Below are 72,089 nucleotides of genomic sequence, written 5' to 3' on the forward strand. Positions count from 1 at the left end.
AGGCCAAGCCACTTCCATCACTGCCACCCACCTTCTCGGTCATCCGACCCATGAAGCGCGTATCAGTTGCAGCTTTTGCCACCACCTTCTCTCCCCCCTCTGCCCCTTTGGCTGACTTTCACCCTGACAAAGCCCTCTCCACGCTGCTATATCTGATACTCTTGATATCCTTGCCCCTGTCATGAGAATCTGCATGAAGCCCAAAGCCAAGTGTAACTCCTGGTACGACTCAGACCGCGTCACCCTAAAACGTAAGTGTAGGATGGGCGAGAGGAAATGGTGTGCTTCATGTACATCCTCTGACAAACTGGTCTGCTGCCTGCTCCAAAGGCAATACCGGCTCTCTGTCCTAACCAAGAAGAGAGCTCATATCCAATCCCGCGTCTCTGTTGCCTCTAACAACTCGGCTGAACTCTTTAAAATCTGCAAGGAACTAGCCAATCCTGCCACAGTCTCCATCTCTCCTGTCCCTTCCCAGGCCCTCTGCACAGCACTGGCTTCTCACTTCATCTCTAAAACTCAGGACATCCTGTCCTCACTCTCCTCCTATCCCCTCCCTCCCTCTACTCCCTGCCCTTCCTCTGGCCCTTCTGCAGCCACCTCTCCTCCCTCCTTCTCTGCCTTTCCCCTGTTCTCCGCAGACGAGGTTTCTAGACAAGTCCGATCTATGAAAGTCTTGTCAAAACCGGTTCAACCCTGTTCCTCCAAAACCAACAAGGACCACATCGACTCCCTGGCTCCTGTCCTGGCTGATTTCTGCAATCATTCCTTCGCCACTGGAGTCTTCCCATCCCCCCTGAAGCACTCCATTGTGCACCCTCTTCTTAAGAAATCCTCTGCCGACCCCTCCTGCCCGGCTAACTATCCCCCAATCTCCATCACTCGTCTTCTGGGCAAGCTCCTGGAGAAACTGGTATTCTCCCAGCTTAATCTCCACACTGAATCTGTTGGTTTTCTTCATGACCATCAGTCTGGCTTCAGAGCTGCCAGAAGAACAGAAACTGCTCTCCTGAACATCTCCAACCTTGACTCTAACACCCCTTGCGTCCTCATCCTGCTTGATCTCTCTTCTGCCTTTGACACTGTCAACCATGCCATCCTGCTCAACGGTCTCCGTGATAACCTGGTTATCACTGGTCAGGCTATGGCGTGGCTGACTTCTTTCCTCTCTGACCCATCCTCCCAGGTCCAACTTGGGTCCTTCCTCTCCGCTATCTTTTTCTCTACCTGTAGTGTCCCCCAGGGGTCTAACCTCTCTCCCTGGTTGTTCAACCAATGCCTGGCACTCCTTGCCCACCTCATTGCCGCTCTCTGCCACAACTCCCTGCTCTTCCTCTGGCCCTTCTGCAGCCACCTCTCCTCCCTCCTTCTCTGCCTTTCACCTGTTCTCTACAGACAAGGTTTCTAGACAAATCCGATCTATGAAAGTCTCGTAGAAACAGGTTCACCCCTGTTCCTCCAAAACCATCAAGGCCCACATCGACTCCCTGACTCCTGCCCTGGCTGATTTCTGCAATCATTCCTTCGCCACTGGAGTCTTCCCATCCCCCCTGAAGCACTCCCTTGTGCACTCTCTTCTTAAGAAATCCTCTGCCGACCCCTCCTGCCCAGCTAACTATCGCCCAATCGCCATCACTCCCTTCCTGGGCAAGCTCCTGGAGAAACTGGCCATATCCCGGATTAATCTCCACACTGAATCTGTTGGTTGTCTTCGTGACCATCAGTCTGCCAGAAGCACGGAAAGTGCTCTCCCGAACATCTCCAACCTTGACTCTAACACCCCTTGCGTCCTCATCCTGCTTGACCTCTCTTCTGCCTTTGACACTGTCAACCATGCCATCCTGCTCAACTGTCTCTGTGATAACCTGGGTATCACTGGTCAGGCTCTGGCGTGGCTGACTACTTTCCTCTCTGACCGACTCTCCCAGGTCAACTTGGGTCCTTCCTCTCCACTATCTTTTTCTCTACCTGTGGTGTACCTCAGGGGTCTAACCTTTCTATCTGGCTGTTCAACCAATACCTGGCACTCCTTGCCCACCGCATCGCTGCTCTCTGCCCCAACTTTCAGTGCTATGCGGATGACACCCAGCTAATTTTCAGGCCACCCTCGGCCTCCTCCTCTCCTTCTCTCATCTCTGACTGTCTGTCTGCTATCCAGTAGTGGTGCAATGCCAATGACCTCTGCCTTAATGCCAGTAAGACTGAGATTCTCCTCATCGGCACACCCACTCCCTCCTTTCCTGTAGCTCTCTGGCCAGCCTCTCTTGGCCCTCTTCCTGCTCCCACCTGCAAGGCTAAAAACCTTGGGGCCATCTTTGACTCCACACTCTCCTTCTTTCCTCACATCTGTGGCGTCTCCAAGAAGTCACACTACCAGCTGCACCTCCCAGAAGTATTCTTCCTTTCCTCTCCTTCTCCCAGGAACTCACTGTCTCCAGAGCTCTGGTTCTCTCTAGGCTGGACTATTGCAACAGCCTCTTTCTAAATCTTCCTGCTTCCACTCTACGCCCTCTTCAACTCATCCAGAACAGGACTGCGAGACTTGTCCTTGGCCACAAGCCCAGGGATCATATCTCTCCAGGACTGAAATCTCTGCACTGGCTCCCAGTGGCTGCGAGAATTAATTTCAAAACCCTCTGCATCATCCACAAGGCCTTCTGGGGCTTGGGGCCTCAATGCCTTCAACTCTCTCTTCCTGAATATCTTCCTCCTCGAGCTCTTCGCTCATCCGCCTCTAACTCCTGCCTCTAAGGGTCAGCCGCTTCTGCAAGCAACGAGTTGATGGTAGATCTCTTTTTTCAGCTGGTGCCTCCATCTGGAGCAGCCTCTCAGCCTCCCTTAAACTTGAGGAGAACCATCTCTGGTTCCGGAAGCACCTCAAAACCCTTCTCTTTGCTTCTGCCTTTTCTCCTTCTCTCCTCTGCTGACCTCCTTGCTGTTACCTGAACTGCACTGGCTACCTGGACACCCTCTGATCTAGGGCCCAGGTTTCCTCCCCCCGCAACTGCCCACCTGGTAACCCCTGCACTTGGGACTGTTTCTGTATCCCTTCAGTCCCCTTACCAGCCCTTGCCACCTGATGTCTGCACTTACCCATGCACTTGCCACCTGCTGGCCGTTACTTACTAATTGTTTAATCCATTCCCATGTACTGCATTGCACTATCCCTGCCTCCTTTCCACGCACTTGCACGATCTGAATGACACCTGGCCTAGTAGGATCGTTGTCTGTCCTCCCTTTGTTCCCCTCCCTTGCCTCATCGCGCCTTCAAACACTTGTGTATAGGCGTGTTATAAATGCCATATCATATCATCGTATCATATCATATCACATTGAGCAGGGCGATTGGGCAATGTTTTTCTGGTTTCATCCGGTCGCCTTTCTTAACGATCGGCATGATTATACTCTTTTTCCTTGAGGGTGGAATTTCACCTATCAGAGTAATCTTCTTAAACAAGATGTAGCTAAATTGTGCCCAGGCTTCAGGGGCAACTTTCAATATTTCTGACGCTCTTGAATTACTTGTTTTCTTTATGATCATTAAGATGTCATCTTCATCAAATTTTATGTTCCAGGAATCTCTCCTTGTTGACACTGGTTCAGAACTTTTTTGGGTATTCTCTCCGTAGAGGATTGAGAAATGAGACACCCAAACATTCTCTGGTACCGGGTTAAGAAGGAAAGGACATGTTGGAATGTTACCTGTGTTCAACAATTGCCAGATATTTCTCATGTTTTTTTGATGCATGTTTGTCATGAACCACTGTACGTGTCCCTTCTGGACTTCGTGGTCCCTGACCCATAGGAGATTAAACTCACTTGTACTCCCAACATCCCAACATCCCAACATGGCCGCGGAACTCTGAACGCTGTCTGCCAGTCTTCGCATCGTATGCTCTATGTTCTACAAAACAGGCACGCCCCTGTGGCCCCGCGCATCTCAACGCTACCGCTTGCAGTAGTCAGACGTGTGCGGCCAGAGTTCGTACAGCGATTTCCTCTTGTTCCTGGTTCCCGGTCCCCTGATTCTCCTCTCCTAACATCCTTCCCTTTCTTTCCACATCCTGCACTCCTGGATTGCGAGCGCATTCTCCGAGTGCGCTCTTCGTCATTCCTGGACTTATCCCAGACATCTGAACGCTTCCTGGAGTCAGGTCACGAACCACACTCTGGAATCTGAGGATTCACGCACTGGGTTGTACAAGACCCGAACAGTGCGTAAGAAGGCAACTTCAAAGATCCTCGAACAAACAATAGAGACAGGTGAGAAGGGGGGAAACCTGTGACAGATTGAGACGGCAACAAACTGATACAGTAACGGAAATGGAGGCTGCAGTGCAAGACTTCATGCGCGGCATGCAGGAGTTAACAACATAAGTCCAAACCTTAAAGCCGAAAATGCGGCACTGAAACAACTGGTCCTATCACGTGACTCCGCAACTGAGGAAAGTGTGTTGTTGGGCGGAGTGGTGGATAAATATGATGGCTCTTCAAGGACCCTTCGTGGCTTCCTCGACTCATGTTTGGTGCACTTCACCTTTAAGCCCTACTACTTCTCCACCCCCAGGGCAAAGGTGGGATTTATGATTTCACATCTCTCCGGGAATGCATTAACTTGGGCAACTCCCTTAGTTAATTCGGGTGATGCCCTCTTGGATGACTATGACGGGTTTGTGCAGGCGCTGAAAACCATGTTTGATCGCCCAGAACAGGTTTACAGTGCCCAAAAACGCTTATTGGACTTCCAACAAGGATCCCGGGATATGATTACTTATGTGACACGCTTTAAGCAACTAGCCAAGGAAGCAGGCTGGTCCTCAGAGGCCTGTTTCACCCTCTTTCGAAGAGGATTGAATGAAGAGATAAAAGACGAGCTAGCCAGGGTAGCTCGCCCAAGTTCCTTCCAGGCTCTCATGGAACTTTCTTTACAAATTGACTTTCGTATCCAGGAAAGAAAGGCAGAGAAGAAGAAGAATAAATTATCCTACCAAAAGGCCTCCACAGAACCTTCCCCTAGACCGGAGCCTGCTTCTTCCCCGACCACGGACCCAGAACCCATGCGACTAGGAGCCTTCCGCGGACCCATAACTCTGCAAGAAAGGATGCAACGGATTCACACTGGTCTATGCATGTATTGTGCCTCTGATAAACATCTTGTGAGAGAGTGCCCTATCGCCCCTCCACGGCGTTCAGGAAACGCCAGCTCCTGATCCTAGATGGAGCACAGATTCGGGAGAGAGATGTTTGCTCCACATCTATTCCATCCTTGAACTCTCCTGGACAAAACAATCTAGTGATTCTGCAGGCCTTTCTATCGCCTTCCAAGAAAGAATCTTACCCCATTCTGGCATTAGTGGATTGTGGGGCTATGGGGATATTCATAGATCATGATTGGGTCACTACCCATAATATCCCTTATGAAACTTGAGACATCATGCAACCTGTAGAAGCTATCGATGGAAGACCTCTCTCTTCAGGACCCATTACCCTCCAAACCAAAGAGATCCTGCTTTCTATAAACCACCATCAAGAGAAGATCAAATTCGACATCATAAGATCTGCCCATTACCCAATGGTACTGGGCATGCCTTGGTTACAGAAGCACAACCCCTATATCAACTGGACAGCAGGATCCTTGTTTCTTGGTTCAGAACATTGTATGTCCCACTGTTTATCCCTAGATTCCTCTTCAAGCCCCCCTGAAGATATGCTAACTAACCAACAAGGTTCACTCACAGTCTGGAACATCATCCAGGTTCCCAGGGCCTATCAGGACTACACTGATGTGTTTTCGACCGCCATAGTTCAGGCCCTTCCTCCTCACAGACCTGAAGACTGCGCAATTGATACTGAACCCTCAGCAGTGATTCCCTTTGGAAGAATGTTGATTTTATCAGAACCTGAGAAAAAAGCCCTCCGAGAATACCTGGATACCAACTTAGAAAATGGCACTATACGGCCATCTAAATCCCCAGCGGGAGCTTCATTGTTTTTTGTTCCTAAGAAAGACACCAAGGAGCTTAGACCTTGCCTGGATTATCGTGGGCTTAATCAATGCACCCTCAAAGACCGCTACCCATTGCCCCTAATCTCGGATATCCTGGAAGCAGTAAGAGGAGCTGTAGTGTTCACGAAATTCGATCTCAGATGTGCCTACCATCTGATCCGTATAAAGGAAGGTGACAAATGGAAAACAGCCTTTAGAACACCTTTTGCTCATTTTGAATACTTGGTTATGCCCTTCGGACTTGCCAATGCCCCAGCGGTTTTCCAACGTTTTATGGACCGGGTGTTCTCTGATATGCTGTTCCTCTTAGTCATAGTATACCTGGATGACATACTAATATACTCCAAGGACCCTCTGAAGCATGAAGAACATGTTAAGGCAGTTTTACAAAGTTTACATGAACATAAGCACCTTGCTAAACCCGAAAAGTGCCTTTTCCATGTGTCCACCGTTCACTATCTCGGATTCGTCCTAAGCCCAGAAGGAATTGTAAAGGACCGCTCGAAAGTAGACTCTATTTTATTCTGGCCTGTCCTCTCAACTGTGAAACAAATTCAATCCTTCCTGGGGCTTGCTAACTTCTACCAGAAATTCATACCTTCCTTTTCGGAGATTGTACATCCGATCATCTCATTGTTGAAGAAGGATACACCCTTTCACTGGACAGCAGTCTAAGATGAGCGTTTCAATGGTTAAAGTCAGAGTTTACACAAGCCCCCATCCTGGCCCAACCTGACATTGATCGACCCTTCCTAGTGAAAACTGATGCCTCTAACTACGCCATCGGGGCAGTCTTGAAACAAGAATTCGATGACAGGTTAGAACAACCTATCGCCTACCTTTCTCACACCTTGACCCCTAGCGAAACCGAATATTCTGTTTTGGAAAAGGAACTACTAGCCATCCGTCAAGCCTTCACAGACTGGCGTCATCTACTCCTGGGAGCGAAACATCCTGTTCAGGTCCGCACGGACCATCAGAATATTCAAGTCCTGCAATCCTTGGAATGTAGGAACAGTCGCCAAGCCCGTTGGGCCTTTTTCTTCGCCCAGTACCAGTTTCAAATTCATCATGTTCCTGGAACACACAATATAATAGCCGATGCCTTATCCTGACGCCCTGACTATGAAATTCTTGAAGACCGATCCTTTCCAAAGATGTTTCCCCATACAATATTCGTTGCCCAAGCAATCAGTCTCTTATAAGATATTTGGATTCAAACTCAGTCTTTCGAAATCTGGAAGGAATATAGTGGGAGGAATCAATGGAACCTCAAGACGAAGGGCGGATATTTATTCAAGGACAATTGTCTGGTCATCCCCACTTAGAGACTACGACAAAAGATCACAAGCCTATGTCATGATACCCTTCATTCAGGACACTGTGGCATCACCAACACCCTCCATTTAATACAGAGGCAGTTTTGATGGCCGAAAATGAGGGATGACGTCCAGCATTACATCCAAACCTGTGCAATCTGCACTCAAAACAAGCATGACAACCAGAAACCGGCAGGTCTCCTACTCCAACCAACGCTGCCAACAAGACCTTGGGAATTCATCGCTACGGATTTTATTGTGGAACTACCACCTTCCACGGGATACACAACAATTATGGTTACCATTGATCTATTCACTCACATGGCTCACTTTACACCTTTATATAAACTAGCATCCTCCTCTGAACTTGCCGGAATCTTCCTGGAACACATATTCCGACTTCACGGACTACTTTCCAAGATCATATCTGACAGAGGACCCCAGTACATATCTCAGTTCTGGAAACAATTATGTCGTATACTAGGTATCCAACGTGCCCTATCTTCCGGTTATCATCCACAAACCAATGGGGCTACTGAACGTGTGAACCAAACTCTGGAACAATATCTTCGCTGTTTTGCCACTAAGGTCCATGACGATTGGTCACTCCTAATACCTGTGGCTGAGTTCGCCTACAACAACTCGGATCACTCGGCTGTCGAGACCAGTCCCTTCTTCTGTAGCCAAGGATTCCACCCTTCGGTTCTACCATCCATTCTCCTGCATCCTACCCCTGTACCTACAGTCGACTCCTGGATTGAAACCCTCATCAACGTACACAAAGAAGCAAAAGAACACCTCAAAAAGGCCCAAACAGACACCAAGCGCTATGCTGACTCTAAAAGAAGACCAGGGCCATCATACACAATAGGTGATAAGGTCTGGCTATCCTCGAAACTTCTGCCTCGACACTTACGACCAAATACATTGGCTCACCGGTATTATGGTCCTTTCTCCATAAAGGAAGTCATTAACCCAGTCGCCTTCCGACTTAAACTACCAGAATCCTGGAAAAGAATCCACCCAGTTTTTCACACTTCTCTGTTGAAACCATATGTCCAGTCCTCCCGAACTGCCCCAAGATCTACCCCTGTGATTGTCAATGATCAGTTAGAATACAAGGTTTCCAGAATATGTGACTCCAGGTACAGACGTGGACAGCTACATTATCTGGTCGAATGGAAAGGGTATCCTCCCAGTGAACGCACCTGGGAACCAGTCTCAAACATAAATGCCCCCAGACTGCTCCGAAGGTACCACCTTATACACCCGGGCAAACCCGGAGGAACTGGGTTTCGGAGGAGGCATGCTGTCATGAACCACTGTACGCGTCCCTTCTGGACTCCGTGGTGCCTGACCCATAGGAGATTAAACTCAATTGTACTCCCAACATGGCCGCGGAACTCGGAACACTGTCTGCCAGTCTTCGCATCGTACGCTCTATGTTCTACAAAACAGACACGCCCCTGCGGCCCCGTGCGTCTCAACGCTACCGCTTGCAGTAGTCAGAGGTGTGTGGCCGGAGTTCGTACGGCGATTTCCTCTTGTTCCTGGTTCCCGGTCCCCTGATTCTCCTCTCCTAACATCCTTCCCTTTCTTTCCTCATCCTGCACTCCTGGATTGCGAGCGCATTCTCAGAGTGCGCTCTTTGTCATTCCTGGACTTATCCCGGACATCTGAACGCTTCCTGGAGTCGGGTCACGAACCACACGCTGGAATCCAAGGATTCACGCATGGGGTTGTATAAGACCCGAACAGTGCGTAAGAAGGCAACTTCGAAGATCCTGAACAAACAATACAGACAGGTGAGAAGGGGGGAAACCTGTCACAATGTTGTTTTGAGCATTAGTTCTGAATCCCGTTGGAACAATAGTGATTTGTGCCCTGCTATCCAATTGCAATATTTTTGCTTTCTCTTCTTGATTAATTTGACTCTCACAAATAAGGGGGCGTTTTGTAAACAGATAGCACACTTTCATATTTTACATTTCCATTGTCAAGGGACTGCCATTGCAAAAACATCTCAACGTGTTTTTAGCCTCAACCAATTTCTGCTTGATTCCAATTCTATGGGATAGGGCCATATATGTGCTGCGCTTTACTGGGCATACTACAGGTTAGGATCAAAAGTTCATTATCACTTGATGTTGTTGGTATCACTTGTAAAGAAGTTGTTCGACTTAGTATAGAAGCGACATTGAAATAGTCTAATATTGAACTCAATACTCTATTTGTCCAGGTTTTTGCCCCTTGCAAATCTCTTTGTATGTTGTCGTTTAACATGTGAAATTGTCTGGCTACAATCGCTTCATTCTACTTTTGATATCTCACATTTTTTAGTTTCTGTTTGGACATCGTGACAATATTTTCATCTAGTTTCAAAGCCAAACAATCCAAGTTGGGATCTGCACATAGAATCAGGAAGGGTTCTTGGAATGTAGCATAATGTCATCTATTTGCATCATCACAGTGTCCACGAAGGTCGCTGACTCAGAGCCCTTAAGTTTACAGTATAAATTAAAAACCACTAAATATTTGTTATTTGAACTTACTAATTGCTCATTTAATTTGATGATCAAGATCTGTATGTAGGGATTTGGTTGAATTTCTCTTACAACTTCTAGATTCAGGCTCTTATTGACAAAGATGGTTAAACCTGTGGTAGATCTACCGACCTTACCTTTGACTGCTTTATTATGATGCGTAGAAAAACCTTCCAAAAGAGGAACCTCAGTTAACCAAGTTTCTTGGAGGCATATGATGCCCAAAGTGGTCAATTGAACAGGTAATCCTTGAAAGAGGTGGGTAAAACCACAGGTGTTTCAAGAACCGCTTCCCAAGGACCATGTCTCCATTTCCTTCTGGCTTTATGTCTTTGAGGTTGTGAATAAGGCTCTCGGTAGCCAGTTCCATGAGTGATTGTTGTCATTGTTTGTTTGTTTGTTTATTGATGTGTAGGGCGCACCAAACCCTTAGGTAACTGGGCACACATCATCACAAGAATACTTAAAGTTTAGTTACAGGTATAGACAGTACAGACAGGTACAGAGAGTCATAGATACAAATGTCGAAGGTACAGGTAGGAAGCATACACGTAAACATCCAACTGCAATTATTAGTCTAGTGGTCGTTAAGGCTTAACCAAGTGCGGGTGTTGCGTCTGAAACTGTAGTAAGATTGGTCCCTTCTGAGCTCAACTGGTAGAGCATTCCATTGCTGGGCTGCTTACTGGGAAACTGTTGCCTCCTGTTTTTTTTAAGTCTGAATCTAGGTATTTGGAGGCCGTAGGAATTGGATGTCCTAGAAGGTCATACAGAAGTTTTTCTAATTATTCTTTACTTCAGGTTTGGAGGGGCTGCGTCATTGAGACATTTGAAGGTTAATGACACAGTTTTAAAGAGGATCCTATCGCTAATTTTCATCCAGTGATGGTTTCTCCTAGCAATGGATATGTGCTCTCTATTAGGGAGGTTCAGGGCCGTTCTGAGCGCATTATTTTGCAATGTCTGTAATTTGTTGATAATTTATTTGTTGGCTCCTAGGTACAGTGCATTGCAGTAGTCCAGTTTTAATAAAATGAGGGCATTGGCTAAGATAATGCAGCTTGCTAGTGAGAGGAAGGGTCTACATGCTCTAATGAGTTTGCCAGTGTAAGTAGTGGAAGAGGCCAAGGAGTTCACCAGTTTTTTTAGAGTTAGCGTGGAGTCCAGATAGAAGCCAAGTGTCTTCACTTCTTTGGCAACTGTAATTATGTTGCCATCGATATGGAAGGCGCTGTCGTTAGTGTCAAGTTTTTTTAGGTTGTTGGCCGAGCCAAGGATCAGGATCTCTGTTTTATCGCTGTTCAGGCAGAGGTCATGGGTTGCCATCCATGCTTGAATGAGGATGTATATTTCATTTACTAAGGCTGTATCTGAGGTGAAATTTCCCGAAAGGGGAATGAGGATCTGGGTGTCATCCGTGTAATTTGTGTAGATGACACCCAGTCTATCCAATTTGTCAAATAAAGGCTTAGTAAAGATATTATACATAGTTGGTGAGACACATGAGCCCTGAGGGACGCCACATGTTGTTTGAATTGGGTCTGCTGATGCTGAAGTGGAGAAGACTGTGGACCCAAGCTATTGCTTCACTCGAAAAGTAGGCAGCCGATGCTAGGTGTTTGCATAATACTGCATGGTCCACCAAGTCGAACGCTGCCGACAGATCAAGGAGGGGTAGCATAGCTATGTTTCCTTTGTTGTTGAGCTCGTCAATTTGAGCTTTAAGGTCTATTAATGCTGTCTCTGTGCTGTGCTGAGGTCTGAAACCCGATTGGCGGGAGCGTAGAAGTTGGTTGGTCTCAAGGTATAGGCCACTCTATCTATTATCTTCAGGAGGAATGGGACCGTTGTGATAGGTCTGTAGTTAGTAGGGATGGAGTGGTCTAAAGTTTGTTTTTTGAGAATGGGTAGAACCCAGTATTCTTTTAAGCTACTTGGCACAGTATTAGATGAAAAGGAGGCATTAATGAGTTTAGAGATAAAGGGGGCTAAATCTCTGGCCGCATCCTTAATTATTTGGGCCGGACATTTGTCACCTTTACAGTTTGACGGTTTTAGGGAAGCAATGATTTTTTCAGTTTTCTGAATGGAGAGACTGGCAAAATTGAATGGAGCTAAATCATGCTTGTCATTAGGAGTGGTAGTAATTGGTATTTCCGCAAGGGGAAGAGAACCTTTTTTGCTGCCATTTTAGTTTGCAGTGTTTTTATTTTATTTGCTAGGGCATTTTGAATGCTGGGGCACCATTGCTTGTCTTTAGGTATGTTGTCCGGTGGAGGTATGGGCGACTCAAATTCCCGAAGGATCACAAATAATTCCTTGGTATTGGAGCATGCTTTGGAGATTCTTTCATTGTAGACTTCTTTTTTTGTTTGGATAATTTATTTCTTGTAATTATTGGCACAGTGTTTTAGTTTGTTTATTTTCTTCCATTGGGGAATGTTGCCATGTGGTTTCTAGCTTCCTTTTTTCCCAATCCGAGTTCTTTAAGGTGAGGGGTGTACCAGGTGTTAAGGTGAGTCTGCTGTTTACTCTTGCGTACCTTAATTGGGGCAATGGTACCTAGGACCTTAGCCATAGTGTCATTATAGGAGTCCACCAGAGTATCTGGGTCAGAATTGCTTGGCAAGGCATTAATCACAGGAAGGAGGAGAGGTAGGACGTTGTCTTGTGTGATGTTTTTCTTCGATCTAGTGGGAAGAGAGGGTGCCATGTTATCTTTATCTATTTGTTTGTTAAGTGTTAAGCTTAAGTCAATTGGGTAGTGGTCAGTCCAAGGTTGGGGTGTAATTTTAGTGATCGTTGTTGGACAGTTTAAGGTGGCTACCCAGTCTAGGGTCCTGCCTTTATCATGGGTAGGGGAGAGGACTTTTTGGATAAGGCCATGTTCATCAAGCATGGTAGCTATTGCTTGAGCTTGTTTGTTGTCCGGATCGTTGAATCCTAAGTTGAGGTCACCTAAGATAATTATCTGGGATGAGTCTTTTATATTGTTAGCTAAGAGGCTAGATATGTCCTCTTCAAATGAGCCTATGGGTCCTGGTGGCCTATATATGAGGTAAATGGTTAGAGTGTGGCATGGGGATATAGGCAGTTTCACTGATAGTATTTCGCATGATTTTAGTGGGGGTAGCGTGGATAGTCTTAAACCCAGTTTAGCTTTAGCATTGATAGCTAAGCCACCTCCTCTAGAGTTAGGTCGGTCCATTCTTAAGAGTTGATAATCCTCTGGAATCGCTAATGTGAGCGCTGGGCCTGCTGCCTCGTGCAGCCAGGTTTCTGTCACCGCTAGGAGGTCAAGGTTGTCAGATGGTAGAATATCGGCTATTTCGGTGGCATGGGCAACGACAGATCTGGCATTAATCAGTGCTCCTGTTATCGTAGGTGCAATAGGTAATCTCTGGGATTTCAAAGTTACTGGCATGTATTCTTTCTTTTGGCATCTGAAGTAGTTTGCATGTGGGCTTGCGCCATATGCAGAGTGGTATGTTTAGGGTCGGTACGGCGGTTTAAATGGGTGTTACTAGTCATTTTAGGTTTGTAGAGTGAAGAGAGTCTAGCTCCAAGCCTGGTATTTCTGTTCAGTGTGAGACAAGGTGCATATTTGATTTGATCCATGATTATCAAGATTGTTTGTATGAACAGGAGTGGTACAAATAAAAGCAGGGTTTTGCTGACATGCATCGGAGGGCAATTAGTGCCGCCTGCAGTTGACTGGATAAGATGGGCTAAAGCTAAGGCCTATTAGCATAAGCTTGGTCAGGCTAGATTCAGAGGAGGGGTGGTAGGCTGCGATAGTCTATGTTCAGTCTCGGCACATTGGTTCACAAGGGCTAGATTCAGCGTGGGAAGAGTAGGCTAAATTCAATATAGTCACAGTAGGCTAGGTTGAGCATAGGAATAGTGGGCTAGATTTAACAACATGGGCAGAGTAGGCTAAATTCAATGTAGTCACAGTAGGCTAAATTCAATATAGTCAAGGTGGGCTATGAGCATAGGCCCAGAGGGCTAGGTTAAACATGGGTGCAGTAGGCTAAATTCAACAGCATAGGCAAAGTAGGCTAAGTTCATTATAGGCAGAGTGATCTACAATGGGTTAGATTCGGCATAGGCCCAGTGTGATGGATAGCTGCAATGCAAACACCTATCTCGTGGGTTGGCTGCCTAGATGTGGCTGCAGGCCAATGGGGCTGCTTGGCAGATGCAGGCTAGTCATCAGACTAGCTAGCACTCATTGGTGAGTCACATTAAAAACAATATTGAAGGCAGCAGAATCTTATTGGCATAAGCGCTTAATAAGTAACTGCAGAAGATGCAAGAACATTTTGGAACAGCACTTGTAGTGCGCTAGGAGGAGTTTATGGGGCGTTGTGCAGCGGGGTTAGGATATAAGGCCACGCTTCATACTGTGTTGGTACTGAGTGCATGCATCACGCGGCACAGAGAGTCATGTGTAAGTGAGGAAAAGGAAATTTAGCAACAGGTGTTTCGTAAGAGGCAAAGCAACGCATACAGGGGCAAGGCATTACAGAACAAGTGCATTTGACTGCAGGTTACGCTCTGTGAGGCAAAATTACAAATAAGTAAGACATCAGTCAAATCAAAAGGCACATTACAGAGTCACGCCATGTTTGGCGGGGGCATAGGTCGTATCTTGGAGGTGAGACGTTGCATCAAGGTTCGGGGAGACCATGTGGCAAGAGCGTTTGTGAGCAAAAGAGTCAGATTAGATGTGAGGCGGGGTCTTACCGAGTGTCCTCAAGCCTACTGCTGCAGGATGAGGAGGCGTTATTGGTGATGATGAAAAAGTATCAGGCCCACAGCCCATACTGCTCCAGACAGGCTCACGACAGGAAGCTGCCTTGTTGGGTTGCCTTAGTGGGTGGGCCGGCGTTCGCTTGCCGGTGAGGGGATTACTTGAAATAAAACCAGTCCTCCAATCACGGCTATCTCAGCCTGATGGGGGCAGTGGCTGCAATCAGGATATTTCGGTCGGCCATCTTAGAGTAGCACCAGCCTTGTGGAGCCTAATGCAGGCTGGAAGGCAATAACGTGTTCAGTAGAGTTAGTCTTTTTTTTGCATCGGGTGGCTTGCGTTGGACGTTACATTACGACCTTTAATGGTAATTTTCAGAGAATTTAAATCATCAAATTGAAGCGTTTCTCTGCCGTTTTCAGAGGCAGATTCCGGCGGGTCTCCAATATAGCCGGCATTTTTTTCTTATGAATTTTGGGAGGCATGTTCTCTGGTACTGTCAATGGTGATATGGGTTGACGATTGCTTCTGCGGTATCTCAGTTCAGGATCTTTTACATCAAAATCAAGAGGTTGTAGCTGATCGCGAGAATCCAAAATGAGAGATGTCAAGGCAGTAGTTGCCATATGAAAGAAGATTCTGTGATTTTCATCTTCATTGATAAAAGCTATGATTCTAATGTTGCTAGGATGGATTACTCTTAGGCTGGGAACATGATAGAAAAGGCGCATAATGTTATTGCTATTCAAGATGAGACCATCATCCGCTTTCAGGACCCTTTCTAGCAGTACTTGAGGTACTTGTGGATGGCTCAGTACAGTTCCTCTTGCTGTCTTTCTTGTGGCTTTTGTACTCATTTATCTTTGCATATCGCTGTTCCTCTGCTCCCAGTTTTTAGATATGTTGGTAGATATAGAGTTTTTGATCAATTGCATTAGCAAAGATTCAGGGTTTACATATTCAAGCGGTCGATCCATAGTTTTCTTCCGAGACTCTTCTAAAGTTCGATATGGGGAGGTTGACATCGAAGTATCAATTTCATCTTCATTTTGTTTGTTCCTTTCATTGTCATTAGAATCGGTTGTGATCATACTGAAGGGGCCCCTGAGGGACCCTCGCGTATGGAAATAAGGCACAATCACCACACACGAACTGATACGCCAGACACGAGGTTGTATTCCCAAAATCTAGGGTTTATTGCAAAGCAAATAGTCTGTCATGATGCCTACCCCCGGAGCACCAGGCCAGGCCCAGCACCCCCGGGAGCAGGCATCATGCCCCTGGGTAAAAGCCCAGCGGCCCCTTATAGGGGCTCTTTGGACTCTGTCCTGGCGCCGTTGGCGCCAGGCTCATGTTGGACATCAGTCCTGGCGCCACAGGCGCCAGGCTCATAAAGGAAGGTGTTTTGTGCACTTACCTGATGCAGACCATGCTGCAAGATTCAGGCCTCCCTGAGACCTGAAAGGGACTATTTTGCCACTCGGGCGTGGCCAGGGAAGGATACTTACCTGGAACTACTTTGGGGGCTATTTAAGCCACGCCCAGACAGTAGCTCACGCTTCGCGTTGTTCTGCATCCAAGAAGCTGAACGCTCACCGTGTCTGCTCCTGCATCTGGTCTCCAGCCACGCCCGCCTCGATCCTGGAAGACCTGTAAGGAAAGAAGAGAAGAGAAAGGTGAAAACCAAGAATTTTACCAAACTTCTTACCTGCATCCGGAACCTCCACGCCAGCGTTCCTGAGAAAAGACTTTCATTTAAAAGCACAGCGTTGCTCGCTGCAGTGCCGCGCTTCACTCACCTGTCCTCGGGAGTTCTTCTGGCTCCACCGCGACTGTCTGCACCGGTCGCCACATCTCTGCGCCTAGGGGAGAGAAGAAGAGACAAAAGGTGAGCAGAAGGAACATATGAGGAAAGCCTAATTTTCCGCCATAACACTTACCGGTCTTCTGTTGGTGGACCATTCCTCATTTCGGGTCGGCGCCCCTTCGTTGGCAGGTACCGCACCTCGGCCCCTATGGGGAAAGGACAAAAGACATTACTGGAGGAATATAAAGACATTGGCCCTCATTACGACCCTTGCGGAAATTGACTGACCGGACCGCAACAGCGTAAATAGCGTTTCCGCCATTGCACGAAGGAGCAAAGTGCGGCTAATTACGACCCATCGGGCACGAGCATTACGCCATGGCGGAATCCGAAAGGCTGCGATGGCGGAAATGACCCCAAAACGGCCCTTACCGCCGCCGTACGCTGCACCAGGTGCAATACCGCCACCCATCTTAGCGGTCACCGTAATGAGCGGGCACCGTAATGAGCGGGCACCGCAAATTACGGGCACCGTAAATATACGGAAACGGAAGTAAAAGCATGTGGCCGGAACGGGAAACAGCACGCCGCACAACTATAAAATCCGAATCCCAACACAACCATTAAAAATCCGACCCTGACACACATCCCAACCCGTTAGCAACCCCAGTTAAAAAAATAAATATGGGAAAGGTAGCCAAGAAAGCGTGTGATCGCAAGCGGCAGGTCCACTTCTCCCGAGAGGAACTGACCGTGCTGACCGAGACCCTGCAGGAAAATGCCGCCGTCGTCTTCTCCAGTCAAATGACCAGGACGGCCCTTGCCAACAAGAAGGCCATATGGGCCCTTGTGGCACAGCGCGTAAGTGCGGTGGGGACAACACCCCGCACGCCACAGCAATGTCGCAAGCGGTGGGACGACCTGCGGATCCGCGTACGCAGCATACTTTCTGCGAACAGGAACATCGCCACAGCTACCGGGGGGGGATCAGAGTCGCCCATCAAGTTGACCCCCTGGGAGGAGATCTGCGCCTCCACCATAGGAATGGAGAGCATAGAGGGAGTCGGAGGGATGGAGAAAGGAGTGCCGACATCCGGAGAATCAGGTAGGTTGGCCAAGAGAAACAATGCGAAATCCACAAACCACGAACATGTGCAGTACCATGTGACCCCATAGTGCAATACATACATTGCCCTGACAGCGCCCTCTAAAAGTCAGAATGAATAAACAAATTAATCAAGATGCCATAAACAACCCCTACATGTGCAGCATGCACCCCCTAACTGCAGGCAGCCAAATGAATGCATCCTCAATCCACACGAAAATGAGACCACCTCCAAGGCCCAGTCCCATATCAGCCTCATGTACCACCCCAATGCATTTGATACGTTGCCATTCCAAATCCGACAGACCCATAACTAACGCTCGCCCCTCTTTACTCCACCACAGGGTCCGATACCAACGACGAGCTGCAGGACACCCCTACCAGCACGCCTGCAAAGAGGGCCAGGACCAACGTCCCAAGAGCCTCCACCTCAGGTGCAAGGATCAAGACACGGCAGCAGCAGGAATCAAGTGCCAGCACACTGGAGGGGACTGCAACAGGCACCCCAGCAGCCAGCAAGTCCACAACCCCAGCACCACAGGTCCCCCCAAAGAACGTATCTGATGGCACTGCCTCTGGTGGTAGCAGCACCATAGGTGACACAGCTGTCATGCCAGCATGCTCCGACACGGAAAACAGTGCTGGCGACGTAGGTACCATCCATGACCTTTCCCAATCCCCCTGCATGTCCCATCCCCTACACCATGACGAAACCACGCAGGGGCACCCAGAAGACGACGACTGGCCAACCCCCACAAGTCCTGTGCCAAGGCAACATGTGTTGAGCAGCCCCCCTGTCACACCACCGCAAATGTCCATGGCCCAGCAGAGGCAACAGTCCCTCGACCTGCTGATCGAGCAACAGCAGGAAGTGTCCACGCTACTCAAGGACCATGCGAATGAATGCGGGGGTTCCAGGGCAGCCATGGAAACATCCACCGAGACACTCAGGGCACAAATAGAGAAAAGTAGTGAGAGCCTCAGGGGAGAAATGGAGAGAAGCACCGAGAGCCTGAGAGCACAAATGGAGAAAAGCACCGAGAGCCTGAGGGGGGAACTGAATGCGACGTCCAAAGACGTTTGTGCTGAACTTGCTGCTGTGCGCCGTGTGCTCTCGGAGCTCTCACAAACCCTCAGAGACATGCATGGACGCGAGCAGGCAGAGACGTCATCCGTGGCAAGTTCCGTCCAGGGCAGCCCCCAACGCAGATCTGGCAGGAACCTGCGCTCCACGGGCAGGGGTGCCCCTGATACCCGTAGAGGGGGCTTGCAATAGCGTCTACCCACGGGCAGCATGCATATTTGGACACTGGTGTTGGGGGGGGAGGAAGTAGGGTGGAGGGGGTGTGTTGGGCTTCACTGGGTGGCGGGTCCATAGGGTGTATGAATCAAATCACATTAACAATACAGCACTTCATTATCATCCAATGACATGTGTGGACATTGATATTTGCGTACGAGGCCTTCATAGGCGTACAGTCCACTATGTGCCTGTACTACACACACACAGTGCCACAGGTCCCCTTTCCGTGTAATAGGCACCATGCGTGGTTGCTAGAAGCATGCATCTATGATGCTCTGTCGGATTGCACGTGCATCCTGTGCCTCATGGACTCCTTGGGGTGCCTCCACATCCCCACCCTCATCATCATCATCTTCAGGTGCATGCAGTACAGCGTCAGGGGGCATGGGCACATTCCTACGTATGCACATGTTGTGCAGCATGACACATGCCATGACCATCTTAGAAACCCTCTCATGGCTGTACATGAGTGCCCCGCCAGACCTGCTGAGGCTGCGGAAACGAGCCTTCAGTAGGCCGAATGCCTGTTCAATGACCACACGGCTACGTGAGTGGGCATGGTTGTAGTCCTCCTCATGCTGGTTCTGTGGGTTCCGGATTGGTGTAAGGAGCCATCTCTTCAGTGGATACCCGGCATCACCTGTATGGGACGAATAAAGGGTGTCAGTGGAATGATAGTGCTAAGTAGCCCCCCCCCCCTCCTGCAAGGTCATTGACGCATCAAATGGGCCACGATGTCATGCATGGAATGAGACTCACCGAGTAGCCAGGATCTGTGCCCTGCGTGTCGCTCCATGTAGCGTGGTATTCTTGTGTTCCTCAGGACCATAGAATCATGGGTAGATCCTGGAAATCTGGCACAACAATGCGTAAAGATCTTGTTGGAGTCACACACCATTTGCACATTGATTGAATGAAATTGTTTCCGGTTGCGGTACTGGACCTCCATGGCATGTGGGACAACCAATTCAACATGGGTGCAGTCGATGGCACCAATGCAACCCGGGATGCCGCCAAGTGCATGGAATCCCACCTTTGCGTTGGTAATCTCCTGGTACGTGCGTGGTAGTGTGATGTGGTCGTCGGCGTGCTTCAGGAGGGCATCGTGCACTTGGGAGAGTGTCCGTGAGAACAGTGGCTGTGAAATGCCATGCAACTGTCCCACTGTGTGCTGGTAGGTGCCTGTGGCCAGGAAGTGGAGTACAGACACCACCTTCAGTAGGGGTGGGATGGCGGTTGGGCTATCTATCATGCTCACGAGGTCAGCATGTGTCATGTCCACAATGGCGATTATGGTGTCCCGGTCCAAACGGTAGAGGGTGTGGATCTGCTCAGCAGTGAGGTTGAACGGATCAGCTCGGAGGCGTGGGATTGCGGGCCGCCTGCGTGTTGGTAGTGGCAGTGCTTGTGGGCCTTGCTGACCCTGCCTTGCCCTCCTCCTCCTCCTTCTCCTCCGTCTCCCCTGTGCGCCCGGTTGTTGTACCTGTTGTTGTTCGTCGTCTTCTTGTAGTTGTAGCACTTGCAGTGCTATCTGGTGCCCCAGGCCCAACATCGCTAGTCCTGCCGGTAGCATTTTGGAGTGGGAGTGGTTGTGGGAGGGGTTTGGGTCTGCTATATATGTGCTGTCGGCCTGTATGGCCTCCACCTGTGCTGATTGAATGAATCTGTGGCGGATGCAATCCCTTCTGGCCGAGCACGTCCCGCACGTAAGGCTGCATTTGGCCGCATGGCATCTTGGGATTGGAATCATGTATCAAATCCCGATGGCAGTGTGATGTACTTTGACTGATTTTCATGCTATGCTCCCATTGTTACACATGCTATGATTGCAGCCGCTTACATACCTGTGAAGAGTCAGTGGTATATAGGGCTCGATCGATGGCCGACCCTCATGCAGCACAGTATCGTACTTCACCGACGGGCGTGGCGTCCCATTTGTGATTGCAGCCAGTTAGCATTATGACACACAGCCGCACTACATTGATGTAATTGTGAATGCAAGCGTTCACAGAAGCCTTTTCGACGTAATGTTGCAAGTGAGGAATTCGAAGGCCAGGATTTTTGGTTGCGAAGTAGCGGTGAGGAGACGCCCACAGGTCTGCCTGGAAATGTAACGTTCTATTGTTGAATGTCCTTGGGACAGGGCCCATAACGAGCAAGCAATGAATGACATGAATTGAATGGGATGCGCAATAGCGTAGTGGACGATAAGGCAGGACGTTCCCAAGTCCATCTAGCTTCACGACACTACAGATCCGGCCAGGAGCACAGTGGTTTTTGCAGACTGCATTACGCACAGACGCGATGGAAGTTTCACATATTATGTGAGTGAATGTTCATGCGTTTTCATTGCGGGATGAGGGAATGATGAATGGATGCATGGACAGATGATTCCATTTAGGGTCTGCCATGTACATGTGTTTTTTGATTCAATCCCCTTCCCCTGCGCTATGTGATGCAAGGCTGCCATAGTGGGACTTACGTCTATCTGCCCTTGTCGGATCCTCCCTGTCTCGACGCGCCTTCATACACTTGTGTCTAGGCACGTTACTAATCCCATGTCATGGGTTCTATCTTGACGGACGCATGCACAGTAACCGACGTTGCCAATGGTGTATTAACCTCGATTGGTTTCGTTATGTATCGATACTGATTTAGGGGTGTGTATATTCCTTTGGAGTGGGCTAGCATGCATATGGGTGTGGATTTGGTGTGTTGAATGAAGATAGTGATGCATCATGTGTCCTGTAGTGCAATCGGTTAATTTGTGTTTCATTTTGGTGACAGGTATCTCCTGCCCTATTGCAGATGCCATCTGTACGCCACTCCTCCAGATGGATTTTACTCTCGACACCTGCAGCTTCGGGTGAATCAGTGGAGCACCATTACGATCTTATGGGACGATCGCCAATGGGCCACATGCCCTTACGCTGTTCTGGTGGCTAGGTGCAACATTTCGGCCTTTCAGCTGGACTAGTGCCTGCCTCATGGGACGGACCTGCGGTTCTTGCCGCTTCCATGTTGCCTTTTGGAACGTTGATGTTGGCCCTGTGTGCCATGATGGTACAGGGCGTCACACAAGTGGAAGCTGGTCAATTATTGCAGATGCAGCCCTCGGTGATGATGGATGTTTTGGTGTTATTTTACAAATTGCTGTGAGGCCTTTGTCATTTGGATGTGCATTTAAATTGTATTCCGATATTTGGCGTGTTGCGTTATTCTTTGCAGGTGATGTGGCGATTTTCGATTTGTGGCGGTATGTATTGCGAGATGATCTGCATTGTGTTCCGCCTTCTGAGTTGAGTTGTGTGGTACAGTACTGGCCGCTTTTGCCTACGTAGCACAGTGTGGTCACGGATAGGGGCTGCCATTGTGACTGTTTACATGATGTGCTGTTCAGGGGCGGGGGATTGGCTTTTGGCCGACTGGTGCCTGTCAGCCAGGTCGATTGATGGTATGATGGGATGTTCAGAATGTGGCTGGTCACAGGTGCCTGTGTTTGCGTGCGTTTGTTGGAGGGGGACTGGGGTCATGTCCATTGGAATAGCTTCTGTATTGATGCCATCTGTGCCCTGCAGCTCCCATCGGCCCCTCTTGGGATGTGCCTGGCTGCTCAGTCACTCTGCCAACTTGTGTGGTACATGCTTCTGCTGATGGTTGGTTTGTTTACTGGCAAGAGTACAGGGCTGGTGCAATCCCCCTCAGGATGCTGTTTTGGATGTTGCCTTGCGCTGGTGGCAAGCGATGGGGGACTACTGTTGTTTTGTGTCATGTGTTCTTGATTTCCATTTTGATGTCTTGTACCTTCACATGCCTGTGCTGCATCAGTACGGCTATGGTGACATGCCGTACATGGATGCCCACTCACGGGGCGCTTTGAACACCTGCATGCATTTCTACGTTGGCATGCATGGGTGAATTGTAGATTTCACTGGTTGCATGGTGTGAGTACATTGCGCCTGCCAGGAGTTGTGCAATGTGGCCAGGGAGTGGAGTACAGGCACTCAGTGGGCCATTTACGGTTGGTTCACGATGCCGTATTTCTCGCCATGGCGGGATGGTCCATTCCGCCATGCCTGATGGCGTTAGGTACATGTCCGCTAGGGTCGGAATTGGCGTACCGTTGCACCATGGTGGTGTTTGCGGTTTGGCATGGTGCGCGCGCGCGTGCTTAGTGCAGTTAGCGTTGGCGTTCACTACGGTGTCGCTAATGGCTTCGTACTTTGCGGTGACGGGTCATAGTCGCACCGAGCGCTTTTCGATGGCGGTATTGCTTTTCCGCCATCGTTTTCCCCTTTCCGCCAGGGTCGTAATGAGGGCCATTAAGAGGGATCGCCCCCATCGCTAACTCACCTGAGTTTACCATCGGCAATTCAATCCCTCAACGCATCGCCTTCATTCTGCACCTGAAATAAAGGACAGATCACAGGTTAGGAAGGCAACAGAAAAGGAGGCTCAACACTTGAACTTTTGTAATCTTCATACTTACGGCATTCCGCTCGGAAAAGTCAAGTGGATTTTGCCAGCGCCATTCTGAAAACCAGTATAGTAACTGGACTAACACGCGCCCCTGCACCAGGAGCAGGATGGAGATTTCATCCTTTCAAACCATAAGGTGAGCTTCAACCGGGGATTTCGGAGGAAGTTAGAGAAGAACGAAGGGGGAAAGGGGGGAGCAAGCACACTATTCTGCAGACTGTTAATCCCCTTTCTCATCTGCAGAAGGCTATTCCTACGGGCCAGATAAGCAAGATTTGAGGGTCCTGTTCAGTCGGTGTTCCGAGTTCTGCGCATCACGCTCGAAGAGGCCACAGCAACCCAGATTAGACCAGCGCCTCCGTGGGAGTCAGGTGAGAGTTACATAGTCTCAGTTGGCCAACTGGTCCCACGCCCCGCGACGTGTGTCTACCAGACCTCGGGGGATGCAAGAGAGAGAAATTCGTACAAAAGTTACATATATACAAATTAAGCATCTAGTAATCAGTAGTGTCACAACTTATACCGCCCATATTGCATTTCCTTCGAACTAGGCATGATGATTGACAATGGTGACGAGTTTGACACCTTCAAACATTCATTTTGTAACAGTTTGCAATTTTGTAAGCCCACAGACATAAGTCTGTGTTTTAAAGAACACGATGCTTCTGTTTCTGCAAGCAAGCTGTGCGTAGGGAGAGACACATTCCAGGCCTGGCTATCTCCTAGTTTCTATTCGGGCGCCGGAGGGTCAACTTGCTCTCCAGGACTCTACCGGGCTCAAGAAAGGGGGGCCGCAAAGAAGAGCATAATTCAAGTCTTTGAATGTTCGCTCTAGCATTTCTACTGTGCTTACCGAGACTAGCTGGCACCTGCTGTCCTGATTTAGAATGCCTTGCTGCTCACTCTCCAAGGATATGCGAGGGAGGGGACCGGGCATTTCTGTCTGGGTTACTGCGTTATGTTTGAACATGCCACTCGCGGCCTTGCATTGTGCACCAGTGAAGCAGAATAATTATTTCAGCAAAGCAGTTTTACATGAGGCAAAAAGGCAACTTTAGAAAAAACAAGATGGCGATTTCAGTCACTTTAAAATGGCCGCACCTTAGTCAAGCTTATGGCTATATATTTCTAATACTAAATACATGAGACGGTTGGTCTTCGGCCAACATAATACATAGCCTTCTGATCGAGGGGTGTCTATTTTTCTAGATCGACAAACCCTCCTTTTGGCCGTAAGCCAAACGTCTCATTCGTACATTGCATCCTCTTCCGACCAAGTATCTGATTCTGATTCTGAATCTTTTGCATTTTTAGTTTCCTCTTCATTGTCATCTATATTGATGGACATGAATTCTTTTACTGTTTTTGATTCATCATTACCATGAGCATTTGATTTAATAGTGCTCTCTCTTTCTATCATATGTACACACTGTTCACTTATTTCAGTGCATATTATGGGTAGGCAGTGTATGCAGCAACAACATGTCATGAATATTCCTAGCACTGCTGCTAGGATCGCAAGTGGTTTCCATCCCCATGAATATAATTACTCCCAGAACCAGGAGCCTATATCCCGACCCCCTTCGTGGGTATGGAGTTCAGAGCTCAAGACGTGTAACTTTCTTATCGCTTCAAAAATCGTAGGAGAGGAGTCGTTTACAAATACACAGCACGCTAATCCCACAATTTTGCAAACACTGCCACGATCAACCAGGATCACATCAAGAGCCATTCTGTTCTGAAGTGTCATTAATCTAATCCCTTTCTCCTCTAATGTCATGTTGTATAATATATCTGTTGTTCCATTTAGTGCTTTTTCTAAGATTCTGGATAGTTGTCGTATATTATAGGAGTTTATTGCTTGGGCCAAAAATGGTATAAATGATTTTGCTACGTCCTCTACTATTAATCTGTCTTCATTACTCCTTCGTGGCCTAGATCTAGATAGTTTGGCTATGTCTGTTGTTTTTAAAAGAAACACTCCTGGGAACAAAAGTCCCAAATAACAAGTACCGCCCCAGTAATACGCTTTTTCCCCACATATAAAATATACAGGGTCACCTCCATACACTGGTTCTACTTCCCTCTTAAGAATCGCTGTATTCATACATCTAGTAAATGTCCCTACTGAATAGGAGCCCTTCTTCTTTAAGCAAAAAGGAACAGAACGTGGCTGTAGTTTACCGTATAGGAGGGAGGCACTGCATCTTTATTTCCTTCTGATCTCATACGAAATATGATTACAGATGACTTTTCCGGCACGAACAATCTATCGTGTGGCATTGGTTTGGCATAGCTTTTGGCATTATCATTCGTGCTCCATGAAATATAGAGCAACCTATAGGTCTCATAATTATCTCCTCCAATGCATTCTTGTTTGTGCTATCTAACAGACCCGTTTCACTTTTATTCCATTTCCCATAATATAATGTACTCAGGGATGCACTGCATGCAGAACTCAATGTCAGTGTCTGTACGTACCACCCTATTCCTTTGCCACCATGCTGTGGCAAATGAGCACACATCCAACAGTTATTCTTTTTCAAAATTGAATGTGTCATATTCATTATTTGCAGTAATGTGTTGTTTCCACAACCTTCCCTATGTTTTTCTTCCATTGGGGACAGAGTGTAAGTAATTACATGAACAGGGCTTTCAGTGGTGGAGATGTTTCTCATGGGCAAGAACATTTCTAATGGGTGCATTTCTTCTAAATACCATAATACCAATACTGTCATTATTGGGGCCAATATACTCATTATACGCATTATTATCGTTAAGCTCAGCATACCATTTTTTTGACCATTTCCTTTCTGTGAACATCTATGCGCTATGTTTAATTCATTATCAGCAGTGGTGCAGGAGGAGGCAAAAGCTGGTTCCGGCATTTTCTCTCAACGGTCCTTCTTCTTCTGCAGTGTTCATCGTGAATGTCTCTCGTCGTTGCACTTGTTGGAATGTCAACAAGTTCGATAAATGTCAACAGTCTGTTCTGCCATTTTTTAGGAGCCTGGATTGCTAGACGTTGGGCAAGATATCTGTGCGTCCGCACATTGCTCAAAAGAACTCCAGAGCAGTTATCAATTGCCTTCGTACCATGTGCACCCCGTTCGTTCATACGGGTTCAGGACACATGTATTTTATGTTAGCACCGAGGAGCCTCGTTTATTGGGCTGTCCGATTTGCACAACCCTCACGCCGCTCTCCTCTAGGCCTCCGGTTCCTACTTCATCCGAGAATAGGAAACAGTGGCAACAAAACGATCAACAGAAATGCAGGTTTGATCACTCCTCCTTCCTAGGCCGCAAATTGTATCGTCTTGCTCCTGGTATCATGTGATCAATGAATAGTGCGGATGAACTTCCAGACTCAAGCTCCGAGTCAGCCTGTGGTGCAATAACAGATGATGGTGGGCGCCATAGTGATGATGCAGCTTTCCTTTCAGGCTGCAGCACAACGAAAGAGGGGGGGGGCAAAGAGGTACACGTTCTGTGTTTGCCAGCAGTGATGCAGATTCTACTGCGCAACGTTGGGGCACCCCTTGCCCTTCCTCTTTCACAGCAATCTTTTCAGGCTTTCTTTCAGGATCAGGCAGATTTTGTGGCTAAGAACTGGCAACCGTGTCTTTCGTTTCTCGGACCTCTGTCTCTTTCTGGTTGTCTCGATCAGTCAGTTTTTCAGACGGTGGTGGGACCTTCTTGGCGTGTGTTGCATGTATCCATGCCTTCCTCCCATCCACCCGAATTGCCGTTTGCGTAGTCAGGAGGATCAGATAGGGTCCACGCCATCTGGGTGCTAACAATGTCTTTCGCTCAAAATTCTTGATTAGCACCCAGCCTCCTGGCTCCAGTGCGTGTCCCGGACCAGTGTATCTTACTGGCAATGCCTCCTGCACCTGCCGATGAATCAAACGCAGTTTTTGAATTAAAAGATTACAATAAATACTGAGCACAGGGTATTCAAGTTCCTTTAGCCTTTTCGGCTGAGGTGCACACCAAACATTTGCTGGCCTCTCCATAACGATTTCATACCAGGAGAGCCCAGTTCTTGCCTGCACAGATGTGCGCATGGACAGTAACGCTAGCAGTAATGATTCTACCCAGCTTAACTTGTGTCCTGCGCATATCTTGCTGATCTTAGATTTTAAGATACTATTGTGGCAATAAGACCGGCTGACATGGGGTGTCTAGAACAATGGAATCGCTTATCGATCTGGAGACCTTCACAAATCTGTAATATTACCGCGCCCACAAATGTGGACCGTTGTCTGACCATATGACAAGGGGTAGGCCAAAACGGGAGAAGTATTCCTTTAACATTACTTTTGCCGTGCTCATGGCAGTGCACTCCTTCAATGGATATGCTTCCACCCATTTCCTGAATGCACATATGACCACCAGAACATACTTCAAGTTTTGGCATCTTTCCATCTCTATGAAATTAAAATGGATTACCTCAAAAGGCATAGAGGGAGGGCCAAAACTTCCTGTTGGAGTCACCGTTCCCTTCCCCACATTGTGTTGTAAACACGTGATACAATTTTGAACCAACCTCTCGGCATTTTTGTTTGTGCGCATTCTCCCACACTGTGGCTAAATGTTGGACTATCTTTTTGGCACAAATATGAGTAGGGCTGTGGGCCATTGTGACCATTGCAGTTACATAGGAACTGGGCAGCATCCAGTTCCTACTCTTCTTGTCTACCCATCAAACCTCCAGCTCTAATTCAGTAGAGCCCTCAGCCCACCCTTTTATTTCATCTGCAGTGGCTTCTGCCTGCATCTCTTTGGCAGTGACAATTCCATTCTCTAGCATGCAAGGCACTTCCTCAGACTGTACTGTTAACATTTTGGTATTCTGGTCAGTGCCAGTTTGTTTCGCAATTCTGTCTACAAATGCGTTTCCCTCTGCCACTTTGCATGTTACTTTTTTATGCGCCTCGCATTTTGTTATTGCCAGGTGCTTTGGACACGTAAGTGCAGACAACAATCGTACGATCAAAGGGCCATGTTGTATTCTAGCCCCATGTGATGTTAAAAAACCTCTCAGCCCAAAGTCGGCCAAAGTTATGAACCACGGCAAAGGCGTATTGACTGTCAGTATATATGTTTACACTCAGATTTTCAGAAATCTCACAAGCTCTGGTCAAGGCTATTATCTCCGCCGCTTGTGCAGAGTTGCAGGGGATTTTTTCACTTTCCACAATACTTCTTAATGTGGTGATAGCATAGGCAGCAGTTCATGTGCCATCCGGCAATTTAAAACAGGAGCCATCACAAAACAACTCTCCATCTGGCTCTTTTTGTGGGGTATCTGTTAAATCAATTCTCCCCTTGGTTTCTTCCTCAGTGACCATTAAGCAATCGTGGGGGGGTGATTCATTCTTCCCAATTTCTTTTATGGTTAGTGGCATTAATTCTGCAGGATTCAAAGCGCTACACCTCATAATTTGGATATGGGGTGCAAACAAGATAATCTCATATCTTGTCAATCTGGCAGAGGTGAGGTGTTGCGTCTGTGTCCTATTTAATAGAACGTCTATGGCATGTGGCACCATTAAAATTAAAGTATGCCCCAATACCATCCCTTCCATTTGTTTCACTGACGCAGCAGCCGCTGCAACAGCTCGCAAACATCGTGGTAATGCGTGCGCTACAGGATCCAGCGCAGAAGAAAAATAGCTGCATGGCCTATTTCTTCCACCTTCTTCCTGTGTCAAAACAGCCAATGCGCAGCCTTCACTCTCGTGTACAAACAATCTGAAAATGTTTTCATAATTTGGTGTGCCCAAAACTGGAGCATAACACAGCATCTGACATTCTTCATTCTACTGCAAAGGCATCACAACATCCTTCTTTGTCAACTCCACCATTGGCTTCACAATTAGAGCAAAATTCACGATCCACTGCCGACAATAAGAAGCCATGCCTATTATAGCTCTGACTCTTTTCTGCGTTTTTGGAATAGACATACCAGAAATGCTCTCTATTCTCTCTGGCGTCAGTCTTCTCCCTTCTTTCGAAAGTAGGTAACCCAAATAAGTCACCTCCTTTCGAGAATATTGAACTTCTTTAAACTCACTTTGTGGCCATGTGCTGCCAAGTGTGTTAATAGTAAAACAGTACTCTCTTTACAAATCTCCTCTGTATCTGCAGCGATCAACAAATCATCTATATATTGTAACAATACACAACCTGCTGGGAACTCTAGCGTGTCTAGTTGTTCTTTCAATGCGCTGCTGTAAATACTCTGACTTTCTGTGTAGCCTTGTGGAATGCACGTGAATGTAAACGATCGTCCTCCTAACGTGAAGGCGAACAGGTATCTGCTTTCCTTGTGCACTGGAATGCTAAAGAACGCATTCTTCAAGTCAATAACACTAAAATACTCAGCTGAGGCAGGAATCATGGTCAAAATCGTGATAACATCTGGGACTAACGGGAATTGAGGACCTACCACCCTGTTTAATGCGCGCAGATCAATTATGAAACGGTACGGTACTTCATTACCTCCTTTCTTATACACCGGGAGAATGGGACTGTTACACGTGCTGCCTGTAATCTCTTCAATCACCCCCAATTTTATCAAATCAGAAACAATACTTTTAAATCCATTCTCTCCTTCTACTGAGATTTTATATTGCGGAATACGCGGTAACATTACTCCTTCTTTCAAAGCAATTTTCACTGGTTCTATCTTCAAACATCCAACATCTTTGTCATTTATAGCCCAAATACAAGTTGGCACCTCACTCAATTCGCCTGGCAAAGGTTTAGACACAAATTCGGATACTGGTACATTCTGTGGTGAAATGGTCAAAAATACTCCATCTGGTGTACAGTGGATTATTGCACTCAATTTCTTCAATAAATGTAATCCCAAAAGATTCTCCCCACAGTTCTCTGTTAAAAGGAATGGACAGTATTCAGTGAATGGGCCTAATGTCACTGCTACTGGTTGGGACACTGGATTTATCACTGGGGTGCCTATGAACCCTACTGAAATATTCGTTCGCCCTGACACTGGTATTTCTGGAACCAAGTGATGGTCTATCGAACACTTTTGTGCCCCCGTATCCACGAGGAATCTGTGCTCACTATTCCCGACTTTCATTTCGACGTAGGGTCCTTTCTGATTCACGGGAATAGACACCGGTTCCAACCCATGTCTTGGGCTGTCCTATTGGGGAAACAACACATCATCCGATGTGTAATCGCTGCTGTTATTATAGTACGCACCCGATTGAGTGTCAAAAATGTTCCCACCCCTAACTCTATTTCTATTTTGCATATTCTCCTGGCTCTGATTAGAGGTTTGATTCTGAGCTTGGTTCTGATTTTGGGCACCATTCCCTTGACTATTTTGGCGCTGCTGCATGTTATTTCTATTATGCCCATTTGCTCCTGGATGCCCCCTATGCTGTCTTCTCTGGCCGTACCCATTTCTATTTTGCAAGTGTGGACATTGCGCTCGCCAGTGACCTTCCTCTCTGCAATACGCACATTGATTCAGTCCCAAGGGCCCTCCATGTATGTTCAAATTACCTCTGCCCTGGGCGTTTCCTCTACCTCTATCGTGTCCCATTACCTGCTGGAGTAGCACCCTTGTCTTTAAATTTGTTCTATCCTTCGCCTCTTTCTTTTTCTTGGCGTTCACTCTGTTCTCATAATATTGAGCCACATCTAGTACTTCATTCAACGTTTTTGCTTGCCATGCACTTTCCGATGTCATTATTAAGTTTTGAATGGGAAGTATTAACCCTCTCACATATTTATTGACGAATAGCCTTTTTCCCGCTTCTGTACTTACATCCTGCCCACTGAAATCTGTAAATACTTCCTCGAATCTGTTAAAATAATCCGTGGATAGTTCATCCTTACCCTGAACGCATGCAGTCAATTTGTCCCATTTAATTCTTTTCTCTGGAACAATTCCTTTCAATTTCTGTATTATTCGTGCTGGTAACGCCGCAATATTTGGCCCTGGTTTCCCTCCCACCTCTTTATTCCTATCCTCTAGTACTAAATCCGCCCATGTGGCATCATAGGCCGTTGCATCATCCACTTTTCTTATTTGCTTCCACATGTCTGCTGGGAGTATTACTGGGAATATTAAATCTATGTCACCCATAGTGAGTACGGATGACTGCAAACGGGACTCTATTTCTTTATAGAATCCTGCAGGATTCTTTCTTATGTCAGGCATCGTCTGTTTTATGTTGTTCACTTCCTGTCTGAAAAAGGGAACATGTACATATTGGGCGGTATAATGGGCTGGCGTTACCTGCGCCGCTACGGTGCCTGTTGCAGGAATCTCTACTTTTGGCACAAAGGTAGGTGGGACTTCTCTCATGGGAAATACTGCACTCACTGTACCTCCCCCCTCTCTCATCTGTAGTAATATTCCCAAATCGAGTGATAAGGCTGTTTCTCCTGTTCCGCGTTCAAATGCCCTCTAATATACTGCTATTATTTCAGGGGGGCTGGCTTTCTTCTCATTTATATCTTTGCCTATCAGATGTTCAGCCATTATCTGCATTGCTTTTCTTTTCATGGGCAAGGTGTATTCATCAAATATCTCGTGTATCTCCATTGTGGGAGTACTAGGATCTGAAATCCATTTCAACGCCTGTCGTATACACACTCTCAGTCGGTCGCCTGTCTGTCTTGATGACGACAAATATCGCCGCTGTATATAGGGCTCTACCGCTTCAGTTCTATCTCTCCTAATGTCTCTACTCCTATACCCAGGTGTGGCAAACATTTCAGCATATTCATTGTCAAGTTCATTCTTAAGTTCAAAGAGTCGGTCTACATGTTCCCTCATCTCTTCATCCCTCACTCTACAACATACCAATGCATTCAAATCCAACAGTCGTTGCGAAGGCAGCATCCCAATTAACTGTTTCCAGCTAGCCACTAAATATTCCCCCCTGCCTTCCAACACTACCTCTCTTTCGTTGCTCCTCCTGAAGTCGAATATTGAAGCCATCGCTGACGTTTCATCATTCCCATCTATATACATTTCGGCCTGTTCTTGCAACTCTCGCTTCCTCTCCTTGCTAATCGCACTACGAGTTATTCTCGTACATCCCCTTTGTTCAGCCCCTTCTTCTTTTTCAACAAGTTCAGGTTCAATCACGGAACGGGCAGATGGGACAGAACCGATCTCTTCAGAGGGAGGTGTGGATGGGACAGCAGGACCGGGAGGTGACTGTTGTGGCGCTGACTGGCTAATGGGAGGCACTGTTTGTGCAGTGTGTAGCTGGGCTGGGATTTGGTCAATTGGGAGGGGCTGAGCAACAGGAGGGGGCTGAGCAGTTGCTACTGACGTGATCGTTTTAGTCTCTCTTCTTGGACCTTGCTTTGTGTCTGTCAATATTTAATCTATTAATTCGTCTGATGAATGCAACTCCCATTGTTGGTATATCTTTTCTATGCTCAATTGCTCGCGTCTATTTGACTTTCTCAAACTATCATTCCACTCCTCTTCCTTTTCCATCGCTCTCTCTGCTTTCGACTTATGCCTGCGTGCATGTTTTTCCCTACTTTTCCAACGGAGCATTGCTTCCCTTCTCCAGTTCCTAAGGATATCAAATAATGCAGGGCGTGTTTTCTTTTTCATCAACACCTTCTCCAAATTATCTATTCTCGTCATTTAAAAACTCCCATGATTCGGCCATTGAAGATCTTCCTGCTTTCTGGTTTGCCTATGCCAAATCTCGCAAAACATTATCGCTCCCACACCATACTTCACATACATCTCATACGCCGGCGACCCCTCGGGTGGCGCGACCTGGCCAGTTTCCAAAGATTGTCCGCCGCAGCGGAAAAATCCTGCTAGGCTGTACAATACCCCAGGCATGTTTTAACCTTACCCTTGGCTAATCAAACTTACACTTAGTGTTTGATTTTGCAAAATCAACTCTCAACCAGTATCAGGATCACTTTTGAATTGTGGCACGACTCACCTGATTAATCAAGTTGTCTTTTCAAGACACAATTCGTCCGTATACTGACGCAACCAATGACGTCATGTCTGCTCACTCTGCCTCGTTTCGGGACCCTCGCCCCTTGTTCTCTGGCCGGGCATGTCGATCAGGGATCTGTTGTGTGCAGATCTACAAAGGAATCTCTCATCGCTTTCGCAGGGGCGCCCCGAACACCTCTTGATCCTGGCTCGATCGTCCCGTCCTCGCCGTTCTCTCCGCCTTCCTTATTTTTCAGCGTACACAATGGAACAAGTGGGGGAGGGTCCCTATTAGGGCACCATCTTGAAGGGGCCCCTGAGGGACCCTCGCGTTTGGGAACAAGGCACAATCACCACACACGAACTGATACGCCAGACACGAGGTTGTATTCCCAAAATCTAGGGTTTATTGCAAAGCAAATAGTCTCAGTTGGCCAACTGGTTCCACGCCCGCGACGTGTGTCTACCAGACCTCGGGGACGGAAGAGAGAGAAATTCGTACAACAGTTACATATATACAAAACAAGCATCTAGTAATCAATAGTGTCACAACTTATACCGCCTCTATTGCATTTCCTTTGAACTAGGCACGATGATTGACAATGGTGACGAGTTTGACACCTTCAAACATTCATTTTGTAACAGTTTGCAATTTTGTAAACCCACAGACATAAGTCTGTGTTTTAAAGAACAAGATGCTTCTGTTTCTGCAAGCAAGCTGTGCGTAGGGAGAGACACATTCCAGTGCTTGCTATCTCCTAGTTTCTATTCTGGTGCCGGAGGGTCAACTTGCTCTCCAGGACTCTACCGGGCTCAAGGAAGGGGGGCCGCAAAGAAGAGCATAATTCAAGTCTTTTAATGTTCGCTCTAGCATTTCTACTGTGCTTACCGAGACTAGCTGGCACCTGCTGTCCTGATTAGAATGCCTTGCTGCTCACTCTCCAAGGATATGCGAGGGAGGGGACCAGGGATTTCTGTCTGGGTTACTGCGTTATGTTTCAACATGCCACTCGTGGCCTTGCATTGTGCACCAGTGAAGCAGAATAATTATTTCAGCAAAGCAGTTTTATATGAGGCAAAAAGGCAACGTTAGAGAAAACAAGATGGCGATTTCAGTCACTTTAAAATGGCCGCACCTTAGTCAAGCTTATGGCTATATATTTCAAATACTAAATGCATGAGACGGTTGGTCTTCGGCCTACATAATACATAGCCTTCTGATTGAGGGGTGTCTATTTTTCTAGATCGACAATACTTTCATCAGGTTCTTCTTCATATACAGACATCTCAAGCAACAAATCATCTAGAGGCTCCTTATCGAGCGAGGGCAGAGTATTAAGTGAAGGGTTCTTATGCTGGCCTTCAGAAGGGACTTGTCAGGCTTCTACCAACGTGGCTTTACGATGGGCCATTGGTTCCACTATTCGAGCCTTGCCAGTCAGCGGGTTTAAGTTCTTTATAAAGCTTCACGAGCTTGTTGTTTTAGTAACGTTGCGTGGCATTGGCATGTTTTTGTTTTTCTTCATTAAGTTTGGGATTACAATTTTCTTTGATTTGACAAAAGATCCTCAAGGCTTTCCTGCAAATATTGCGTTGGCCACTGTAGAACTGTGGGGTCCATCTCTTCAGTCTCCATTATTAAGATGACTTTAGTAGGTTTTCTTCTTGAAATTGCTACATCGTGTACTACCTCTTGATCGATTAATACCAGAGTGTTATCGGTCTGGGTATTGGTTCCTGGTTGAGAGTGTAACAGTGCGAGGGGCCAGCTATTTCACCATCATTCTGCAGAGATCCTGGGTGGATGATTGAGTTTCCCATAGGTTGGTTGACTGGCAAACTTTTTGACTTTAGTAAGAGGTTCGTTTGGATATGTGCCAACATGGGTGAGAGTCGACCAAGTCTTTGTTCGCAGAGAAGCGAGTCGCATTCTCACGTTCTGCCCTTTGGTCATTTCTTGCACCTTTAACCAGCTCGACCAATGTCTTCAGTACTGCATCATTCAACTCTTAATCTTTCAATTTCCTTTCTCTGGACGTTTCAATGAAAGTTTCAATATGGATCAGTTTTGAGTCCATTAAAGTAATCAGTGTTGATTGATCTTTGTAGTTATCCGATACATTTTCATATGACATCAGATATAGTGCCAAAAAAACCGAGATAATATTTGCTTGGAGATGTTCAAGTTGCTTACGTAGTAAGTATTCTTCTGATTCCTTTACCACATCAATACTCTCATGTGGTATGGTATGTCTTCTGGACTGTTTGGTTGTAGGTCTCTCTCGAGGAAGCCTCCTGTCACTGGGGAATTCAACTTCCTTATCAAGTTCTGCACTCAAGCTGGACGATGTTGGATCTGAAGAGAAAATGTCGTTGTTGGAATTTGTGGCGCCAAACCTTTTTTTAGTAGGAAGGTTCTGCAGGTGGAAGGTACGTTCGAGTATCCTCATTTACACACTACATTGAATTAAATGATTCACTAGACGTATTATGAGGGTCAGATCGTAGAATCACATTGTAGTCCACATTTTATAAGCTCCCAGGAATGATATTATTAGAGTGGAGAACTTTGCCAACCCTTTCTTTAGCGGGTCTATGGGAAAACACGTCTGTGTTTTCTGACCTCCGACACTTGTGACACCTCAATCAAGGAGCTGTTTTGCACAGCTTGTAAATGTTTGTTCGTAGTGTTAGATATGAGAAGTCTATCGCCACGAGGCATCTCATGGGAATTTTCACCTGGGTGGAGACCCGTTTGCTGGTTTTTATTGGCGCGACTGCTCATTGACCCCTTCTATCGAGGTCTTGAATATGGGTAAGGACTCAAGGGTGATGGGTTTCTCAGTGGACGGGTTTCTTGTTTCAAGACCGCAGGCTTCCTGATGGACGGGAGACTCACGCGGAAAAATTACATTATTTTAGAAGTGTTACAATGGGTATCTTTGTTTGCAATCGTATTCACCATCACGGCTGCGGATGACCGAACTTTGTCATTTGCTACCTGATTAATTTCGTCAATAACCAGTAAGTCTCTGTCAGTCCGGGCATTCCACGTTGTATTTGAGGTTTGTTTGTATGCTTGTTTGTTTATTACACCCTAAGGTATCTGGGCACTTTAAAAGACATCTTAGGATAACTAAGTACATACAAGTGGAAATTGATACTGAGTAGAACGTCAAAAGGTAGTAAGAACATAGAAGCATAGCAGTTAAGTACAGTAGTCCCTAAACAACTCAGCATGCACGGATACATTTGTCAGTGAGAAGGGCGATACATACAAAGAGGTTGTCCGCAGACGTTGTCGTAGGTGCCAGCAGGAGGCCGGTGGAATCTAGTTTATAGACTCAGGCAATGGAGGCAGTGGTGTCATTGGTGAGGAGCCATTTTTTGATGTTAAACCTGAAGCTATGGATGTTTGGGTCAGTACGTAGGTTAAGTGGGAGAGCATTCTATGCCAGAGCTGCTTGTACCGGGAAGCTGGTACCTCCGGCTCTTTTTAAGTTGAAACGTGGCGAGATGATGCAGAAGGAGTTAGTTGATCTATTCTAGTGGGTCTGGTTGACGTTTTTAGGGCAATTTTGTCTATCAAGTATTTAGGGGCAGCGTGATACAGACATTTGTGGGAGATAGAGACAAGTTTAAAGTAGATTCTATCCTGGATAGATAGCCATTTGTGGCTTATTCTTGTTTCAGAGATGTGGTCCTTTCTAGGAATGCCTACGGCAGTGCTTCAAAGTTTGAAGTTTGTTTAGCACTTGTTTATTTGTTCCTGCATAGAGAGCATTGCAGTAGTCAAGTTCAGACAAGATTAGTACTCGCGCCAGGATCATGTGGCCATTAGTAGAAAGATAGTTTTTACATGCATGAATACGTTTGCAGGTATAGGCGGTAGCTGTCGCAGTGGCGTTAGCGTGTTTCCTAAGGTTCAAGGCGGTAATCGAGATGGAAGCATAAGGTTTTAGTTTCCTTGGCCGTAATAATCAGGTTACCGTCTGTGTTGAACAAGGTGTATTTAGGGTTATGTTTTTTAAAATAGATAGGGGTGCCTAGTATGAGAATTTCAGTCTTCTCGTCATTCAGGCACAGGCTATGGGTGGCCATCCAGGCCTGAATGACAAGGTAGATTTTGTTTAGTAGGTCGTTGTCAGAGTCGTAGTTGCCATATAGTGGGATCAGTATCTGGGTGTCATCTGCATAGTTGGTGTAGATGACACCCAGACGGTCCAGGATGTCGAATAAGGGTTTGGTAAACACATTATATAGTGTAGGGGAGACACAAGATTCTTGTGGCACTCCAGAGGTGATGGGGATGGGGTCGGCTGCATCTGATGGAGAGAATACTCTCATCATTCTGTTATTTAAGAAGGATTTAATCCATGTTGCAGCCTCGGGGGAGAAGTTTGCTGCTGATGACAGATGCTCACAAAGTATATTGTGGTCAACCAGATCGAAGGCAGCTGAGAGGTCAAGAAGCAGAAGAAGTGCGCATTGTCTGTTGTCTTTTATTAGGTCTATTTGTGTTTTCAGCTCTAGTAGCGCAGTTTCGGTTCCATGAAGGGGTCTAAAACCAGATTGTCTCAGCGCTAGGAGATTGTTAATCTCTAGGTAAGTCTAGATTTGGAGGTAGGCTCCCTTATCAATGATTTTGAGTAGGAAAGAGACTGTAGTTATTGGCCTGTAATTAGTTGTGATGGTAGGGTCTAGAGAAGCTTTTTTAAGCAGGGGGGAGTACTCGTGCGTCTTTCACGTTAGTGAGAACCTGGCAAGATTTAAAAGAGGCATTTATTCACCTGTTGATGAAGGGGGTGAGTTCTCTCGCAGCCTCTTTTATGATTTGGGCAGGGCAAATGTCGCCTTGACAGCATGAGGGTTTCAGAGAGTTTATAATTTTCGCAACCTCTGTTGTGGTGACTTGGGCGAATTTGAATTCTGGTAGAGTGTTGGTAGGGGTGGTGGTGTCCTGATTCTGAGCTGTGTCGAAGCCATTAATATTAAGTCTCTTGGAAGCAATTTTCTTTTGGAGGGTAGTAATTTTATTGGCCAAGGCGTTGTGGATGCCAGTGCTCCACGCTTTGTTTTTAGGGTGAGAGTCATCCGGGGCTATGGGTGATTCTAATTCCCTTAGGATTCCAAATAGTTCCTTGATGCTGGAGCTGGCATTTTGGATCCTGTCGTCGTTTGTGTACTGTTTAGTTTTGATGATCTCTGCTTTGCATGAGCGGAGATTTCTGTGACTCTATCTTTGTTCTCCTTAGAGGGTATGTTTTTCCATGAGGCCTCACATTTCCTTTTTTCAGACCTCAAGGCTTTCAGTTGTGGTGTATACCTGCATTAAGGTGGTCTTTAGGCTTGCTCTTACATAGTTGCAATGGAGTGATGGAGTCTAGGGCCATTGTCATAGTATTATTGAAGAGACCTATTAGTTCTTCAGGATCTACAGAGTTGTTGGCGTTCAGTATTGGGATCAGTAAAGGGGCTAATTTTTCAGCTGTAATGTTGCACTTGTTTCTAGTGAGTAGAAGAGGCGCGATGGTCTTGGTTAAAGGGGCTGGACGGTTAGCATTGATGGTGAAAGTGATGAAGGAATGGTCAGTCCACATTTGTGGTTCAATGGCGGTAATTACAGTGGCACAGTTATGGTCTGCCAACCAATCCAATGTTCGTCCTTTCGTGTGGGTAGGTTGGTTGATTCGCTGCGTGAAGTTCAGTTCACTTAGGGATTCTTCCAAGGATTTAGCAGCCTGGTCGTTAGGGTCAGATAGGCCTAAGTTAAAGTCACCTAGTATAAAAATGTGTGATGTTGGTTTGGTATTGTCTGAAAGCAGTGTGATAATGTCCTCCTCGAAGTCTCCTAGGGGGCCTGGAGGCCTATATATGAAGTGGACAGTAAGGGTGCTAGAGTGGGAGGTTGTTATTTTAGCTCTGAGCAGTTAGCATGATTTGAGTGAAAGGGTGGTCGAAGGTCTGAGTGCCAAATTAGCTCGAGCTATGAAGGCAACCCCTCCACCTTTAGCATTTTCTCTGTCTGCTCGGGTGATGGTGTAAGAGTCTGGAATGGCTAGCATGAGACGACCCTGCAGCGGCATGAAGCCATGCCTCTGATACTGCTAGGAAGTCAAGATTGTCATTAATTAGGTCAGCTATGTCAGTTGCGTGTGCAACTACATATCTTGTGTCTATCAACGCACCTTTGATGAGGGAAGGCTGAGTCTGGGCTGGTGGGTGAGGTAAGTTGGATTGTCTGTAAGGGTTAGAGGTTTGTCTCGCTTTAGTTTAGGTTTTTTTTGGTAGTGAACAGGTAGTGGTAGGGCATGGTAGGCTCTGCGTGGAGCCGGGAGACGTGTTAAGGGTGGGTATTTTCTCCTGGTAGATGTTGACTAGAGGTGCAGCAATGGTGAACCTAGAGGCAAGTCTTTTATTTCTGTGGATACCACAGCAAGGTTGATTCGGAGTAGGCTTAGTGGTAAACCACTCAATCCATTGCATGGGGGTGAGTGTGGAAATGCTGTTAAGGCTGTTATGCTTCATTTGGCAACTTTACAGGTTTGGGATCAATTTAGGTAGCAATGGGTTAGGTTTGATGGAGTCTGAAGGCAAGTTTACTTGTAGAGGAAGGAGGAAGGGTGTCGGTTTGACATTGCAGAGGAAGGACATTTTCTTAGTAAATTGGGAAGCGGACGGCACTGCTAGCAGATGTTGGCACAGTAGAAGGAAGCTTAGTAGTGCATCAATGACTTGCTTAAAGAGAACCATAATGGGGTCACTAGGAAGTTAGATTAAGGAGGGTGGGAAGCAAGTTACCTATTACCAAGGTAGCAAAGGTAGGTACGAGGCTAGGCTAACAAAAGCGGAATGCTGGTGTTTAGAATAAGACATTAAATACAAATTGTTGGCATAAGTCACAAAAAATGGAGTGAGCATCAGTTTGCCTAAGTGCAGATTACGGTAATGTCAAAGTGCTTGACTAAACGCAAAGGGTACAACAAGGTAGGCTAGGCGCAGATTGCTAGGGTAGGGTACAATGCGAGGCTAAGAAACAGTTACCAAAGTAGGGTACAATATGTACTTAGTACACAATGCAGGCAATGTTACAATGTAGATCAAGTTACAGGTTCTAAGTCAAATGCAAAATACCAACATTAGGTGCAATGATAGGCTGTAAAGTAGTTTGCCCAGGTGGAGTGACATATACGCCAAGTACAGATTACAGTAATGTCACAGTGCTTGGTTAAAAGCAAGTTGCTGGCCTCGGTATGGCGAGCAGTCCGGCACGGAATGCCAGTTTGGGGTACAGTGAAGGACTACGAGACCATTTGCCCAAGTAAGGCACAATATGTACTCAGTGCGCCAAGAAGGCAAAGTTGCAATATGAGAGGCGATGTAGGCCAGGCGCGGCTTACTGTTGTGAGGCAGGGTGTAGGGCTGGCTAAATCAAACATGGACGAAGGTCAGTTCAGGCATAAGTAGTTGGGCAAGTACAAGATTATTTAGACCTACTTTGTTGGACAAGGCATTTGTTGTTTAGATCTCATATAGTTTTAGAGGTAAGGGCGCTGTTCAGCTACAGCTGGTCTGCAAATGCGTAGGATGTTCCAGTATGGGCACAGGTTGCTTGAACATATATATGGACAAACCAAAAATGCACAGGTCACTAAGGCATATATATAGGTGATTTTGGATATGCGCAAGTTGCACAGGCATATATGTAGTCAGTTCAGGTATACATAGGTTACTCAAGCATGTATAAACAGTTCAAGTATACAGGCATATATGTGATCAAGTGTTGGCAGGCTATTATGCTAGTATATGGAGCTTGTCAGCGAGGTATTTACTTCGACTAGCGTGCTGAGTTACGGGGAGTTCACCTCCGGGTCGTGTACTATAGTTGACTGGGCTCCAACAAATGATTGAAGCAGCGCCGATAAGAGTGCGTCAGCGATAAGGTACTTGCAAGGGTTATAGTCGTTGGAGTGCAAAATTTGTATCATGGGTTGATCAGGACAAACAGCAAAGGACAAGACTGGGTTCCACAGGTACTCACGGTAGTTACAGGATGGATTGGTAGGGAACTGGTGCTGGCGATGGGTGACGTGCCGCCGCGAACAGGCACAGACAGGCCTATGCCTTAAAGGAGTGCAGTGAAGTCATCTCTCTCATGCGAGGCTAGCGAAATATTGGAGTCTCTCATCTTTGTGGATTGTTGAGTGGATCTCATTTGGTTAAATAAGTTGGACGGGTCTGCTACAGATTTGCTTCTCTTTTTCTGCACGGTGCCTTTTAGAGACATGCTCTGTGAATTTGACGTCCGCACTGAATTAAGTGGTTGGATCGCTTTAGTCGTCTTTTCATGGATTTCTTGTAGATTCTCTTATAATATTTTCTAAGAGGGAAACACAAGAGTTCGAAAGGGAGGTGTCTCGGATAGGTCACTCCCATTGACTTGAGGCATCGAGACAGCGATTTCACAAATGGCTTGGGCGGCAGAAGTCTCGATAGAACCTGCGAAATATGTGTTGTCCACAAAACAGTCATCATGTGGAATCGTTCCTTGCAGTTTGGCTGCCAAATCAAGAGGACCCGGAGGAGGAGCGGTCTCAGCTGATGCTCTCAAGGTGCCTCTGCCTTTTTTCTTCGCATTGGGTTGTGAAAAGATAAATTGAAGTAAACATGCATTGCTCAGTGTAATAAGGAAGCGATTACCAGGTAAGTGGGGTTCCATAGGTGGGACCGCCCTCTAATCCCAGCTGTCCGGCACAGTGGTGGCGCATTAATGGATAGTGACCTCCCGGGGGAGGAGATGATCTTAAGGATGGTTTTATATGAATCAGAATGTTCCAACAGTAAAACAAGAACAGGGTATCCACAGTAACTGGTGATGTTAGAAGTCAATCTTGGAAGCCCATAAATGGATTTGTTTCTGAGCCTGAACCTGCAGTCCGCAGACTGCAGACTGCACTTCACTTTGCAGCTCACTTTGTGGCTGCTTCGTGGTTGGGAGCTCTTTTGAGAATTCTGCAGCAAGCGGGTCTACAGGCAACAAGGGGATGAAAACGGACTCTATAGTAACCAGGGTCCAAAGTCCAGGTAGAAAGCAGACTGCACTCCACTTTGCAGCTCACTAGGCCCTTTCATGTTGGCACGACTCCACTAGGACTGTATTATTGCTATTTGATGGCCATAGCTTGCTCCCATCTGTAGATTTAGGTTTAGATAGGTGTTTATCCCACCCTTGTGAAGATTCAATAAACACCCTTGAACTGTGGTCACTTGTGTCTGTCTTACTGTTGATATCACGCCTTCCTTAGTGCAGGAGGGAAACGGGGAACAAGTGTCCGGATAGGAAGAATCTGTTATGCTCACCTGGTCTCTGTGGGGATGTTGGGGCATGGTTGCAGCCCTCCCAGTAAGTAGAACTCCCCCTGCCTGCTTTCTCCTGCTGCAAATAGGCTGTGGGCTGCTGTGATGAATTGGAACACTGCTCCTGTAGATTATTAATGGTGAGCTCTCCGTCCTGCTACTTATACTTCTGGCAGGGCGCTTTTAGGGTGAGGACCGAGTTCCTTCACTGGTCCTTGGTACGTGGTGTCCAGTCCAGCTGTGACTATTCCACGCCTTTCTGGTAAGTGTCTTTCAGTTTTCTCTTTGTCTTGAAGTATTTGTATTGTCTTTCTCACAGCCTGTTGTCAGCTCTGTAATAATATCTATCTTTCTCCCAAATAGGTGTGATTGCGGCCCAGCAGAGCTACAGAGCATGAGGTGGCTCCAGATGAGGAGCGGAGGATGCTGTGGCGGTTCGGCAGCAGGTACCTGAGCTTTTAAGGATAAGCGCAAAGAATTTTGCAAGCGCAACCTCAAACTGAAAGTTTGTAACGTCTAACCTTGCCTTTTGTCCTTTTACAGGGTCCTCTTTCGTGGATGAAGATGATGTCATGCTGCGGTGCCCTGAGCCGAAGTCCTGCGTTCCGGAGGATGAAGAATGGACGCCAGGCTCAGCGGTGAAGAATGCAGGTGAATGCTGACTCCAGGAGGTAAGCGTATGGGCAGGAGACTGGATTCCCAAAGGTAAGTGCTGCTTTATCCCAGGCGGCGGTGAGCGTTACGCTGCATGCGAATGCAGATTAATGCGAAGCGTGCGCCTTGGGGTTGGGTTGGCTTTTATAGCTGAGCTCTTAAGGCCACGCCTGCTAGTTCTGTTCTGCTTGCCACACCCTGCCACTCCTTGAAGTTGCACGTACAGCTCAAGATGGAAAGCCACACCCAGACTGACTGCACACACATGGAAAGTTCCTGAAAAGCACTCCTGCCCATAATAAAGAGTCTTGCCTATGTTCCTCCATGAGCCTGGCGCCAAAGCACTCCCCCTCAAGGCCCCTATCAAGGGTGGCCCTCCTCCTGGTGCTGGTTTGGTGGGGTTGTCGCGATGGAAGTGCCTAACCAATCGGGTAGCATGGACATGTTCGCTGGGTTCCCAGGTTCAGTCTTGAGGTCCATATCCTTTCCAGTCTATGAGGTAGTATAATTTGGATCGGACCACCTTAGAGTCTAGGATAGTTTTGACTTCATTCTCCGGCTCCCCCTCAATTATCTCATGATTTGGTGGAATGCTGACATGTATACCTGGTTTCATTGGTTTTAGAAGTGAAACGTGAAACACTGGATGAATCCACATGTTGGATGGCAACTCCAATTTCATGGCGGCAGGATTGATTATGGCTTTGATTGTGTAGGGTCCCAAGTATCTGGGGCGGAAAGCTCTTGGTCCTTTCAGAGGGATGTTTTTTGATGCCAACCAGACCTTGTCTCTGATTTGGTAACTGGGAGCTTCTCTTCAGTGTTGATCTGCAAACCTTTTCTGTCTCTCCTTGGTTCTGGCCAGATGCTCGGCTGCTTCTTTAAAAACCTGGGTCATGGTTTTGTGCAGGTTTGCTATTGCTGCCATTTCTCATGTGTCCAGTGGATCCAAGACAGATGTTTGTGGATGCCGTCCGCACACAGTATAAAATGGACTTTGCCCTGTACTGGTGTGAAAGGAATTGTTATATGCATACTCCGCCAACCAGAGGATGTCTTTCCAGAAGTCTTCGGATTGTTGTAACATGCATCTTAAATACTGCTCTAGGGTCTGGATTGGTTCGTTCGGTTTGGCCATCGGTTTGAGGGTGATGACTTGTGGACAGCCAAAGGTCGATTTTGGCTATTTTACAACACCTTCTCCAGAATGCTGAAACTGAGTTCCACGATCCGATATTAATACCGATCGGAACCCATGTAGTCGCAAAATCTGTTCCAGAAACACTGTCGCGAGAGCAGAAGCGACGGGGAGTCCTTTCAAAGGAATGAAGTGGTCCATTTTGAAGAACAAATCCACAATAAGCAAGATGGTGTTGTAACCGTTGCAGCAAGGGAGATCTGTAATAAAATCTATGGACAGAGTGTGCCAAGGCGCTGGCAGTACCATCAATGGACGTAGGAGACAAGCAGGATTTTGCTTTTGGAATTTGTGTTGAGCGCAGACACCACAGATCGCAATGAAGTGGGTAATGTCCTTTCTCCAAGTGGGACACCAATAGGGTTTGTTTACTGTAGCCTGATTCTTTGTTATTCCATTATGTCCTTCTACCAAGGAATCATGATAGTTGGCGATGATTTGGTTTTGCAGTTTCTTATCCGGAATGTATAGTCGCCTTTGGAAGTAGGGGAGATCGTCTTTTATGATGTATCGGACTCTTTTTTGAAGCCATTCCTGTTGGGCAGATTGACTCAACTGGCATCGCAAGTCGGAATGTAGATCGTCCAGACAGGTAGCCGCGACTTATATTTTGGATCCGCTCTTCAGGAATGATAGCCACAGTGTCCGGTGTAGTGAAAGCTTCCTTTTCCTCGCTCATGCGGGAAAGGGCGTCCGCTTTCCTGTTACAAACTCCTTTTCTATAGGTAATGATGAAGTCGTATTCCGCAAAGAAGAGGGCCCAACGAAGTTGGCGTGAAGATTGCGCCTTAGCAGACTTTAAGTATTATAGGTTGCGGTGATCCGTGATGACAGTGACTGTATGCCTGGCTCTGAGAAGATAATGTCTCCATGCTTTAAACACTGCCTTGATTGCTAGCAATTCTTTGTCAGTGATTGCATAGTTCAATTCGGGAGTAGAAAACTTACGGGACCAGAATGCCACGGGGTGTAACTGTCTGTTTTCAGGGTTCTGTTGTGACAATGCAGCCCCCATTGCTATGTTGGAGGGATCAGTTTCAACCACATACGGTGAGTCTGGTTGCGGGTGTCGTAGAACTGGTGCTGTGGTAAAAACTCGTTTTAGTTTCTGAAAGGCTTCCACAGCCTCTAGGGACCAGCAGAATTGTTTGTTTTTTTGCAGCAGGGAGGTAATAGGATGGACGATCTGAGAGAAACCAGGTATGAACCGACGATAGAAGTTGCTGAGTCCAAGCACACTTTGTACTCCTTTTGTAGTCGTCGGTGAGGGCCATTGAAAGATAGCGTCCACTTTGCGTGTATCCATGCGAACGCCTCATGGTGTGAGAATAAAGCCAAGAAATTCCACATCTGTTACATGGAAAAAACACTTTTCCAATTTGGCAAACAGTCGATGTTGCCAAAGCTTTTCTAGAACTGCCCGGTCATGACCAATATGCTCTTCTTTGGAAGTTGAATAAATGAGAATGTCATCAATATAGACAAGTGCGCAAATGTCCAGTAATTCATGGAGCACATCATTAATAAAAAACTGGAACGCTGTGGGGGCATTTTATAGCCCAAAGGGCATCACCTGGTATTCATAGAGGCTATATTTAGTACGGAATGCTGTCTTCTACTTGTCTCCTTCTTTGACCCTTACAAGGTGGTAGGCCCCTCGTAGGTCCAGTTTGGTGTAAATCTGAGCATTTTTTACCTGATCCAAGAGTTCTGGGATAAGTGGTAACAGGTATCTATTCTTCACCGTGATCTGGTTTAGTGCTCTATAATCAATGCAAGTTCTTAAGTCGCCCTCCTTTTTAGGCACGGAAAAGTGTGCATAGGAGGCAGGGGATTTGGATGGACGGATGAAGCAATTGGCTAGGTACTGGTCTAGGTAAGATTTTAGGTGTTGGTTTTCCTGCTCAGTTAGAGCATAAATCTGATTGCAGGGTATCTCGACTCCGGGTACGAGATCAATTTGGCAGTCGTAAGACCTGTGCGGAGGAAGGACGTTTGCGTGTTCCTTTTGAAAGATATCCTGGTAATCTAGGTATTTGAGTGGCAAGCAGCAAGTGAGACCCAGTACAATTCCTTTCTTAGTCTTTGGGTTGGTTGGCCTTTGAGCAACAGGTGTCAAACAGTCTTGGGGAAAGGTCAGAACTTGTTTTCGCCAGTCAATCTTAGGGTTGTGGGTCTCCAACCAAAGCATTCCTAATATCATCTGGAACTGAGGAGCACCGATGAGATCGAAGGTAATGTCCTCTTGGTGGCCGTCCTGACACAACAGCTTGACTTTTTCAGTATAATGTGTTACTGGGCTGGATGAAAGTTGAGATCCATCTACCAATGTGACATTTTCCGATTTCTGCTTTTGTCGGAGAGGAAGGCCTATTCGGATAGCCAGATCTTGGTCAATGTAGTTTCCCACAGCTCCGCTATCAATGTATGTAACATCTCGATCCCGCGCCCGCAATGCTTGTTTTGATTTCGGCAGGCGGAGCACACTTTCTTCAACGCTGGGGGTTGCCGTGGAGACGCGGGGGATGCTTCGCGTGGCTCCGTACCATGTCACGTGTCAAACCAGGTGATTGCGGCAAGTCAGGGTCCGCCCACTGGCAACACAGTTATAACACTCCTCGCGGGTAAAGACACTGCTTCTAATTGCGTTTTCTTACTTACCTTATCTGATTACTCATTTATTGTGTATCGAACCTCGGAATTCCTTCGGACAATTCTACTCGTCTTTTCCTCGAATCGGGTGAACCGGAACCGGCCTCCATACCAGACTTTTTCTTACCCCTGCAGCAACCCGCGGATCCCACCTCCACTGTTCCGGGGATCCATCATCCGCTGCAGTCTCCCGTGGTGTGTCCACGTAACAACCTACAGCCCATTACTCCAATACCAATCGCGCTGGCTTTAGTCCTAACAGATGGGGATAGCCATCGCTCCCTGCTGCTGAACACGCGCTAAAGCCCAGGTGAGACTTGCCCACTCCTGTTTCTGTTACCCTATTTTCTTTGCTCCTATCTAAAGGATATCAGCACAGTGTTATCTGTGCTAATCACCCCCTGGATCTTCCACCTTTACTCAAGAGGACCTTGACATTCATAGGGACTATTTCATGTGTGGAACTGCTTGTGTGTTCACCTCTCTGGAAACCTAGTGCACATTGGATGCTATCCTGCTTAGTGCACCACCCCGGCTCTAGTTGCGTGCCGTTGCCGTCCGCGGTACTTCCCTGTACTAACCATCCTGTTTGTTATTTTCTCCTATCGTTGTGTCTTCTTCTTCTGGTACCATTCCTGCCTCTCCTTGGGTAGGAATATTTAAGGGGTCCAATTCCTTCTGCATTTACTTTAGGGAGCCTGGGTAACCGTATTTCTTTTGTTCTACTTTCCCCTAGCTGGTGGTTATTCTGAGAAACATTCCTTTAATCTTCCATCCCTGGGCATTACAGGTAGATAACATCTAGAACAGGGTTTTTGTTACGTTCCTTTTTTGTTGGGTCGTCTAACGTGTTCCTTTCTTTCCTTTACAGCCTTGTCATAGCGGTGTGGGTATCTCCGCTATTTTGAGCAATCCATCACTCTGTCTGTTACATCAGCAGAGGGTTATATTGCCTAAAAGAGGTCCTCAAGTGGAGGAGGCTCAGTTCTGAGTGTATGCTTGGTTGGAAACACACAGCTTGAGCTGAACTATTATCTGGAGCAGCCCCCTCTTATCTGCGGATTCGAGGTCGAGCAACGCCCCGGCCTGTTCAGCTATTGGTGAGTTACAATGTATGCTTTCAAAGCATGTATTTTTGATGGTTGTTTGTGGTCTACCAAGAGCACCAGAATGACTAGATGTGAGGTCTGTACAGGTTCCTTTTTACCGCTCGACAAGTGGACCCCTATGCTTGCCAGGCGTTGGAGTTTTCCGAGTCTTGTTCTCCTTCTTTGTCTTTGTCGGTTGCTCCGACTATTTTCCTGGGTGGCTTCACCGGCATTCTCGAAGAAAGTGACCTGCTTTTCCACAGTACAAGCAGAGTTGTTGTTGTCTCCTTTTTTCTTGTTCTGCCTTGGTGAGTACACTCCGTAGTCCCCCAATTTGCATGGGTTCGGTCTGTTCGTGTGACTTGGGTTGATTATCATGAGGCCGCACATAGACCGGTCGCCCTTCAGCCCTTGTTCGATCCATTTCCCGATCCTGCAGCCTGTGATCGAGCTGTACAGTTAGGTTGATATGTTCAGTACAGCTCTCTGGGGGATTTACCACTTGAGCTAAAACATCCTTGAGTTCTCCACGCAATCCACGGTAAAAGAGCGTAGTCCTTTTTCCTTCTAGCCAATTTTGTTTGAGCTATGAAACGATTGAAGGATGCGATGTAGGTTAACAAATCCTGATTTCCCTGTCTGAGTGACAGTAATTTGTTGTCCAGGGCCTGTCCTTGAGTGTGTAGTGCAAACAATTTCTCCATTTCGTGCTGAAAACCCCTGAGGTCCTGAAGCAAAGGATCATCTTGATTTACTAAAGGAATTGACCAGTCCGCTGCACTGCCTCCCAAATACGAGAGTATGAACGCCACTCTGGCTTGGTCGTTCGGAAAAGCCCCAGGTCTGCACAAAAAATGTAAGCGGCATTGATTCATAAATATGGCGTACTTGTTAGGGTCGCCTGTGAAATGTTCGGGCGGGCCAGAGGAACTCTCCTGGAAGAACCACATGAACTGGTGGTCACTGATGCGGTGTGGGAGTAGGCCCTGGCAATGTCTTTACAAACCATCAGTACGCTCTTGGTTCACAATAAGGTCCCTTCTTAAGGCATTGGTTTCCTACCTAGAAGCATGAACTTCAGCCCGTAATTCACCCAAATGTTGGGCCAATTGGTCAGTTTCTGAGGTATCCATAACGCCCAGGCAGAGATTCGTAGTGTCGTTGCGTTCTGTTATGCTCACCTGGTCTCTGCGGGTAAGTTGGGGCATGGGTGCAGCCCTCCCAGGAAGTAGAACCCCCTTGTCTGCTTTCTCCCGCTGCAAATAGTCTGTGGGCTGCTGAGATTAATTGGAACACTGCTCCAGTAGATTATTAATGGTGAGCTCCCCGTCCTGCTACTTCTGGCAGGGGCGCTTTTAGGATGAGGACCGAGTTCCTTCACTGGTCCTTGGTACGTGGTGACCAGTCCAGCTGTGACTATTCCACGCCTTTCTGGTAAGTGTCTTTCAGTTTTCTCTTTGTCTTGAAGTATTTGTATTGTCTTTCTCACAGCCTGTTGTCAGCTCTGTAATAATATCTATCTTTCTCCCAAATAGGTGTGATTGCGGCCCAGCAGAGCTACAGAGCATGAGGTGGCTCCAGATGAGGAGCGGAGGATGCTGTGGCGGTCCGGCAGCAGGTACGTGAGCTTTTAAGGATAAGCGCAAAGAATTTTGTAAGCGCGACCTCAAACTGAAAGTTTGTAATGTCTAACCTTGCCTTTTGTCCTTTTACAGGGTCCTCTTTCGTGGATGAAGATGATGTCGTGCTGCAGTGCCCAGAGCTGAAGTCCTGCGTGCCGGAGGATGAAGAAGATGTCGTGCTGCGGTGCCCAGAGCTGAAGTCCTGCATTCCGGAGGATGAAGAATGGACGCCAGGCTCAGCAGTGAAGAATGCAGGTGAATGCTGACTCCAGGAGGTAAGCGTATGGGCAGGAGACTGGATTCCCAAAGGTAAGTGCTGTTTTATCCCAGGCGGTGGTGAGCATTACGCTGCATGTGAATGCAGATTAACGTGAAGCGTGCGCCTTGGGGGTTGGGTTGGCTTTTATAGTTGAGCTCTTAAGGCCACGCCCGCTAGTTCTGTTCTGCTTGCCACACCCTGCCACTCCTTGAAGTTGCACGTGCAGCTCAAGATGGAAAGCCACACCCAGACTGACTGCACTCACGTGGAAAGTTCCTGAAAAGCACTCCTACCCATAATAAAGGGTCTTGCTTACCTTCCTCCATGAGCCTGGCGCTAAAGGTGCCAGGACTGAGTCTAACCGGTCCCCCTGTGTATCAACGTCCCAAAGAGACGTGCGTGAACCATGCTACCCCTTGCTCCCACAACCTGATGGTGCAGCTCCTGTGATCCTGGGCAAGTGGCCATGACAGAATCTCAGTTTTACTGGCATTAAGACGGAGATCATTGGAGGCGCACCAAGACTGAATAGCAGACAGGCAGTCAGGGATGATAGAGGAGGAAGAAGAGGAGGAAGATGGAAGCTTGAAGAAGAGTTGTGTGTCATCTGCGTAACATTGGAAATTAGGAGGGAAGGCCGAGATCAGGTGTCCAAGAGGTGCAAGGTAGATGTTGAAAAGCCAAGTTGAGAGGATAGAGCCCTGGGGAACACCACATGTAGAGAGAGTGGTGGTGGAGGAGAAGGAGCCCAGGAGCACCTTGTAAGGGTGGTTAGTGAGGAAGGAGGTCAACCAATCCAGTGCCCGGTCTGAGATACTGAGTCTGTCTTGGAACCGCTTAGTCAGAATAGAATGGTTGACTGTGTAAAAGGCGGAAAAGAGGTTAAGGAGAATGAGAACAGCAAGAGAGTTTGAATCAAGATTTGCAAGCAGTTCTTCATGGGTGTTTGTGGGATATATTGACCCACTCAATGGCATTACCCCACATCACTAAGCTGCATTTGCGCAAGAAACAGCAACCTGGCTGCGCTGGCTCCTGTGCGCACCAGGACCTCAAAACTGCGTTTTGGCAGCAACAACAAAAAAATTGCTGCACCATCCTGCCTAGCACACTTCAGGCAAAATGGAACAAGGGGAGACACTGAAAACATATGCCAAGGTGTTCTGAAACATATATGGAATCAAGTGAACAGGCAGCACTGCTTTGCTGCAAAAGCCAAAATCCCCTTCAAAATAAAACATTTTAACCCTTTCAAAATGCTGTTTTTACGCTAATTAAATCTGTTCATTCTGAAACCGCTGTGATTAAAAAGGTCCTGTCATGCCCAGGATATTTCACTGTGCTTCACCAAAACCAGGCATAGTTCCTGAGTGACAGGCCCAGTGAAACCAGCTCTGAGAGAAATCAATAAGCAACTTTTCTTTCACTTGCATAGGAACACGCGTTCATTTCTGCCAAAATGTATCCAGGCTCAGCAGTTGAAAGAGACTGTAAGTCTCTGAGCCAGGTGAAGTATAAATGTATCTATGCTTTGGATAAAACTCCTGCATTCAAGGAAATTACTACAACTGCAAAGATAGTGTGGGCAATCTGGGGCAGCTGCCAAACGGAATTTAAAGAAAGAAATGCTAGCAGTTTTTAACACATGTGGGAAAACGGGCTTTGCTGACTGAAGAAAAATTGGCCTTTTAAAAAATAAATTATTAATGAAAGCCTGATTACTTAGCAATGTAAAGGGTTTATGTTAGTTATGGGGCAATAAAACCCTCAATTAAGATGGGAAACCCCCCTTGCCTGAAAGGAAATGACAGTTGCTTGTCGTTGGAGGAAGAAAAAAAAGAGGAATTAGTAAAAATGGACTGCCTTTTGGTTACAAAGAACCTTTAAAGACTTTTTATCTCTGTAGCAAGAATTAGTAAACATGTTAAATGTTTGCAGTTTCAAATTTAATTTTATGGGCTATCTTTTAAAACTTGGTAGAACTCATTGCTGCATGGGGCACAGAAGTTACAAAATATGACAAATTCCAAGGAAAGTATTAATGTTGCAAACATAAACTTTTTGTACATACATCCCTGGGGATAATTCTGTGTATAGAATTGTGGAATTTTAGGCTGAATCTTTCATGTTTAAAATTACCAAAATGTATCAGAAAAGGCGAAACAAGGTCACACAGACCCAGACCTAAGGATTGGACTGATCTGTGCTGCACATAATATGTAACCTGAGTGTATAATTTGCCAAGAGATTGCAATTGAAGAAATGTATGTTTTTGGCAAAATCGGATTTTCAGTAAAGTAAATGTGGGAGTTTCTGGACATTGTAAAACTCACCTCATAAACCTGACATCATTCCCTTAGAAATCCAACCAACTGAGAGCGAGGCGGAGACTAGCACCCTTGTCCAATTCCTTTGCTAGGGGTGTGTTTAGTTAAGCCTGCCCCAGTCATTTACTTGGATGATGTCACTAGGCATTATAAATAAGGGTCCCTGACAAGATGTCGGGACTCGACCATGGAAGCTTTGGCATTCATGGTAGGTTAACGCTGTTCTTTGTAGGTGGCCGCGGTCTAGTCCTCAACCAACATGGCCGCCAGGGTTATATAGCTAGGCTCCGCCCACTACACAGTGCGTTGTATCTGCTTTCCGATATTCCGCTCCGCAGCTAACCCCCGTTAGCAGCCTTCTCTTTGCCTTCCTGATTACTCCTTGCTTCCCGGTACCTTCAGGTTGCCCTTCTTGCTCCCTCCCTCTGTTACTCAATTCGCTTTACTCTTTCGGCATTCTGCCGTTCTGTACTACTTTTCTACTTACCTTTCGGCGTTCTCGCCATTCCGTGCTTGCGGCTTCTGTTTTAGCTCTGCCTCCTCCGCGACGCTTCGCTTTCCAACCTATTCTTTCGTGTTCTACACTGAATCTGGTAAGTCGGGTCTGGTTTTCTTATCTACTTTCCTTCTCTCTCTCCTCTCGTCTTCTGTGCTTTCCTTCCACCGTGCTACTTTCTGTTTGCCTGCTGGGGACCCTTACGGCAGCACTTTACTCAGCTCCCAGTGGGCAGCCAAGGATTTCCACATTGGGTTGTTATCAGCCCAGCATTTCTAAGCTCCTCATACCAAGACTTTTGGAATCCAATCTGCAGTCTAACTTCATCTTAGAGAAGCCTAGAGTTCTTCAAGGACCTTTTTCCAGGGTTTTCTGTGCCATTCGGCTTTTTCCCTGACGATTGGGGTGTGGCTCCTCGGGGGCCCCCGAGACAGGTTCCCATCCCTGTCAAGTGGCCTCCGAGGGAGCGAGACCTTACTTACATGACCGGATGTCAAAGGAAAGATCAACCAAGGATTCCTCCAGGCACACAAGGAAGCAGACCTCCGCTTACAAGGACAGTGAAACAGAGGATACAGGTGAGGAGTCGGGGGAGGAAGGAGGTAGGCCTGACACAAGACTACAGGCACACACTCTTCCTGATTTCCTGCGCTGCGTTCCTGTACCTGTCATCTATCCAGACTCCAGATCCCAACTACAAGGCCAAGCATTGCTGATCTTGCTCCAGCAAGGCATACCCTACAATATTAAAACCCACTAATATCCCATTAACCAGGAGAAGCTGTGGTACTTTTAGCATCCTGAACCAGCTTGGCTTGCCACCACACACTGCATACTGCTGCCATCCTGCTACCCTGATGACCTATCTTATCCAGTGACCAGAATTGCCAGTCCAGAAGTGCTACCCGGTGTCCAGTCCCTGCCCAGCTGATCCTGTCCCGCTGCTTTTGTCCCTCTGTCCTTTGTTAGACCAGATGGGTGTGGTGACCAGAACCGCTACGTGTCCAAAATCTAAAAACTAAAAAGAGGACTGTGAGTATCAATAGGAACCATAGAAAACCATAGTACTCCTTGCCTTGCCTTATCCTCATCCCACTCTCTAAGTCATTCTATCCTTATCCTGATAACTTGTAATATTGTCAGAATCATTCGTGAAACCCTGCCATTGATTTCTAGTGCTAGCGCCATCTCTATAGTAATTTGTCTTGTGTACATCCAAAACTATTAATCCTATTTCGAGGCGGCACTGGAGAACTAGGGTTGAATTTGCGAATCATCCCTTGAGCTTTCTGTGTCCCTCTTTGGTATCCTAGCCTGAATGTTCTAGTGTAGAGTAAAACTGTTCTTGTCAAAAACTGATTTCCTTTTTCACTGCTCCATTTTACTCAAAATGTGCCTTTCTAGATCTTGCCTAACTCACTCAATTTACCAGCTAGAGACCTAATTTCACTTCCATAATGTACCTATGATCTATAGCTACACCCCAACACAAAATGAATAATATTTGTTTCAAGGTTTTTACACACATTCATTCATCCATTTCCGAGTTCATTTTTAGCATTGCCAGGGTTTGAAATCCATTTTTCTCTCTTGTTTGGTTGGGGGAAGGTCAGATTTCAATTCTGTTTTCTATCTGTCATTCCTGATTACCTGCTGCTTCGGTTTATCCACTTAGAATTGGTTATTTGTGGGTTGAGGGAACATTGCAGGGAGGGGTGTACTGAACTTCGGCTTCGAGTAAGTATTCGGCCGAATTCCGGCTGAAAAAAAGCTATTCGGCTCCGGCCGAATAGTTTCTTACTATTCGGCTCTTGCTGAATACTTTAACATTCTCATTTGAATACAATACAACATGAACTCAGAAAGGTAAATATAGACTTCAGTTTGCAAAACTGAATAGAATTAGACCAGACAAATTGCTATCACACAGCTGAAAAATATCTTATATTGTAATCTACTCTTTAGGACATGTTTTGTTACAGATTCTTAGACATAAAAGGTGCTCATCTTTTATACTTAGCTTGCGACAATACAGGAAAATCTTTTCTTATGGCAAATGTTTATATGCAATGTGCACTTATTTCAGTTGGAAAAGACAAACTGAAAGAAATGTGCATAGAAACTTTCAGTGCTTGTCATGTCACTTCCCATTGCATACGTCATAGTCCCCCCTTTTCTTTTTTTACGAACTTGAGTCCTGAGTTTAACATTATCTGATATTTTATCAGGAATGATAAATTGCTTATGTTTGTGTATTGGTGAGAAGGAGTGGCTAGGATAGTGAAAAGTGAGCAGCATTTGGTTGGGTGGGGTGAATAGTTGTGAGATGCAGTTCACACATTTAAGATTTCCTCTTGACTTGTGTCCTGCATGAGCCGACATGAACCATTTTATACATTTCTTTGTGAGCTGGAAAGAAGTTTCGAAACTAGACTGCATCGACATTTCAACTGGATAGAGAATGCAATGCATTTGATTCACAAAGGCAGTTATTTTGCATTTGTGAAGCCTCCTACTTTAACTGGCACTGAATATGCAACAATCTTCTGTACATTTGGTCCCTTCATTTTGGTTAAATTTGCTTTTTTCTGGCTTTTATACTTTAAATAAAGATGCTACATTAATTACAATGAAGAGAAATAAAAGTATTGAATGCATTTAAAATGGTGCTTTAATTGTTTTTTTAATAAGTGTGTTTTTTGAAGTTTGGAACATGATTTACTAAATAAAGTAACTATTCGGCTTCATATTCGGCGTCGGCCGAATAGTTGATAAACTATTCGGTATTCGGCCGAATAGTAAATATGCTATTCGGTACAGCCCTAATTGCAGGGGGAAATTCTAACTCAAGTGCTATCTTACCTAAAATCAAAAAGTGCTCCTATTCCCTGGTGTTTTGTAGATGTGCCAATAGAAGGTTAAACTAAATGCATTGCTTACATTCCTATTGTTCTTATCACCCCATTGGTGATCGCTGCCCCACATTAAACATTGTATGATTTCTTTTAATTTTCAAATAAATAAATATTATATTATATCAATCAGCCTGGTTCATGGTCCATTGTGACCCAGGGTATTTGAAAAGGGGGTGTGATATGAGTGGTGTACCATCTCAATTGACAATAAGTCAAAAAGGGACGAGGGTGTCAATCCCCTCTCCCGAACCACAGAAGCTGAATAGATTGACCCTCCCACCGTGGTTGGCACGGCTACTGAATACGAAAACCTGCAGGAAACCACGTGGCAGCCAATGGGGGGAAGACGGAGTTAGGGAAAGGGGATGGACTGACAAAGGGAAGGTAGGGTAAGAAACATACACGTATAACAAAGCCAAAACTTATAATACATTACACCTGCAAAACCAGAACCTGCCTCTGTATTCTATAAATCTCCTAGCCCTGTCCTATTAATGCATGTCATACCGAGAATACATTGAGACTTGCATATTCATAAGATTAACACAGCACTGTACATATAAGGGTTAGTGATCATGACTTGACTTACACAAAACACCAACCACCCACTCCACCCACAGCATTCCAACCATAAACAGGATGGCATAAATTAGGGAATTCCCTGTACTGACATATACATAGACACATGGCCCTATTGGGCAAGCAGAAGTCACAATACACCGGACATAATACAATACATGGAACATAAAGCTTTCCCACTCAGCCTCTTGAGTGAATATGGCAATGGACTGTGTCTGTGCAGCCCTATAGACATGCATTGAGTATCCTATTCAAGATTTATGCATCCGCGATATTTTTGCACACCAACACTGCCATCAGTATATTGCAAGGATAATGTTTGTCATTTGGGCAGCACTTAACTGAATGCTCGGACGCCTCCTGAGGCCGTCCGAGCCTGAAGTAATGCAGCTAAATTGAGCCTGGACACCTCCACTCACCGCCTCGACCCAGGCTGTTACATAGGAATGTAATACAGGCACAGTTATTGGAAACACACTTAACTTAATGCTCGGGTGCTTCGCGAGGCACTCCGAGTCTGAAGTAATGAAGCGAAGTAGCGCCTGTCGCCTCCGTTCACCGCCGCGACCCAGGTATCAAGCAGCACGACTCCCGAACAGATCTCAGGCACTCAGTAGATGTCTGCGTTCCTCGAGCGTGCCCCAGCCTCACCGCATAGTTAGCCTGTCCATCCGCCGCCGCCAGTGCTCCATAACATCAATCAACTGCACCGCAGCGCTGGCGGTCGGCGGTTATAAGCCCAACCCTTAATTGCCTGCAGCTGCTTAACGGCGCGCAGGCTGAACTACATCCCTGTCCCATTGCCTACTTGGAATTGAAGTTTTCAGCCATTCATCTTATTTTTACACGTTTTTTCCACCCCAAACCCTTCATTCTGACATCAATATTGAATCTAACATAAAAACATAAGCATTTCACTTGCACGCTGCATACTAGGCCGAGACTAAGGTATGCGTCGCCTGATTGAAATCCTTAACATGTTCAAGAGAGCAGTTTCCGTGCCTCTGGATGCCTGGAATCCAGATTGATGGTCATGTAAACAACCCGCAGGCTCAGTTTGTTGGGTCTGTTGGAGGAAGACCAGCTTTTCCAGGTGTTTCCCAAGGAAGGGTGTTGTAGAGATAGGGCAGTAGTTGACCAGACACAAGGGGTCGGTTGAAGGCTTTTTTAGGAGGGGGTGCACAAGGGAGTGCTTGAGAGAAGAAGGGAGGAATTGTTGTCCTTCATGCTTCTGGAGGAGCAGGGCAATACCTGTTTGGATGAGACCTTCATATAGCGGTCTTCTCTAGAGATCTCATCCATTGTGATAGGGGAGAAGGAGGAGAGAGTGGGTGAGGAGTGGAGGAAGGGGAAGAAGAGAAGGGAAGGGAAGGGAAGGGAAAGGAAAGGAAGGGAAGGGGGGGAGGCAAGGGGAAGGGGAACGGGAGGGGAGGGCGAGAGGAGAGGGGAGAGGAAGGAGGGGAGGGGCAGGGGAGGGGAGGGGAGAATGTCCTGAGTTTTTGAGGTGAAATGGGTGGCAGGTGCAGTACAGGGTGCCTCAGAAGGAAGAGGCGAGGTGGAGATTGCAGATGGATTGGCTAGTTGCTTGCAGATTTTGAAGAGTTCAGCCATGTTGTTAGAGGATCTAGAGATACAGGTTTGGATGTGGGCCCTCTTCTTGGAGCGCATAGAGAGACGATATTGCCATTGCAGTAGGCGGCAGGCCAATTTGTCAGAGGATGATCCTGCGGTCTGCCACTTCTGTTCAGCAACTCTGCGCTTGCGTTTCAGAGCAGCTAGATCAAAGTCATACCCGCTGTTTCGCTTGGAGCAGGTTTCAGGCGGATCCTTGTGACAGTGGCAAGGGGTAAATGGGGGTTTTGTTTAATTTATTGGGTCTCCATGATGAAAGACAGAAAGGCCCTAGCAGAGGACAACTGAAACAAGACCACAAAATGAAGGACCAAGGATAATGGGGTGGGGCAAAAAAACCACTGAAAGCCTTATTTCCCACTCTCCATGTCCAATAATTCATTGAATAACATCCATTTGCAGTACAGCCTTGCTTTTTGATGTATGTTTTCCACTGCAGTGCTACCTCAAACATTTCATAAACTGCAATAGGCTTAGGAATAAAGGAAAGCATATGACAGTGGCAGCTTTATGGGCTGCACATAACTGTCCCGAGTTAACTTGCACTCTGTGTCCATCTTCCATGCTTAACCTCGGAAGGCACAGTGCAGCAGGCCGGCTGTCAGGACCTGTGCTGCGGTCAAAGGCAAAGCTGATGGTAGACGGCAGAGACATCTCCTGAAGGACAGATGGACACGCACACAGCTCGGTGCTAAAAGTGTAGACAAAACTATGCTTATGTTTGTTTAGCTCCCAGAGCCACAGACTAGAGGTTTCGGAATGCAGTTAAAATTAAAAAAGTTATGTTACGTTATGTTATTGGTTCTTGTAAAGCACACGGTCGCCCGAAGGCATCATGGCGCTGGGAGAGAAGGAGACAGCCCCATGATATTTAGAATAGGAACGTTTTGACCCGCCTTCTAAACTCCAGATAATTAGGAGGTTTCTTTATGATGAGTGGAAGATTATTCCACAGAACTGCTGCAGCAATAGAGAAGGCCCGGCCGCCAACCTGGGCTCTGTTGTACTTTTGAACAACCAGTTGTTCGGAGGTGGCTGGGCACAGATGACGAGTGGGACAGTAACTCATGAACTTACCTTGAAGGTATTCCGCACCCTGACCATGAATAGCCCGGTGTACAATGCACAAGGTCTTAAATTCAACCCTTTGAGCCACAGGGAGCCAGTGCAGGTTCCGTAATACGGGGGAGATGTGTGCTCCAAAAGGGGAGCCTGTGGCTACCCTTTCTGGCAAATTTTGCAGCCGCTGCACCCGTTTAATCAGGCCCTTGGGTTGGGCCAGATACAGAGAGTTGCAATAATCTACACTTGATAAAACCATAGCGGCAAACACGGGAGGGTGTAGCGAGGCCGGGATCAGAGGTAATACTCTTCTCAAAATCTTCAACTGAAAACGACCAGCCTGACAGACCGCAGAGACTTGCTGGTCCATAGACAGGGGTGTGGATAAAACCACACCCAAGTTTTTCACTTTCTTACCTGGAATCGGTAAAGGCCCCAGGGAGGAAGGCCAGAAAGAGGACACCCAGAGTGTAGGATCGGGGGATAGCCCACCACCATGACCTCAGTCTTGTCCCCATTCAGTTTGAACCCTATGTGGTTCATCCAATCTCCAACCGCAGTCAGGCACCGTGGCAAGCGCGACAACACTTCAGCCTGATCCAGGTCTAATCTGATCAGTATCTGGGTGTCGTCGGCATAGGAGTAGCACCTGATGCCAAAGGAGCGGATGAGACACACAAGGGCCCATATATAGATATTAAACAGAATAGGCGACATGGAGGAGCTTTGAGGCACTCCACAACTGAGGTGACAAGGAACAGAAAGAAAAGGAGGCATCGAGTGGGTCTGAGTACGATCCGCAAGGGACAAACTGAACCAGGCGAGTACCTGTCCAGATATGCCAAACTGGGAGAGACGAGATAGCAGGATGGAGTGGTCCACAGTGTCGAATGCCGCTGATAGATCTAACAAAATCCGGGCACCCAATCCACCTGCATCGACCATTCTGGTCATATCGTCCAAGACGGCGACCAAGACACTCTCCGTGCCACGACCAGGACGGAACCCAGGGAGCAGATGGGGGCAATGAGCATATGTTGACACGTAAAGAGAGAGAAATATTCCAGACAGTGTCTGTGTCATTCAGTTTCTGCTTTCCTAGACTGTTATTGATTAGGAAAGCAGTATTGGAAACCTATATGCAATGCACACAGTTCTAACATCAGTCCTGGCCCCCTGACCTGGGCCATGACCCTCTCCCTGCTGACCTGTGACCTAGGAAATGGTCCAGTGGACCACAGCTAATTTATTGACAATGGCAACAGGAGTCACAACGACACACACATACATGTATACACTCATTCTGCCTTCCGCTTCCATTCATCTACTCTCTATTCCACTGTGAGGGGTCAGAAATGTCAGGCAGATAACTTTGTGAAGATTTTTCTAAAGATGCCATTTTATTAACTCAAAACGTTGGATAAACGCCTCACAATCCCTACCCTGACGAGGATCTCCCTGCCTAAAATAAACTAAAAGAGACACTCTAACAAAAGGTTTCTGTCCCTCACACTTGTACATATAACAACTCAACAAGGTAATATATGGTAAATTGAAACCAACAAATATAACATTTAGATTCACAGTCAGATAGTCGTCCCTCCTTATAATCTGGTTGAATTCCCTTCCCCAGAATTAAGCGGGATTTTGTTCAACAGTTCCAAAAAGATAAGGAAATCCTGTATTGTAACAAAGTTCCAGTTCAATTTGTTTGGTTTGTTTCAACTTGACAACAAAAGTTCCAACACAGTTCTGTTTGATTGAACTTGACTGCAACCAATAGTTCAACAGTGTTTTTCCTCTGTCCACTTGTAACAAAAAGCTTAGTGTAACTTCTTCTTTTCAACCCAAAATACTCCCACAGCTCCTTAGGATCAATAGAAATTGTCTTTGTGAGGATATTTCTTCAACAGTCCATAAAACACTTGTTTCAGCAAATGTATATAATTCAGCAGCAATTCACACAATACTTGCTTCAGTAATGTCATCATGATTCTGCAATAATTTTCAAAACCTGATTGTGGTTCTGCCACTTCTCCTAGATTTTCAACCACGCCGCAGTACTTCAGTGACTTCCACCTGATCTACTCTCCTGCCAGGCCTACTACCAGAAAGTCCTCAGCTCTGGTGTACTCTCTTGCCAGAACAGAGAAAACTACTACAAAATGTTCTGGCCTGGTGTGCTCTCCTGCCAGGCCAAAACAAACAACTAACTGCAAGTACTTCTGTGGTAAAGGTTAACTTCCAACAAATTTGCAAAGCCTCTTGCTTCACACCATTATGTAAAAAAAAAATAATCTTCAGGGAAAACAATAACCACACTGGTGCTGCGTGTTACACACTTGTGATTGCCACACACAATGCAAGTTATGCTGCTCTCCTTCTGAATGCATTCTTCTAGAACAGTAGCCTTCCTGCCACTCTTGTTTCCCCACTTCTGTTTTGACCAAATGCTGACAATTATTCTTTCTCTCTCTTCCACCTCTTTAGCTTTGATAATGTGGGTTTAGGCCAATTACTCTTCAGAGCTTCTTTATATATGGGCAATAGGTTTTACAAGCATTGATATTCTCACATGCCCCTTCTTGGCTTTGGTAATGGTTGTTCTCTTTAACTTGCCTTGTTATAGTTCTCTTTTGGCTTTGGCAATAGTTGTTCAAATTGGTTTCTCGCCTTGTTGCCCCCACTTGTTGGCCTCTAATCCAACCCACATACATACAATCATTGCCTTCTGGGTTGTTCATTACGTTCTTATTATTCCATTTGTTCTTTTTAAAGTCAGCTTAGTTTACAAAATAATTATTAGTCTGCTTTAGGTCAGTTCAGTATAAAAAATTATGTTTCCTCAGACCCAGTTCGTCTATACAGGGGGACCATCCAAGGGTACCCGCTATCCTCATTGCTGTTTGCCCTCTCCATCAAGCTGCTAGCCCGACTGGTGCGCTCTTCAGGGGAAATAACAGGGTTAGAAATAGCAGGCTACCACCACAAATTAGCTCTGTATGCGGATGACCTTCTCTTTTATACGCTGAACTCCAGCACCACATTGCCACATATCACGTTAATGGACAGATTCCGTGAGGTCTCGGGCTTTAAAATTAATTTGGCAAAATCGACTATACTTAATATTTCTGAGCCAATGGAGACGGTAGCGCTGCTGCAGAGAGACCTTCCATTCTCATGGGCTCTGCAATCTTTGAAGTACCTGGGAGTTAATTTAATGCCGAAATTTGGAGACATATACACGGCTAACCTAGGTCCACTGTTTAGCAAGGCCAAACAGGATCTCCTTAGGTCGGAAAGGTCATAAATCTTTTGGTTTGGAAAGATGACTGCAGTTAAGATAACACTCCTGCCGCGCCTACTGTACGTCTTTCAGGCGTTGCCAGGCCCGATACCGAAAAAGCCCACTTGAAAGCCCTGTAGTCACAGATATTTAATTTCATTTGGTCCCACAAAAAGTCAAAAGTGGCCAAACGCACACTGTTGACGTCCAAAATGGAGGGGGGCCTAGCGGTGCCAGATGTGGAGAACTATTTGTATGCGGCACAGATATCACTGGTGCTAACAAGCTACGCTATATCTCGAACGCATGAAATTAAACAGTGGGTGAATATCGAACAAGATGCAACAGAAGCCCCCTTGCATGAGATGTGTTGGAGCTACCCCAAGACCCAAAGGATGGGTAGATGGGCCCCACTGCACTCAAAGGTCACACTGGAATACTGGGACAAAACAGAACGAAAAAATAAGGTAACCACTTATCCCTCACCAAGAACAGTGTTGTGGGGGCAATTGTGAATTCCCCCCAGGGCTAGAGAAGGGGAGATTTGCCCGCTGGAAAGAAGGAGGCCTACAAACGTTGGGCCAACTGTTTCAGAACAACAGTGCCCTCACGTTTGAGGAGTGTAAGCATTCTTTTGGAGTAGGGGAAAAGGACAGATTTGAACACTCGCAACTGCACCACAGGACCACCCACCCAGGGATGGCCCAGCAGGGAAAAAGGGAGATCACCGTCTTTGAAGAATTGTTCTATGGTGACCCCCCCGCACCCTCAAGCTAAATTGACAACCGGTTACAGGGTCCTCAATAAGACTAGATACAAGGCCCCACACACATACATGGCAGGATGGGAAAGAGATATCGGGAAGCCCATAGATGATCTTGCATGGTTTAACATATGGACGAGGGCCAATAAAAAGTCTAAGGTGGTCCATCTACGTGCAAATGGATTTAAGTTGATACTTCGATGGTACCTCACCCTAGAGCGAGTACACAAAATGTCCCCCACTCCCCCCCAACTGTTGGAGGTGCAATGCACCACTAGGCTCCTTTTATCACATTTGGTGGGAATGCCCCCAGGTAGAGACATGTTGGCGGGCGGTGATCGTACAGATCAAAGATATCTGTGTGTTGCAACTGGAAATGTATCCCCTGATCCTTCTCCTAGGTTATGAAGACACACAGGGTCACTATACATTCCTAGCTAAGAGTTCCAGGCTTGTGACCTTCCTCTTGGTGGCCGCTCGGTTGGTCATTGCACGACACTGGAAATCACAGGACGTGATGGGTATAAATGAATGGTGGGTCAAGTTGTGGTATGTGGCAGCAATGTCTGCAATTAAAGCAACCATGAAGGGTACAACAGCGAGGTTCTTGTCAGATTGGGCTCCACTCATCACATTTGTGAATGCAGTCGATAACCCTGATATTCACCCTAGACCCCAAGAGATGGCCTCCTTTTCGTTGCTGAAACACTTGTGTATAGGCGCGTTATAAATGCCATGTCATATCATAGAGCAGGAGACCTCCTGCCAAACCCCTGACTGAGCAAGTACCTCATGAAGTAGTTGCCCTCACTGTCCTGTAGCAACTATGACATAATAGACCCACCCGTAAGGTATAACTGTACCATTTAGGTTGAGTTGAGTGTAATATGATTTGTTTGTTCATTTGCTTATATATTCCTTTCCTTTTAGTTTCTTATTTTTCTATTTCTTATCTAATGGCGGAGCATAGACAAGAGCAAGGCAAAATCCAAGATTTGCGATGTCCGATGCATATATTATTTCTGAAAAGGACATTACAGGTGTGCCTCTTCCTGCAAACCCGGACTGACACCGAATTTATCTGAATGACGGTTAATGGCAAGTCCTAAGGGGTTATGATGAGGGATAGTTCTGCAATTTTGAAGGTGTACCTGATGTTATTGAAAATGATTCAATAAAATTAAAATGCAAAAAAAAAAAATATTTGTCTGTTTGGATTTCACTCCGCTTTTATTATTTCTAAGGTTTAGGTACCTGGTTTTAGCAAGCTAGCGGTTATGGAGCGCTACAGGGTCAAAATGTCTTTGTGAACTCACCGGGTCTGAAGTGCACGTCCGTTCGCCTCGCTGCCGCTGGGTCCTCTGCTGCTGCTTTCCTTCGGTGCCTGGAATCCTCTGCTTCCTGTGACCCGTGCCAGTCAGTAGAGAGCTCTTCTTGCTCCCACGGCTCACCAGTGCTCGCCTACCACTGGAGCCCAACTGTCATTGGGGAAAGCTTTCAAATGCTGCGCTTCCTGCTGCGCGACCTCTGCAGATATGGTCCGCAGGGAGAAAGCCGCAACTTCCAATGCTGCCCGTTGTGCTACCTCTGCATCCACAGTCTGAAACGGCAAAGACTTTCTCGGGACCAACATCCACTCAATGCACCACGATGGTCCCAACATCTCTGCTCTGCTTCTGCAGCCATGTGAAGGAATTACAACTACTCCACCTTCTACTACTGCTCTCCTCCTACTACTGCTCTCCTCCTTCATGGCCTGCACTTGAGGGGGCCTTTTATGCCTCCCAGTTTCCCTCAGGTATAGGTCATTACCACTAATAGGTTGTACTTTGCAGTCTTGGTCCTCTGCAGCCCTCTACTTTGTCCAAGTACTTTGGGAATTGTGGGACTTGCAGTCCATAACACAAAAATCTGTTTCTTTAACAGCTTTCATTTTACAATATGCCATCAAAAAAGTAGTACCTCGGAGGAATTTAAAAGAGGGATTTTCCCATCCTTCCCGACCTCCACCCTCCTATGTGATCGTCCCACAGAACACCACCCCCAGGGTCAGAATCAGTAAGTGTCTGCCTTTCCCTGGCCACATGAGAGGAGTGCCAGGCCAGGATCTCTGCGGGAATCATACGTGATTCATCACAGCCACCCAGTTCGGCTATTGCCGCCATTGAGACCGAGAGGCAGAACAATTACAATAGGGTACCCCTCACCTTCCTGTGCTGTGCGTGTGTCTGAGTTTTTCTCAGCGGGCAGTGCTGTGGCAGGCTGCAGCTAGTCTGTAGGGCAGGCCACAGACGGTCCAAACCAGATAACCGTCCAGAAGATAAGAACATTTATTTATTTTGATTTGTATCGCACCTATGCCCTCAGGCATTAGGGCGCTGTTACAACCGGTTACATGATACAAACTTTCAACAGTTCTGATGGTGGCTTAACAATAAGACAGGCACAAGACATTAATCAGATAAATTACATGCAGTTTACCTTCCCAAGTAAGGGGAGGTTAGGCAAATAACCAAGTTTTCAGGGCTTTGCGGAAGGCCCAATATGAATCCTCTGCTCTTAGTCCTGGGGGAGGGCATTCCAGTAGCTTACCGCAACTGCAAGGAAGCTAACCCCCCATAACCCGCCTTTGGCTCTTTTCACTTTTGGTATTGCTAATTTGTGGGCATGGAGGGATCTTACTGGTCTGTTGGACTTGGATCTCTCGATTTTCTGAGACAGGTATTGTGGGGTGGTCTTACTCAAGCATTTGTGGGTAATCGAAAGAGTCTTGAAGATAATAATTTCGCTGATAGGGAGCCCATGATTCTTTTTCTGGCATCTGTGATATTGTCCATTTTTGGGATGTTCAGAGCTGCTCGGAGGGCGTTATTCTGTATTACCTGTAATTTGTTTAGGTTCCGTTTGGAGGTTCCTGCAAATAGGACTTTAGAATAATCCAGTCTAGCACCTGTGATTGCTCTGGCAATAGTCGTGCAGCTTTCTGTAGTGAGGAATTGTCTAGCTGCATTGATGAGCTTTGCGGTGTACGCTGCTGAGGACGCTACAGCACTGACTTGTTTGTTGAGGGAAAGGGAAACATCCATGTGTACACCTAAAGTTTTCACCACGTCTCAGGCGGGAATCTGGATTCCATCTAACGAGAATGAAGTGAATTGCGGGCTGAGCTTTTTTAGCACTGCGGGGAGCCCACCAGCAGAATCTCTGTCTTGTCATAGTTCAGGCACAAGTGGTTGGTCGCCATCCAAGACTGGATTGTGGAGTATACTTTGTTGAGCATACGGGAGTCTTTATCATAAGAGCCTGACATGGGTAGCAGGACTTGGGTATCGTCAGCATAGTTTGTATAAGAAATGCCAAGGTCATCTAATAGATCAAATAAGGGTTTAGTGAAGATATCGTATAGTCAGCGGGGGACACACATGAACCTTGGGGGATGCTGCATGGAATAGGGATAGGCGAGGCACTTGCTGTGTCTGATAACTCTCATGGATCTGCCTTCTAGGAAGGAAGCAATCCATAGCGAAGGCTTCCGTGGAGAATTTAGCAGCGGATGTGAGGTGGTGGCATAACGTTTTGTGGTCTACTAAGTCGGTCGCGGCTGATGGATCCAGTTAGAGGAGTTGTGCAGGTTTGCCCTCATCCCTAAAATAATTAATTGAAATAATTGTTTTTGTTTGCATGAGTGTCTGTCATGAGGGCATGTGCAGTGCCAATGTGCAGGTGCAGTCTGTGGCTTTACGCAAGGCACAGTGTGCCACGCTCACACCTGATTCCCGACCCGAACCTCACGGTGCCTGCGGCGGCAGACGGTGCTGAGAGTGCCACTCGCTTCACAACTCGAGAGAATAATTCATATATGTATACAACAAATGTACAAGTGGTTATTGTCTTCGGTGGCATTTGCCGCTCTAGCATTTTTACATTATAGGCAAGCGCCTAACCTTGCCTAGTGGTAGCAACGGCCCCAAATATAGAGCTTCAATTAACATATTTCTTTTAAATTACACCCCCTTTGCCCGTCTGAATCTGTCGTGTCCCACCTGCAGCCAAGGCTTGGCAACATAGGAGACAAAAGCGTCCTGCGGGGGACAAGACAAAGCCTGCAAACGTTGCTTGTGACAAAACCCACCCCAATTGCTACAGCCTTTAAGGTCCAATATAAATGCATAGATTTTCATTTATTTTTTATTGTGTCTGATTTATAAGCACAGTTACACTCTGAGTTGCAGCTTCTTAGCCTGTTGTGCTATCATTGTTTTACTGATGATAGCACAAATGTTCTCCTGCCCACCCCAAGCCGTCACATTCCGGATATTGATGCCATTCGCAGCCATGCAGAAAGGTACCAGTATGTGTTTGACTTGTAGGATGTTTTCACCTCTGCTACCTCTCAATGCAACAATTTCAAGGGAAATGTCGAGCAGATACATCTGGAAACTTGTAAAGGACCTGTCCTATTCCCTTCTCACAAAGAGGTATATGGTGATTGTCTGGGGAGATGTGATTTGATCTCTTGTGCCTCTCTGTGACAGCACTGAAGACAGTAAATCCTGATTGGTCACTGTTACAGGGGCCCGAGGGTGATATCCCCGCATAAATATTGTCATACAAAAATATCGCCATATTTTTGCAGTGATATTAAGCCATGGAACCTGCGGTGGACACCCCCGCAACCCCCAGTCCCATTTACCCCATACATTATCCCCACTAATAATACTGCCAATGGCTTTACCCCACAACCATATATATATGGCAATATTATTGATGGAGATATTACCTGATACCGCCAGCTCATTCTTGAACAGGGCACTGCCGGCAGACCCTCTGCTTAGGTGACAGCGCTGGTGCAGCGCTGCAATGACATATGCAGCCAGGGTCAAATTGTATCGACTGCCGCACGAGGAGCCGTGCACCACTTTTATTCAGAGGCACCATGTGGTGGGGCCATGTGTGCCTCACGCCTCACACAGCATGAGCCCAGAGGGAGCTTAAGTCACAACATCCCATGCCAGGAGTATGAAATAAAAAAAAAACAGTAAACCCAACAGCATTATACACAGTACATAAGCTATTTACGTTTTTACATGGAGGTGGACACTGACGTTCGCTTTCTCTGGTATGTGTTTAAGCCCACTCTACGGGCGGGCGCACAGCATCAAGGGCACTTCACTGCCATTGGGAGATAGAGAGACACACTCTAAAGGATGAAACTTCATTAGTCTTTGCACAACCTTTTCATAGCCCACATGCAGGCAAAGCCACGCCCGTTCTCCCGGGGGACACTCTGCTCTGCGGTGCCAGTCCTTGGGTAACGGTAGTCCCTGACGGCACACAGTGCCCATGAGATGTTGGAGCTGGCCAGTGCGGCACACTGGCCACGCCGAAGAAGTGGCAGTGCCCAGGGGTAGACACTGAGGGCCTCCAGCAGGACGACCAGGGTGGTGTTCGCAAGGATCCGCTCTCCCACCAGGGCTTCATACCAGCTTTCCCTTCCACACACACCAAAGCAGTTCCTGCTCCTGACACCACACCGGGGCCACATGGATTGACAGGTCACGGAGTGAGATTAAAGATGTAGACCTACAAGGATGTGCAGGTCTTTGTTAGGAGTCGCAGCGGCTGCGATCTCTGCTGGGCCACACTTCTCCACAAGTCCTTGCCACACCGCTGTTATCTCCCCCGACAGGATGGTGGCTCGAGGCCTTTGCAGCAGCAGCCCCTCCTGTTATGGGGGGGCTGGTCATGGATATCGCACCAGCCCCCTGTGGTACTCTGCGACACCAGTACCACAGGGGCCCAGTGCCTCGGAGGATTGAGGGGTGGGGGCTTGTAATGGACATCGCACCAGCCCTCCTCCCTGAGGTGCTATGGGACACCAGCACCTATGAGGCCCCAGGCCTATAGGGGTGGCAGGTCGAGACCTACCAGCATATGTGGACCCTGGATGCACTCCTGGCAAGAGGGCCCCATGGCAACCTGGCCTGCAGGCCCTGCTTGTACGCGGGGGGCTGCAGGCTGTAATGAGAGACAGACTCAAGTCATTCAGTTTCGGAGTCTGCAGCCGTTCTCCCGCAAGTGCCTGCAGGCCTCCCTTTTATTAGTTCGGGCCATGACACAGTCATGGCCCATCTTAAATGGGCAATGTGTCACGATCCATGCCCCTGACCCTCTCAGGTATAACAGCCCCCTGGCAGCAGTGGGGCTAAAGCCCTTCACACTGGCTCCAAGGGCCTTAAAACTCCCTCAGAAACATACATGGAGTCAGTCCTGGCGCCAGGAATAAAGCAATACCAGTTTTGGACCTTAATCCAACATGGAGGCCTATTACACAGCTCAGTTCTTTAGAACCAATCCATGTGGTCTAGTGTTTTGGGTGTGGCTGGTCCTGGAACTACTTGGCCTGGAACTACTTTACCTGGACTATTTAAACCACACCCAAACAGCAGAACACGCTTTGCGTTATTCTGCACTCCTGCAGCGTAACGCTCACCGTGTCCAGCTCCTGCTCATCTGCTTCTCCGCTGGCCCGATCCTGAAGCCCTAGATCCGGATTCCATTAATAACCTGGAAGAACAAGAACAGCATTTGCGAGCAAGAACACTTACCTGTGAAGTAACCGGCCTTGAATCCATCGTGCGCTTCGCTTACCTCGTCCATCTCCAGAGTTCGCCGCAACCTGCAAAGGTAAAGAAACAAGGACAGCATTAATACCAATTCTTACCTGGGCAAGCAGCGAGTCCTGGCAGCACCCTGCACTTCTCTTACCTCGCCCATCTCTGGGTTTCACCGCAACCTTCAAGGGAGAAGAAACAAGGTCAGCATTAACAAAGCACTTACCTGGGCAAGCAGCGCTTCGATCGCTCATCACTCCGGAACATCACTGCACCCTATACAAAGAAGAGAAGCGAACACAGGTTAGCAATTAACACCAAGAAACAGCGCAGCGCTCCGCGCATCAATAACTCACTGTGGTCTTCGCCATCTGCGCGGCAACTCCGAGATCACAACCATCCCTGAGAAAACAAAAAGAGACATTGTTATGGAACAGCATAGTGGAGCAAGACGCCGAGAAGACAGAGAAAACGGAGGGAAAGTAAGAGACAGAATAAAGACGGAAAAGACATTATAACTCACCTGGAACACAGCAAGCAGAGTCGGAGTCACAGCCAGTCTGGACCCGACATAAGGGCACACGAACCAGTGAAGCAACTAGATCCACGAAATGCCCGCACCAATCACATGCCCCTGCACAGAGACGCAGGATGGAGAGTTCTTTTGCACAAAAACCTAAGGCGCTACCCAAAGTCTGGCACATAACCAAGCAGAGAGGTGTCCGGGGTAGCGCTTAGACCTTCATCAAGTATCGTGTGGCACCCCCGTGGATACCAGGTGAGTGTAACACAATGTACATGGGGGGACCCATCCCCTTAAATGGGCAGCACACATGGGAGGGTTACTCCACAACATCCCTCCTTTTTCATAAGAAACAAACAAGTTTAATTACAACATAGACAACTCCCCCCCCCACCATTACAGAACGACCTTACTTGAACTACTTCAGAGTCGTGGGACCACCTTCAAATAGGCTATGCTACTGATACACATATGGTCTTACGTACTTATACACATATCACACATATAAACCTATCACCGTCCGGTGACAGTCACAATGGGCGACCCACCAGTGGATAGTCCGCAGTTGGACCACAAGGCACGAAACCCTTTATTAACCCGGGGTATGGAATTACAACCACTGCATGACGCTCATGGGTAGCCACTGGTACCATATAAAGCACCCCTCCCAACTGCGGGAGCACAGCTTCACATCACTGTCCTTTACTGAGACCACTTTAAGCATGTAGATACTATGCAGGTTCACAGCATCAAAATACATGTTTACCGAGTCCTCTTTAAACAGCGGTAGGGCTGAAGGAAACCAGTTCACTTTCCCTCAGCGTCCGTTCAGGAGTCACTTCCCTGGGTCCGGGTCTGTTGATGGTACAGTTCGAAAATCGGCAAAGCCGCACCTGGCAGGTACCAGGGGCCACATCGGCATAGTCCCTTGATGCTGTGTGCAAGTTAGCGAGACGCAGATCGCTGGACGTTCAGGCTGCTCGGGCACAGGGTGACAGGACATCACTCACCCCCTTTTTGGCGATGTTCCCCCCCCAAGTCAGGAGTGCCGCTCCTTCCGGGGGCACACGAGGGCGCACACGCACTCCTGAGGAGCTGCAACCCTTACCTTGCCCAATGCACTGCCTCCTCGTGGTGGGCATCAGGGCCACACGTGTTGGATGGTCAGACAACAGTTGTTAGCTGAACTCAGGGGGCCGGCAGGTATCTCCCCCAAGCCAACATTGGCCTGGCTCTCCGATGGCATGCTATGCCGGGTGACACTATCGGCAGGCAGTCTAGGCCACTAGCTCTCTGGTTCTTGGGCAGTACCGTAGGAGACATTAGTGTTGAGGCCATCTGTAGGGCAAGCAAGGTGACTTCCATGGCATGGCGTCCTTTTTTTCCGATGGCACTGTGCCAGGGTGATTACTTTCATCCTTTTTGTGCCATGCCTTTCAGCTGCTGATGCAGTGCAGGAATTGACTGTTGTTCCAGGTGCGTGGTTGGATTTACCTTCACGGATCTCTAGACAGCACAGAGCTCCTGTTGCCCGGTGCTTGAGAGTCTTCAGTCGGTCAAGTCCTGCGCATGCAGCGCCCCATACTTGATGATATTAGTGAGATGTTCAGTGCACAGAGTGCAGGATGCTGCGTTGTTCACGGTCTAGAATCTTGAGGAACATTAGGGTGGAAGGTCCATGTTTGCCTTGGTGTGGTCATTATTGGTCCTGGTGCACTCTCTGCTGCGTGTTGCGCAGATTATGTCTCATGCAGCTTATCCTCTGCCGCGTATT

The sequence above is a fragment of the Ambystoma mexicanum genome, chromosome 14 (assembly GCF_040938575.1).
Source record: "Ambystoma mexicanum isolate Mex_15411 chromosome 14, UKY_AmexF1_1, whole genome shotgun sequence".
NCBI lineage: Eukaryota > Metazoa > Chordata > Amphibia > Caudata > Ambystomatidae > Ambystoma > Ambystoma mexicanum.